This window comes from Colius striatus, chromosome 2 (assembly GCF_028858725.1).
Source record: "Colius striatus isolate bColStr4 chromosome 2, bColStr4.1.hap1, whole genome shotgun sequence".
Classification (NCBI taxonomy): domain Eukaryota; kingdom Metazoa; phylum Chordata; class Aves; order Coliiformes; family Coliidae; genus Colius; species Colius striatus.
The window spans coordinates 94,177,809-94,249,230 of NC_084760.1; the positions used below are offsets into that span (position 1 = coordinate 94,177,809).

A 71,422-nucleotide genomic window follows, 5' to 3' on the forward strand; every position below is an offset into this window, starting at 1 on the left:
TAACAGGCATTGGCCTAAAATTATCAACTGCTTTTACTGCTGCAGAAAGAATGACACACAGCTCTGATAACTTGTCTCGTGCTGAGCCTTGCCAGGCTGTGCCTGGATCCAGGACAGTTGCTGCATTTCCTGGTGGTGTGAGGAGGGAAACAGATAACGTGAAAGCGAGGGTGGTGCAAACAAATCCTATTTTCTTATAACTGTGACTGAAGCCACGGCCACAGAAAACTGTCAACTAACACAGGTTGATAGACAATTCATTGTGAAGCGCTAATGGAAGTATATGTATACATATGTATGTGTATATATATATATCTCCCAACAGTATGATGTCATTACGGAACTGTGATACCTGAGTCAGACTGCTTGCTTTTGGCCTTGAACTTGACTTCAACTTAGTTACGTTTACATAAGGCGTGGTGAAAGCTGCTCTATAAAGGTGATCAGGGATAGTGCCAGCCTGCCTGTCACTCTGTTGGTGTTGGCTGGAGAGTTACACCGGAGGCATTGCAGGTAAAACATCACTTTGCTGTTTTATTTAGTACAAGATCAAGCAGGTGAAATACAGATAATGGTGCTGGATAAGCACCACTGACACGTTGGGAGGGGTTTGTCTTGGAGAGACAGAATAAATTAGAGTCCTCATCCTTAATGTTACCTGGAGGGAAAAAAAAGATGAGTTTGCCGTCCTAGAAAGAGCTTCATAGTAAAACAACAAGTTGTCAGAAATAATTGGATCAAGTGGGAGTAGAGATCTTAAGATGAGGAGGACTTTATAGTTACTTTATGCTGCTGTTAAATGAGGTAGAAAAAAGGTATCTGGAACTGTCTTATGCTATATATGCAAAACAAGGAGAAAATTGACTTAATAAATAGCCAGAAGGGAGTACTCCACAGACTGTTTGGAGCAGAAGGTCATGAAAGATGCTACTGGGAAAAAAAGCCTCCTGGAGGTTTGCCAATGTGCCTGGCTTCTGGTTTTGATTTTCTGAAGTAGTCAAGGCTTTTACACATTACATGAACAAGGAGCTGTTGTCTATTTGGGGTTTGTAATGCCCACGTTCAGGTCCCTCCTCTGCCCCATCAGTTTGCTGTCACTGGAGACGAGCTGCTGAGCAGCAACACCATCTCATTTGGTTTTTATCTGAATGCAAGGAGAGCTAATAAACTCATGCTTTCTTTCTTTATAAGACAATTTCAGAACCGACTCCCTGAAGTTTTTACAGAGCTCCACATACATGAATGACAGGGTCTTAGAGGGAAAGAGCATTTGCATTACTGTAGCATATATTGAATATTATGGGTGAGATGAAATGAACGTTGATAGTTGGGAGTGTTTGAAAGGAAACAGAGGAAGAAGGGCTGCTGGCTTTTTGGCTTTTCCAGTATTCTTTGTAGTGTTTGAAAAAATTCAGCTGCTCTTCCTAAAGTACAGAAACCCAGCTGAGACAATGTGTAATGGAAATGTTTTGAGAAAATTGGTGGAGAGGAGAAGGTGGATAGTTCAGCTATGAAGCAGACACATGTTTCTAATTGCCTATTTCCACTTTCTACTCAGTGAAAAAGCCATTGAAGAAAATGATGGCTGTACTCTGACATAAATCTTTATGCAATGTGTAATTAGCTGTCAGTAGCATTTGCCACCATTGAGTTACCTGATTATAATAGTTGCTTGACATCTTTCGTGAATGAATGCCGGAGGGAGACAAGACACACCCATTGTTGCTGGCTTTTAAGCTGTTTAACGCAGAACGTAGTGGGATCTTGGGTTTCTCAGGGTTTGTTTCTGATGAGGTCACTAACATTTTTGCTCTGATATCCTCAGGCATTTTCCTTCCCTTCCCATCTTTTCCAAGTGTCACACCTGGTCTCTTTTTCTCCTTCTCTCTGTAGTTTTTCCACTGTTCCTTTGCCTCCCTCATCCTTTGTCATTTGACCCTTCCTCTGAGACGGATAGCAACACGAAAGTTCTTTGTCTGCTTAGGAGGAAGAGGGAACAAAAAAAGAGTAGTAAATGCAAATTTGGGCGTGATACTTTTCTCCCTGTCCCCAGGACTAAGTAAATGTATATTTAACTCCTGTAGAATAATTTGCTTCCTTAGTTGAGCGTTGGTCTCTTGTTTTTCTCCAGTATTTAACAGTATGTCTGAACCAGCTTTTGTGACTGAAATCCTCCCTCTCTTCCTGTGTCAGGTGGCAGAGAGCAGCAGAGAGAAGTCATTGGGCAATGCCTCTGAGACCCGTTGCATTCTGACTCTTTTGCTTTAAAGTCTTGCCTCAAAGGTCAGTAACTGTAAGATGTTACAAAACAAGGCATGCAATACACTGTTTAAAAAGATATTGTGATCTTTGCTGTTGTTGATGCGTTCATGAGAGCCAACCTGCAGCCAGGGCTCAGGATGCTGTTCTGAAGGAGGGGGCTGACAGAGCATGCTGGGGCTGCTCTCTCACTGGCATGGCCCAATACAGACCTCAAGTACTTGTGTATCTGTGCACAATACTGATGAGTTTAGTCCTGCAAGGGAAAAGTAGTTAAGTGTATTATTTTTTTCAGTCTGGTTGCTAATTTATTCCGGATATGTTATACAACGTAATTAAACACACACACACACACACACACACGCACACGCACACGCTGAAAGCTCTTGTTCTCTGTCATAAGAGAGGGAATGCGTGTCAGACCCAGCCTTCAAGCTCTGTTAGTTTTAATTTGAGTTTTGGAATTAGTAATCAGTTTTGCTGGAGCTCTGTTGCAAGAACTAGATCTTAGCATGCATAGGGCCTGGGCACAGTTTCAAATGAGTATTTGTTAAGAGGAAGCCATTCCCTTGTCATGTTATGGTACATTACATGAGATTTATTTCCATTGTATTAAAAAATGCAAGCCCAAGGGGAATTTTCTCTCTTCTTGTTGGCTGAGGATGATTTCTGAATTCCATCTGATCTTTTTGTGGGGCTTTTAATTAAAACAATGAGATGCAATGCTCCTTGTTTTTCTAGGCTGATGTTACAATGCTAGAAAGCCAAGTGACTTGAAGTACCTAGAAAGGGATGACACTAAGTAAAAAGTGTGCATTTGTGGGGCCGGGGGAAGCTACATCACACCTTCAGTGTGGCTGGTCTGAGTGAATGATTCACAATAAAAATTGGAGGCTTTGCTCTTGTTGAAGCCATCTGCTCTCTTTATACTGCACCAGGAACATACCAGATGTACAGATAAGTTTGTTTGGTAGGAAAAAAAAAAAGCGCCCTTTCAACTATTAAAAATAAACATTTAAAAATGTTTTTAAAAGCGCTGTGACATCCAGTGGCTTGAGAGTGAAACCAAGTGACTGCAGGCTAGAAATTAGCACAGCAAAGTTAATTAACTGTAGGAGTGGCTTGCCAAGGGCTCTTGGTGGATTTTCCAAGACTAATTTACGAGAAGGTGCATGTTAAGTGGAAGCGAGGAGCTAAAGGCAGGAATCGCTAAATCAAGTGCAGTGGCATCTCTCATACAAGAAGCCAGAGAAGGTGTTCACAGTGATTCCAACCCCTACCAATCTATGATTCTATGATTCCTCTTGCCCTTAGAAATCTGATAATACAGGGCTTCACCAGGGGCTTCCGTTTTCATAAGGAAAGGAACAAAAGAGGAATTGCAGTTCAGTTCAGTGAAAAATTTGTTTCTGTGAGGGCGAATGAGAACAAAGGATGAAAACTAGCATTGACTTCAAGTTATATTTTGATCCAGCAACGTGTACTTTTGCATGATGAAAGGTGCTGGAGGAAGCAGAAGGCAAGGCATGTTGCATGACCTTCCTGCTTCTTCTCTGAACTCTGAAATCCATAGCGGAGTTTTTAGCTGAAGGAAGATATATATGAGATGGTGTACACATGTGCGTCTCTGTGTACATCCACATGGCTCTGGGGAGTGAATGTCAATGTACCCACTCTGGTCAGACAAATGAAATTGCTCTATTAAAGCTGTGACGCCACTGCCCATCCTAACATGCAAGTTTTCCACCTTCCCGTGCCTTTCTTCCACTCATGTCCAAAGAGCCTTCCCATCCCACAATCCAATATCAACATGGACAATACATTGCCTCCCTTCAGAACAGAAGTAGATCTTTGATGGCAAGAGTCTTGCTTTGTCATGACTATAAAAGGGAGAGAGTCCACAGCAGGAGATTTTATCTCCTGCATCCTAGGTGTGCCAGCGGATATATTAGCAGGTTTGTCCATTCTAAGGTGTCACTGTATGTGAAATGTTTGCTGTTCCTAAATGAATTGCCCCTTTCCTTTAGATACGTTAACAAAGAGATCTTCAAACATGCTCCAGACTGGAATAGCTACAGATGCCATATTTAAACTGCTCAGTTTAAACATGAATCTGCAGTTCATACCTGTTTAAACATTGGCCTCCAGATGAGCTGCTGGATTCCAAGACCCCAGACATTCGTGCACACTCAAGTGATGAACTAGTGCAAGTGGGATCCATGTCTAGATGTCATGGATTGGTCCCATCTCAGCCCTAAGGCTTTAGGAAGTCTGGTGGAGCCTCTGCATAATCTGTTAGGGAGCCACCCCCCTAATCTGGACTCTTTGAGGCAAATCCCAAGGATAAGCAAGTCTCTGCCTGCTTTTGGTCTCACAGCAAGTGACTGCTAAGAGCTCACCTGTAGAAATTAAATAAGTAACTTGAAAAATGCTGTGGGTACAGGCATAATCCATGGCCAGAGGAGTCCTGTCTACCTCTGAGCAGCCTCCCTGCTCGCATCACCCCACTCCTTGCCTGTGTCTGCAGCTCCTGCTCCATCTCCTACGCTTACTTACTTTGCAGATGTACTTCAGTGCTAACACAGTGGCTCACTAACAGCTTTGCTCTCTCTCCTCAGGGAAGACTCAAAATTGAAATTGTAGCAGTGACAGCACTGGTCTAAGATAAACCAGTTGGGATTTGATGACTACTCTCTCCCCAGGCATTTCCAGCTAATAAGGATTTTTTCACTGTGACTGCCCCCAGTTTTGTGAGCTGCTGCTCCACAATCCTCTTGAAGGGCCTGGGTGGTGTTTGCTTTTCAACACACTTTGAAGGCACCACTTTGAGTCAGGAAACTAATGGTGGTCCATCTCTCTCCTTCATAGGAAAGGGGCCCAATGTTTGCCTCCGGCTCTCCTCCGAACCTGGAGGAGGACTCTCAAAAAACAGGTGCAACAGGAAGCCTCCAGAACGTGAAGAAATTTAATAACCAGGACTTTGACCACCTGCGAGCCTTGTGTCTGAGGCAAGGACTGCTTTTTGAGGATGCCACCTTCCCTGCTCACATCAGCTCCATTGGTCTCAACCTGCTCCCAGGGGATCAGCTGCAACAAATAAAATGGAAGAGGCCAATTGTGAGTTATACTAGCTGGGGTGTTTTGTAGCCCTGCTGTTAAATGGGAGCACTGATGGCCTGGGGCTAAAAGTTTTCACCTGGGAAAGGAGTTCTGTGCTAATTATGGAGGTAGACTAAAAAGGGCATATGAAGGTGCAAGGAGGGCTCCTGTCTGTGGGCTGTATGGAGGGAAGATAGCCACTGTAACTTGGACTTTGTGCAAACCAGAAAAGCTGTCAGGTTCTAGTTAAGATCTCTGATTTGTGTAATCCAAGCCACTGACAGCAATATGTATTTTAAGGTAAGTTGGATAAGGCATGAGGTAAGTATGTTTGTCTCCTGATTCCCAGTTGCAGTTTAATAGGCAGTTATCATCTGGCATATGAATGTTTAAATTAGGGAGTGGAATCACATATTCAGCTCTCTTGTCCTGGGACCTAATTTAGGGACTCTTTAGATGGTCAGACTGCACTGTATAGAGCTGTTGTTTACCATTTGCTGCTGATTCAGCTACTGGTTTTGCCACGTGCTGCCCTTTTGCTGGGTTTTGTTGAGTGCAGTCCTCATGCTTGGGGCCTTTGGCTTCCCTGGGCTGGAGCAATCCAGTTCATCTCCCTGCAGGCAGCTTCACTGGGTGTAAACAGTAACTGTGAGACTGTAGAGACATGACAAGACAACTGGAAAAATATTTATTTGGATGTCAGATGCAAGCAGGGCAATGAGAGTATGCTGGAGCCTGGCAGCATGGCGGGCTTGGCAGGGCAGCAGCAGCACTGGCTGCTGCCAGCACGGACATTGTAAGCCATGGCTCAGAGAAGGAAAGCAGGCTAGCCCAGGGAGCCTGCATAGCTGCTGAAGGTGGATGCCTAAATGGAAAGGTAGGAAACCCCAGCCCTGGTGTAAAAAGAATGTGATGTGGTTCAGTATCAGATGGAGCAGAAGCTAGAGCCTGGACACTAACAGGGCCTTAGCCTCAGTGTTGCAGTGGTAGGAATGAGGCCTGAATTTCTCACTATCCTCTGCTGCAGCAGAGCCTGAAAGTGTCAGAGAAATTGTATGTGCAGATATACAGGCAATTCCAATCTGGATCGGTGCTTTATCACATGGCTCAGTACATGTAGAGGTGCTGGGTGCAGATGACTGGATGTCCTCTGTGGAGCTGCTGCAAAAGGGTCATTTTCCTCTGCAGAAGCAGCTTATGCTGCTGAACATCTCAAGGGCTTCTCCTCAAGCAGCCTTTCTTCTAATCTGTGTCCAGTGAGAATGCAGCTGGTGCTGTGTTTTTTTACATCAGCACTTTGCTTCCAGGTTTGTAGCAGGTAGGGATAATCTCTCTTGAAACAGGGGAGAGGAGCTAGCTGTCACCATTTCCAGACTCAAAAAGACAGAGATATGATAACTAAGCATTAAACTCACAAAAGATAACGATGGATATTAGAAAGGACTCAGGGGCATTTTAAAGATGAATAAACTGAAATAAAATGTTATGATACAGTTCTGATAAGTACTAACCATCCTGATGGTTTTGCCATTTGGGAGTAAAATTGAAACATAGGATTTTCAAAAGCAAACCAACTGACTTAGAAACCCAAATACCACTAATTTTGAGGCACCACAGTGTGGGATGAACATCTATCCTACTTGAATATCCTGAGAGGTTTTTTTACGTGCAAAAAGACTGATGTACCTTATCAAAAGCAGAACCCATTGCTGCTACTGCTTGAGGTTTGTCAGGTGAGGCAGACGTCAGAGAATCCTCTTCCCTTTTACTGAATCTATGAAGGTTAAGCTGATGAATTAAAGTTTTTGTGGGACTGGTTTCGAAAACCTTCCCTTTTGTAGATATATTTTTTTAGCAATCACTACATGGCTTTGAGCATCACACAACCAAATTGACTAAAAGCAATCACTTACAACATTTTTTCCCCAGTTTTTTGAAGACGGATGAAAAGACTTTGTCTCTGCCAGAGCTCTCGGCTGAAAAACTAAACTGTATGCTCATGGCCTGGGGTTCATGAGGTGAACCTTGAAAACTTTTTCTTATATTGTAGAGATTAAGACAGCATCACCATCTGCTCTTCTATGACATGCTCAAAGGACCGTAGTGGAGATTGCCCACTCAACTGGCTCATCTGGAACAGGAATCCAAGATGTCAGTGGTGAAGAAGCCTGCATTTTAGTTTTTCTTCCTAACTTTGACCAAAATTTCTACCTGTAGCTCTTTTCCAACTAGCCAGGCTTTGTCCTGCTAGAGACAAGATTCAAGATGAAGGGCAATGGCATCGGCTGCCTGAGGAGCCCAACCAAAAGTTCTCAAATGTCATTGGAACACCCATCAGTGACATCAAAGCACAGGCTCCATCTCCTGGCAGAATGAAGTAGGGGCAGAAGAAGTTGCTAAATAGAATCATAGAATGGTAGTGGTTGGAAGGGACCTTTAGAGATCATCTAGTCCACCCCCCCTGCTTGCTTTTGATTTAGAGAGCTGCAGATGTTTCAAGCCAAGGGTCAGGAAGGAAATAAAGCACTAATTTCGTATTTGCACTTTCAATGTCCTGAAAGGCCTGTGTTGCATTCCGTTGCCTCTGGGGGATGATCCCTAGGAAAGGAGAGAGAGAGAGACTGTGCTGTTAGGAGTCAGTGGATCCCAGACTTGAAGTTTTTTAAGTGAGCACTTTTCACCCATTCAGACACGTCCAGCAACTCCTTGTTCTTAGGTCATTGCAATTGTAACTGTAAGGATATATGATCCCAGATGTTTAAGCAACCTAAACTACTCATTAAAAACACCCTTTATTTTCCCAAAGGGAGACTGTTTCCTACCTGAATACATCTCCCAGAGGGTGAATATAGTTGTATCCTGATGATAGCATGGCTAAGTTAACCTATGTATGTGGGGTTTTTTTTGAGCCTCTACCACTAGCTTCCCCTGGCATTAAAAAGAAAACGTTTGGCTTGAAATGTATCTCTGACAAAAAAGGCATCTTGATCCTATTAATCCCTTAGCCTCCATCTTCAGAGTCATACAGTATCTGGTTATTTAAATGGTAGATAGCAATTAGAACTGCTGTCATTGTTCCAGATCCAACTGAGCAGTTGAGCAACATGCTGCTTCTATTTTACCTTGTACATTGTCAAGAGAATTGCCAATTACATTCAGAGTTTGGAGTCTTCATATCCGGAGGTAATGTATAAAGTAGAGAAAGCAGCTTGATTTTCAGACATCACTAGTCAATGGTGATAGTCAGAAATGACTTATTTTGATTTGTGAAGTGAGCTGATTTAATATGGGAGTCCCTGAAGCAGGCAGTGGATCATGAGCACCAAGACAACATTTGAAATGCCACTTTTCCTAACTCTGCAGTAGTTGCAGTTTAGCATCAGATGGGGATTGCTCTAGGTTGTGCTTTCATCTCCAGTCTATGTCATTGAAATAGTTGCAATTTGTAACAGAGTTGTTGCATGTGATACTTCAAGCATTACCAGAGGTGGGGCTGGAGGTACCACACACAGCAGGAGCTCTGCAATTAACTGGCTTTTTAGTTCCCCCCCAGTTTTGAGAAATGGAAGAGCAGTTCTATTTTAGATTTTCTGTAACTGGGTTTTTGTAAAGGTCAGTCAAAGGGAAATTCTCCTTGAAGATTTAAAAACCTGAGATGCTCCTTTAGAAATGTTCATAACAGCTTTTTAAATTATTTGGTGCTTTTCCTTCACACAAACAATTGAGTGGAAGAGAGGAAGTCACAAAATGATTTGCTATTGTCAGGCTAAAGATTTCATTCTGTTCTGATCATAATGCATAATACTATACAAATACAAAAAGAAACTTCACTTTTGCCAACAGTGGTCTGTGTCAGGGGAGAGATTACCACATATGCAGCAGGGCCTTGGCACTGCACCAGTGATATTCAACCATTGTGCTCTATGTGGTGTCCATTATAAACGTTAAGGGTAGTCTGTGATCTTTAAAAAAAAGGTAAAATGAGCAGAGAGTGAAGTTGCTGAGGATTTTTTTCTAAAGGGTCTTCAAAGTCACAGGCTACTGTTCGTGCACTGCTCACCTTTTGTCTCTTGGGGACCTTGTAACTCCCTCATGGGATGAGGGATGTCATGACCTCATGAAGGAGCCATCGCTTGTTTAACATAGACTGTCATACGTGTGTGGGGCAACTGGAAGAGAGGGAAAAGCTGCAAGGGGGCCAGAGGAGTTTTGAAGATCTGCACGAGAGAAATTCCTGAGTGCCTCTTATGTGACTTGTAGGAGGGTGCATGGAGAGAGGACTGTCTGAAATATCCAACATGGATTTCCTCTGTGTCATGGCAGTGTTGGTAGCATCAGAGCATAGACTCCTTAGGTATTCGCCTTATGTATCTGGTGTCAGAGGAAGTGAAGAGGGGGGTCTACAAGAATTCCTTGGAAAGAAGCCACAGAAAGAGGCTGCCTTAGTGTTAACTATAGCTAGAGATATACCTTGTTCTCTTATCAGAGACTCAGGGAACCATGCTACCGCACTTAGCATCTAAAAAGTATTGGTAAAAATGATACAGTCTGAGTTAATGCTTGTTTGCTGGGAAGAGTGATTCATCCTTTTATTCGATAATTTTGCAGAAGGATTTGTTGCATTTTTTCCTCTCTTCTCCTGTCCCTTTCCAGGGTAAATGTAGCCCTCTTTCAGCTACGGAGTGCCTGTCACGATTCTGCACTATTATTTCACTATTGGCATTTTGATTCTGAGAAATTTCCAGGAATTAACATCAGCATTAAGGAATTTTTAACCCAGAAATGGACTAAATCAAAACAGACCCTTTAAAAAACACCTATGATTGTAAAGTTAGGGTCTTTCCAGACAGATAAACTGAGCTGGAGTTCCTCCAGCATCAGCCTTGACCTGTTTGTAGCTGGAGAGGTGAAAAAGCCCAGATTTTATTCAGGCAAGGAATCAGACAATAGTCTGAAGTTAACTTGAAAGTTGAGCTATAATAGCACCGGGGAAGAATGAAGAAAAAGGAAAAGAAATATAGATTGCCACATGAGCTGCATTAGTAAGGCACTTTATAGGAAATACATGGTGATGAGAGGTACTGCTGTTCTGCACTTCCTGCAGGTCTGTCACTGTGCCACAAGCTGAAGCCACTTGCCAACTGTTTGTGTCAGAGTTCACAGCTTTGGTATTTCTCAGGGGGCAACAAGTCCCTCGGATCTTGTTCAGTGTTTCTCTTTGATGAAAAGTAAAATCAATTCACCTTATTTTTGAGTGTGTGCATGCAATCAGTGTAATGGAACGGCAGCAGCATTTCCAGGCTGCCATTGTCTCAGCCCTTGCCTACTCAGCTGATTGCATCTGACCTCGACTTCAGAGTTCATACCTCTGGGCCACAGAAAGTGCAGTGCACTGCCATTTATCACATCTTGTCTTTCTGCACAGACTTCAGATGAGGAGGGTTTATTTGCACAGTATCTCCACGTTCTGCTGCATTTGGGCTGGGCTGGTTGTTGGTGGCGGGGAAATCCATGCATCCCAGGCAGAGGGGAAAACAGCACTCCTGTGATGAGTCACTGACTCAGCTGCTTCCCTGTTTCTCAGGTTGGGAAGTCATCTGGCTGGATTGTATGTCTGTGGTGGCTGCAGGGGAATAGTTTGTAACACCATGAAGCTCGTAAAACTTCAGCTCCCGCTGAGTGGTCCAAGTGGGAGGTTTCAAGACCTCTAAGGTCCTCTCAAAGGCTTGTGGTAAACAGGGCTACCTCCCCTGTTTACCTCCTTTGTATTTATGTCCTTTGTTTGCAAATGTCATTGGTTTTTTTTTAGTGCTGAGCCACACAAAGAAATGAGTTACAGGTAAAATCCGAGTTGGTTTCTGTTTTTGCTAGTCCTCTAACAGGACTTTGCTCTCATATTTGTGGACTCTCCACCTGAGTCTGAGGACCTCATTCCTCCATTGTGACAGAGCTGGAGCAGAGCAGGATTTTTTAAACTGAGGTATTTGTATTGAAAATGGGCAATTAGGAATTGAGCTATTCTGCTGTAAAGCAGGGAATCGAGTTCTGGTGCTGCAATCAAACCCTTTGATATTATCCTGTTTTTTCCCATCTTGGTGAATGTCAAAGAAAAGCAGAATATGAGGGTTTTTTTTTTTTAAAAAAAAGAAATTGGGCAGATTCAAGGAAGCAGATTACCAATTCCCTCAAGGTCTAATAAACACAAAACTGTATATAGAGCCTCCAGCCCTCAAGTGATGGAGAGTGGTAGGATGTACACAGGAGGAGCATTATTTTCAGCTTTCTTGGTTACCCTCTCCCCCTCCAAGCTGTCAGAGAGGACAGGCAACAGGCAGACCTTTGGTGTGACCCAGAGGAGTTTAACCTTAGTTCTGCCCTCCCTTGTTACTCCAGCTGGCTTTTTTCTGTGTTAGCTAGTCTGTGGAGGTTTCCTGTGCTTAGGGCATATATAACAGTGCTGTGCCTGACCCCTCAGCACACAGCTAGGCAGTGCCCTTGGCCCAGGGAGCTGCAATACCATGTTTGCTTCTTAATCCAGGGCAATGCTGTTACAGGCACAGGGGTGGTGCTGAATTAAAATTTGTCCAGCTGAGAACAGAGTTTGCCTTTCAATCAGTAGCAACCTTTTTAATTTTTGGTAACTGGTGTGTGTTGACCAGGGAACACTGAAGCTCAGGACAGCAGGATGTGTCAGGGAGGAGGAGCTGCATCAGGGTAGGGCAACAAAAGCGAAGCCAGAGGGAAAGTTGTGATGCTGTGGCAGAAACAGAAGCAGTCTAGGATTTTATGGTAGGGTGAAGGTGAACCAAAGAGGAAGCTGCTCTGCAAAGAGATTTCCCACTGCTTAACCTTCAGTGGCCTTGTGCCTGCACTGGGGATCATACTGTGGCAATGGGGAAATCTGTAGGAAAGTGGCCACAGCCAAACCATCGTACTGAGCAGCAGCTTGTCATCAGACTGGCTTACTCTGCCAATGAAATCCCACCTCAGGCTTCCAATTTTCCACAAAAAGTGCCTCAATGTGTCATTTACATATGTCTGCATTTGCCCTACATCTACACTTGCTCACCTCCAGATTCTTCTGGGAACTTGTTCTTCCTTAAAAATTTCAAGCAGTTAAAAGAAATTCAGACACAAATGCATGTACAGGGTGCTGTCCTTCCACCTCTCCAATTAATTCTCCATCTTGCCCTTTGGATAAATAGCACTTCTGTGGTACTTATCTAGAGGATGAACTGGTTTGAACTTGAACTTCTCTTTTATTCTGAATACATAATGAAGCCTTCACTGGGCCAGGGAAAGTGAGTGATGATTGCTTTGTCCTGGGGGGATGAGTTCAGGCAGAGCACTTTACTTGAAGCCCATATGGTTGCCTTCACTGCTGGGCTTGTAGATACTCTGAGAAAAGACCACGTGCCTCCTTGAGCTCCCTTTTCTTTCTCTCCCCAGCTAAAATCTAAAAGTCTCAGGGAAAATGCCACAAAGCCTCATCATAATTTCTCAGTGAAATTATGCTTCTGGACAGACTTACAGTTAAATCTGTGGTTTTGATGGAGCAATGGAACAGGCTGCCCGGAGGGGCTGTGGAGTCTCTCTCCTTGGAGGGCTTCAAGACCCACCTGGACATGTTCCTATGTGACCTGATCTAGGTGGACCTGCTTCTGCAGAGGGGTTGGACTAGATGGTCTCTAAAGGTCCCTTCCAACCCTACCATTCTATGATTCTCTATTTTTCATGCAACTTGAGCACTAGCAAATAGTGAGACTTCAAGTTTTGTGTAGCAGTAACTACTTGGCTGTGTTTTGCAAGAATAGACAATTGTTTCTGGTCATTTGTGACTGTTGTATTCCTGCCTTTGAAGGAAGAGGAGCTAATTGGAAATTTCCTTTCCTCTCTTTCCTTTTGATTGAAAAGGCCCAGCTTTCCAAAGCACTGCATCCAGCAAAATTATGTCCTCTCTAAGCTCTTTCTGAGAGCCTTCGCACTTAGTTCAGGCTTCACACAGCATCCTTCAAGGGAACAGCCATTCTGCTACTGACTTCAAGAGTTGCACTCTTCCAGAGCCCTTCTGAGTATGTGGTCTTGCAATTCCCTGCCACTGCATTCTCCTACCTTTGCTTTGGCTTCTTCTTGTCCCCTGCTCTTCCTTGGCTAACACCCAATGCTCTGCAAAGTGCCCATGCTCTGTGCAGTGTATCCTTTCAAAGCAGGTCCATGCTGCCTCATTTTTTCAAGCCTGCAGAGAGTTGACTGAACTCAAAAGTACAAACCTCTCATCAAAATCTGCCCCCCTTCCCCCCATTTCTGACTGCAATGCTGTTTCAGCCAGCAACGCTGATGTCAGCTCAGTGGGAATTCACCTTACATTCACTGTGTAGTTTCTGAAGAGGGACAGCTGCTGTTCAGCCCCTTTTCCATGGCTAGTCATGTGTTTTCCAGTCATTTTGCCCTGTGTTTCGCTGGGGAGTATACCCCACTGGAAGCAGACGTTAGTGTGTTGTGGGTAGGGATTATAGTGAGAGTGAAGTCAGCTTTTGTTTCCTCCATTAGCCACAAAATTATTTGTATGCACAGACAAGGCATGTTGGCTAGGGCCAAACTCAGATCATGTCTTTTCTTGTTTTAGACAAAAATACTGGTTTCTCTCAGCAAGGGACATGCTTGATGACTCGGTTTATCCCCATTTGCTTACCCAAGAGTCAAACACCTTGGTGGGCAATAGGACATCTGCTGAGGAATGTAATATGCTGACTTTTTGTCCGGCTTCTGTAACAGGCTAGCAGGATCCGCAGTGTGCTTCAGAACATTATCATCCCAGCACAGAGCAGAGAATCAGCTCTTTCCTCAGAAATCCCATAACAGATGCAGCTGCCTTCCCATTATTTTCAGGCTTGTGTTTCTGTAAGGTGGTTGCCCCCATGGCAGCAATATACTGTAGCACATCCATCAGAGCCCAGCCACCTTGCCTGGGGCCACTAAGACTTCGACAGCCTCAGAAATTACGTGAGAACAAAAATACCCATTCCTTTATGCTGTTGGTTTTCTGGGATGACTATTAGCAAGTCAAAAACACACAAAAGCACAGGCCAAGTTCAGAACTTTGTTGTGCAAGTTACTCTTTCCTACTTGCAGGTGGTTTTGAATTCACCTGGGTAGGAGAGGCAAACCACTGTCAGGGAAACAGAAGCAGGGAGAAGGTAAAGATGAGATAGATGTGGAGGGAAGGGAGAAGAGGTGAGTGTTGCTTCTTCCCTGTATGATGACCAGCCATTGCTGCTGGTGGCCATCACTTCTTAGGCCTGCTCTCATGCTGTGGGTAAATCCCTTGTTGCAAATCCCCAAAGTCCTTGGATAGGTGTAGATGGCTGAATGAAAGCACCTGTCAAGGACAATGGCTATCCAGACTTCTTCCCTCCAGTGTCAGCAGTGCTGTAGGACCCTGGTCTGTCTGCCAGCCTGGAGCAGCGATGTTGCATTGCATCTTCTTCTGACAGGAAAACTTCTTACAAGAGTTTGATCACCGTAAAGCCATTTCAGAAAACTGACAGCTTTTGCTAATGCTGAGCTCATGCAACCGTGCGAGTCACGCTGTGCACTGGTCTCATTTTTGTGCAGCATGTCAAATCAATTGGGGAGAAGAAATGCCAGGGCCTACTTAAGGAAGAGCTGTTGTATTATTTTGTTACTCAGATGTTTTCTTCTCCCTTTTGTCTCTTCATTTTCTTAAGTGCACGGTGACTTTCCTATTTAAGGCTGATTGCTCTTTTGAAATAGAGCCTTACCCAGGTGGAGTGTACTCACAGGGGATGCTCAGACCATTCCTACCTGTGCACTCAGATATCCCAGACCAATATCAGACGAAGATGGGAGAAGGGTTCACATTTCTGTGTGCAAAGCCAAGCTCTGAAGTGTTTCCCCCTTCATTGCTCAAGCAAGATTCCCAAGGAATACAAGGAAAAATCTCACAAAATTGAAAATAAGTCAGACAGTCCTATGGGATTTTGCAGCCAGAGATTAAGCCCTCTTTCTATAGCTTCCTCACCAGAGTGATGAAAAGCAGCCCAGGCTGATCTGTATTAGTCCTGCATGGAAACACAAAAAGCTCGGGTATTCCATGCCTAGGAACAGCTGAACAAAGTGAAGAAGAGATACGGAGTATCTCTTTTGCTTTCCTTGGTGTCAGGCAACAAAATATCAGAGCTCAAGAGAAATAATTTTCATCTGTGGGAAAGGCAGGCAATCAAGGGTCTTCAAGGGGCTGGCACACACTGCTGGCAAAGGCTGGGTACTCACACTGCTCTCTGCGTTTTCTTCCCTTCAGGAACTTCAGATAAATCCTCATTTGATCATGGATGGAGTTAGCAGATTTGATATCATGCAAGGAGAAATAGGTAAGGTCGTATGCCTGTTTTGGAAAAGATTGGCACAAAGCAGTAATAATCTGTTACTGCTTTGCTACGTTCTGAGTGCTCGGTGGGAAGACGTAGATCATGAGAGCTGAAGTAAACAATCGGTGCAGGTCAATCCAGACTCACACAGGCCCACACATAATTTATTGCAGATATTTAACAGAATTCCCAAATGCAGCAGCTCTAAACATTGTTACTTAGATATAGTACCTGACGTCTATGTACAAGAATAGAAAGGGAAGTCCAGCTAAGATCAGGCAGATGCTTCAAGTACAAGGGCCAAACACAGTTCTGGGGGAAGCAGGCACATCTGCAGCATTGAATTTCATTTCATTTGAATGCCTCTTTTCACTTGTCTCTCAGTGTTTTCTTTGCTGTGGATTTTTCTATCCATCTTCTCTGATATTTACCCAGACATGTGTCTGCACCCTGTATTGGTTACATCTTTTTCTCCTGGTTCATAACTGTGTTTATCTTTGGGAGCAATGCTATGAGCGTACAGAAAGAAATGCCTTCCCATTTCACACCCCAGTGAGAAGTCTGAAGCTTTCCTAAACACTGTTCTAGACTGCAAGTCCCAATATGACCACAAAAGATAGGAGGAGCAGACAATCGAGGATGGCTGGGTAACACCAGGGGTCCCAAAGGATATTGCTGATGAATAACAGGTATGGGTTCAGTGTTTTGGGAGAGAAAAGTGAGACAGAACAACATGGGTTTCTTTTAGCAAACTGGTTTTTAGATTTCTTAGATGTTGAAGTCCACTCACCTAAAGAGTAAGTTATGGTCCACAATGGTGAATAACTGACTGAATGCACTGGATTCTTCCCTCCTTTGAGGTGACTGCTGGATGCTGGCTGCCCTGGGCTCCCTGACAATGCAGAAGCAGTTTTTGCAAAATGTTTTACCAAAGGACCAAGGATTTCAGGGCAATTATGCTGGGATTTTTCATTTCCGGGTATGTAATCTCTGTCCTATTGGTACTGTTTGGGATTGGCTGGTTGCATTATATATAGGAGTCCAAACTGTGGTTCCAGATCCTAACTTCTTTGAATGCTTCCATTCTGACTCCTACTTCTGAATTTTTCAGAAAAAACCCATACATTTTCTAATGGTTCCTTGTTCTCCAGGTGATGCAATCACACTTCAGGGAATTTGAACCCCTTTTCTGAAGGTTAAGATTCTTAAGAGGTACAGATGCCATCTGTTCAGATAGATTTATATGCATATATGTTTTAGATGTCAGATTCTGGTGTCTACTTTGATTTGGACAGTTTGTTAAGGCTGTCAGCACACCTGTGTTTTTATTTATTTGGACTCATTTTCTCTTTGCCCGTATATTTCACCTTGCCCTTTTAGCTCATGGAAATGGCTTGAAATTACAAATCCCTTGAGAGAGATCAGAGAAATGGGCTTTTGATAGTTTGAGATTTGTTTCAGAGAGAGGAGCAAGGCTTTTTAGTAAATCTCACTTTCCACCAACTCTTGAAATTCTTTGAGTCTCCTGAGAGCCTGACTGGGACAGTAACTGGCAGGCCCTGCTTGCCTGTATCTGAGTCAACCAAGTATCTTGTAGGATTAAAGGCACTTATAGTACCATTAAGCTCCAGAAACTAAACTAGGCAAAGAGAGAATCAATAGATACTTGGCCATTCATCATCCTCCTTTTTTCACAAATTTGTTTGGTTATCCGTAGTTCAGAGCCAAGCAAAGAGCTCTGGTAGTGAGACTTCTTTGACTCCTTGGAGCTCTTGTGGAGCAGCACCAGGAGGATTATCCATTGGAAGTCTAAATTTTGTTCTGTTCCTTTGCTCCTCAGGATACCAGATGTTTCTGTCTTGGCCCATTTCCAACATGCAGAGGTGCACTGTATGAGATAAACAGGCTGAAGGGACATCAGTCTCCTTAAAACACATTGAAAGGATATGAGCTAGATTGTCTTTCATGAGAGCTTTGAAAAGATTAGTTAGGAACAATCCTTAAATCTTAAGCAGGATAAATACCTTACAGTATTTGAAAATGTTTTCCCTGTCATCTCATCTGCAAATCAATGCAACTCTTTCTGGCTTTCCTTGAGTAATAAACCCCAGAGAAAGCCACTCTGAATGGAAATGCTTCTCGGTAATGCTTTTCAATTATTCCATCAAAGATATTTTACTGCCATCCACAGGCTAAGCCACCAGTCCTCAGTTCAGTAAAGAACCACAAACAAGGCATATCATATGCTAATATAAAAAATTTAGCTTATAACTTCTTTTTTTTTTCACCTCTTTGGATCTGGAGCACGTTGTCTCTCAGGAATAAAAAGGACAACTTCAGTCCTCCTGGAGCAGTCACCAGCTGTTTGGTTGCATTAGTTAAGCACTTTAAACACATTGTCACCTGTAGCTGGGAGACTTCTTTATCTAAGGAACAATTACAGTGATGTTATTTCATCAGGAATTTAGTCCCATGTTTGTATAGGAATCACTTTCTGTGACACAGAAACTGACGGCTATGAAGCAGGGTGTGCCATGCATTGTGACAACAAGCAGCAGCAGTTTGGGAAAAACCCAGATGTATTCTGTAGGGACTGTGAGAGGTGATGGCACAGTGTATCAACTCAAAACAAAGTGAATCTGCCCTGAACATTAATGTCCCTGCTCAGGAAGAAACTGATTAAATCTTTAAAGTCTACAAGTGGTCAAGACCTGTTTCAGGACACATCCAGAAGATGTGTTCTAATACCATGCAAAAGAGAGTGACTGAAAAACAGGGGATTTTCACCTTGCTCAATTCCAGTACTAAATTTCTCTGTCAATGGAGGAAAAACAGGAGGCAGAACAACTACACATTCATGAACTTCCCTCTTTCCAGCCTGCTTAAATAGGGTTTCTTTGTTTCATTTGCTGTCACGTTCCCATCTGCAGTGCTTTAAATCCTGAGTGTGTACACTCAGAACTTTCATGAAGCCAGACTCTCAAACCAAGAAGTGAGGGCATTGGCCCTCTCTGAGGACATATGGGGGAAAATGGCTTCTCCTGTACCACTCTTGCACTCCCAGAGCATCCTAGGACTTTCCATGAAGTTTCTCATCAGTCAGGACAAAGCGGCTCTCTTTATCCATCTAAAGAAAAATACAGTGCTGCGTTCCAAAGGCCTCTAAACTTGAGCTCCTCACTAGAAATGGACAAGGAACTTAGTTTTGGATGCATATCACCCACTCAGTGGGTTTGGGCTGCACAGCCAGCCAGCTCCATATTGTACTTGTTGTGTTTGCACATGCAGCACTGTGGGGAGGTGTGTCTGGATACCACAGCTTTTCTCCATAAAGACCTGCTGCCAGGTGTTGGCTGTTGACAGAACAGCACATTAGATGACCAAAAGGACAGTTGCTTCTGGACTGTCCTTTTTCCCGTCTCTCTTTTGGGCAGAGGACAGCCAGTGGCAGGCTTTTCCTCAAACCCCATCCTGCCAAAATCAAGCAGAACCCTCAAATCTCTCCTGGAGCTCAAGTTTGAAGATTCCAACCCTGCCACCTCCTGCTGCCACTAATGTAGGAAGTGATAGGCTGGGGTGAGGCAGAATGTAAGTAGGATCAAACCTGCTTTTGGCTTTGAAGAGTGTAAGCTGCTTTGCTGCTGGGCAGATCTGGTCTTGTGCCTTTCTAACAGAACAACTCATTTTGGGGCTTTTCATTGATCAAAGCTGTTGAAATAAAGTCATTCTAGACTTAATCTATTGCTGGCATACTTCCACTGGAGTTCTTAGCATTACTGCAAATAAGAGCTTGGCCTCTTATGATTGCAAATCATGCTAAGGTACATTAATCTGCTAATGACTCTGGAAATGGCTCCTTTACTTCATCCCCACATGTCTCTCTCCCTATCTTCTCCCTTGAAAGACTTCATCAGCTAGATCAGCTGGAGGAACACCTGCTCTGTCCACATGCTAGAGGGACCACCTGCATCCTCCTCATCTATCAAGGAGATGGATAACACCTCAAAATAGTCTTTAGTCACTACACTGTCCCTGTCCGTGGCAGCACATCCGAGTCTTAATTGAAAAACAGAGGCAAGAAAATCTAGAGATTGGATCTTGGCAGAGGTTCTCTGGCTGGGAGCTCTGCTGCAAAGGAAAATCCAAGTGCAGCTAAGAAGTGAGACTCACTGAACCATCTGCATGGCTGTTATTTATCACTTTGCTGTCACCCAATAATATTAGTGTTATTTCCCACATGTAATCTTTCCTCCCACTGATTGCAGGGCTATTTATATCCCCAGATGACTTACCCTGCCACTGGGAAATGCAGCCACTTGGTCGCTTGTTTAACAATGTGGACCATCAGCCTTAAGCAGTTCAGGAGAAAACTTGCACATACCCATGCTTGAGATTAATTCCTGTGGTATTTTGGGAGGCTGTTGCTTGACATGAATATTAGCTCTTTAAAGAGACTCATTCTTTGCTCTCACATCTTTTTCATTTTCTTTTTTGTATTTATTTCCAGTTCTGGCAGTATGGAGACTGGGTGGATGTAGTGATAGATGACCGGCTGCCGTTCCTAAATGGAAGATACCTGTCTGTACACCCTCGAACGTCAAATGAATTCTGGCCATCCTTGCTGGAAAAAGCCTATGCCAAGTAAATATACCTGATCCATTCTTCCACCCAGTGCTGAATGCTTTCTATGGATGCAAAGTCCACAGGAAGGAGTTCAGTGTTACAACTACGCATCTTGTGCTATACTTATGCAAGGAACTGTGACTGCATGCAAACACAGGGCCAACATAGCCTAGTAATACCAGTTTCAGGCTGAAGACGTAATTGTACCCAGCCCAACTTGGGGATGTTGAAACCTGAGAAATAAAAGGGACAGGGCAAGGGCTGGTGACACAAAAGGTGTCTCCTCCTTACTTTAAGCAAACTTCTTCACCTCTGTTTACCTTTCTATATTTTTCTGTTTAAAACTGCAGACTATAAGCAGGGATTATGTCTGTTTACAGTCACCCATCGGAGATCATGCAGCTGTTAGGAGCAGGCAATGAGGAAGCATGGCTGAAGAACATGTCCAGGCATAATACACACACTCCTGTGAGTCTCTAGTTAGGTCTCACTTCACATAAAGAGCTCTGACTCTTGGCTGTGATCTGCAGGGTACTGCAGGTTTAATAATGATTAATAAAGAAATAAGAATTTAAAAATATTCTTTGAGGAGTGAAGTCAGTGTGATTTCTTATCATCTGTAATGTTGCCTATTATTAAACAGGTTGAAGAGAAATTCCTGTGTTAGGGATAAACTGAAGGGCTGGAACTCGATACACGTGCCCTTATCAAGCTGGTGTTAACATTTGCAATGCAGTGTAGAAGAGCTGAAGAAGAGAGCTAATTATTTTGGCAGATTTGGTCAAGAACAAACAAATGTTAAGGCAGCATCTGAGCAACTCAGGAATAGGATGCATTTTGCCCTGAGAGATCTCAGAAAAGTTGACTAAGGATTCAGTATCAATTTGCTGCATAAGATTTTAATTACAAAGCAAACCAAACCTCTATTAAATTAAAGTTGCAAGCGATGCTGTTTATGAGATTCCCATTTGAGAGGTTTTTCCCCAGTGCCCATGACAAATTCTTTTCATCAGTGTAGGACAAGGACAGCCCTTCAAAATACAATTAGCTGCAGACTTCATTTGATTACATTCATTAAATACGCTGTGTATGGTGGGGTTTAACAGCACGGTCTACCTGCTCTAAGTACGGCATGTTCCAGCTTATTTGCAGGCTCAATAAAAAGCACACGATAAAAACAACAAGGACTGTGTTGGCAATATTAAATTATTATCCTATTATTGTACCCTGACAGAGTGAATTTGGAACAGTGCTGAAAGCGTGTTTCTATCTTGACTTGAGAGCATGGACAAATACCTTCACCTCCCTCCTTCCTGTTTCTCGTTTACAAAAGAATTACTGGCTATTTTTGTGAAGGCTCGTGGCAAAATACGATATAGAGACTAGCAGTTTGGCTCCATTTGATCTGAAACATCCATTTGAACTAGTTACCTTTGGCTCCTTTCCTGTTCAGAAGAAAGAAACTGGATACTTCAAGATGTGATGCACCTCATATCCTGAAAATGTCTGCGTTAGCATGAGATGCACCTTATTATTTTTCACTGTAAATGGCTGTAGACAGCTGCTTCAGATCTGGATGAACACGCAGGAAAAAGACCCCTCTTTGCCATATTTATTCCAGGGGGCATGTGTTGTGTCTGACCATGTATTTCAGTCACCTTTCCTTTCACTAATTGGCCCTAATGCCTACACACCCCAGGCTTCCCCCATGCTTGCTACTTTGATGCGCATGTCCTTTTTGGAAGCCACCGCCATACGTTGTTTATTAAAATACAGCATAAGAACTAATGAACTCTTCTTTTTTCCCCCTCCACCCAGATTGCAGGGCTCCTACCAGAACTTGCACGGAGGCTACCTTTCTGATGCTTTAGTAGACTTTACAGGGGGAGTCCAAATGGAGTTTTCATTGAAGAGACCCCCTCCTGATCTGGAGGAGATCCTGAAAGCAGCTGGCAAATCTCAGTGTCTGGTGGGGTGTAGCACCTCAGGCCAGGTGAGTCACAAGGCCAGTAGCACGCCTCTCTTGGGTTACAGTGTTTGCATAAAAGTTGCTCTTTTGAGTGAAAACGGAAGTCAATACACACTCTGTGCAATAGTAAAGTTTAAGAGGTCTTGGCAGCAGAAAGTAGATAAGGTTGTGCAGTAAGGAATGTAAAGGTTTCTGGGTAGATGTAGATAGATTGGTCTATCAGACATAAGTGTGGCATCTTTCCTGGCTTATTCCACTACAATAGAGTGATAGCCTTTGCAGCAGGGCTAATTTTGGCCTCATGGCTTCATGATAGATTCTAGCAAGGCTGAAATGCACCTCTCTTCTGTGAGAGGATGTTGTAATCACGTTGTAATTTGCAGACTACCAGTATTAATACTGGGAAGTTGCAAAAGGCCTTTGTGATGCTCAGCAAGTGTCTTGCTAAAAGGTTACCAAGGCTTCCCTTACAGCATGTGAGACTGCAAAGTGTGTGACATTGCTCCTGTAATGCCTGGTTCATCAAGACATGAAGCTCAGCTGTTGCGAACAAGCCAAGGACTAGCCTCCTCAGCTCAGGCGACTGATGCTGGGTTGTGAGTGGCACAATAGAAGAAAAAACTGTTTTACTGTGAGGATGAGGGAGCCCTGGCACAGGCTGCCCAGGGAGAGTGTGGAGTCTCCTTCCTCGGAGGTCTTCAAGACCCATCTGGATATGTTCCTATGCAACCTGATCTAGGTTGACCTGCTTCTGCAGAGGGTTGGACTAGATAATCTCTAAAGGTCCCTTCCAACCCCTACCATTCTATGATTCTATGACCTCAGTTTTATCAAATTTACTGGCTTGCTTATGTCTGCAGTGAGGAGCCAGAGTATCTGGATATTGCTATAGGCAAAACTATGTCTCTATTCTGCCATGACAAATTGTAGTTCTGGGACCTGATGAACATACTTTTGCAGTGTGGCAGAGAGCTAAAAGTTATGCTTTCTCCCTTTTGCAGATGAGGAGAAACATGGAGCTGAGAAATGGAATTGTACAGGGTCATGCCTACACTGTCACAGGAGCTGTGAAGGTAAGATCAAGGACTTGTTCCTGCCTGATGGTCTTTTATTGATGATCCACTACAGGGCAGTCACACTGACGTTCCACTCAGAGTAATTTTAATTAGCTTCATGCTTCAGAGGGATTGTTGAAAGCACATAGCTCAAGTTCCAGGAGGTGGAAGGGTTCTGGCACAATAGGAAGTGGGAGGATATCTGAATCCCATGCCTTTTTTTAATTGAAAAATTCAACTTAAATTCATTTTTTGTTTTGGGACACTTCAAATACAGCGTTTCTGGTGATTTTCATTCCACGCTGACTCTCAACCAATTCTGTTTTCTGTTTCAACTGGGAATAGAAGGACTGCCTGAAGTTGTGGGATTTGTCATGTGATGCAAATCTGTATTTGTTCAGTTCAATCATAAGCTGCCAAAAATCACTATGTGAAAAGTAAATAACTTGCTGGTTCAAGACCAGCATTTCTCCACCTTTTAAGGCCGTTCTGCTTACACAGAACTTCTGGCTAGATATTAATATTGCTGATCTGAAAACAGGACCAATTTCTCACACAGAAAGGAAGGATTATCAAAGAAAGGAAGGATTTTTTAAAACCAGAAGTCAGGCTGCAGTGCACACAGGGAGAGTTAACAGTAAAGCAAGGCCAAGAAGGAAACCAAACAATCAGGCAAGGTAGCTACCACACAATTTAACCTCAGAATATAAAGCACTTTCGAAAGGAGATGTTGTTTTCCCTTGTCTATTTTCTCCCTTCTTTCCCTCTCTTCAAGAGTTTTCTCTAAGAGCTTGGCTTAGGTTCATAGATACCTATGCCATGGCATGATTGCAGTCATCATCATAGCCAGTGGGTTGCTTCTTGGGGAATACTTAATCATAGCCAAGAGGCTCCAAAATGGAAGAATGGGGATTGCCAGGTTCCAGAGAAGGCCCCAGGTGACTCTTCAAAAGACAGGAGTGGAAAGATCCTGAATCTTATTGGAGAGGAAGCAAGCTGTTTCAGTTTTCCACTGCTCATTATGCTCACGCACAGAGGAGGAACAATCTTTGCCCCACCTTACATCAATGGCAAGGCCTCCAGGAGGGTGTCCTGTGGGAATAGGTTTGAAGCTGGCCAGAGTTGGATCTTTTCCTGGGAAGAGACTGCCATGGCATTTGCTTCCAATACGACCTGTGTGCATAAGGAAAGCCAGAAACAAATGGTTTGCTTCTCCTTTCCACTTCCACCATTTGGGCTTCATGGGCAAAAGTGAGTTACTTCTGGTTTAAATCAGTGACAATAAGAGGAGGAGAGCACTAGAAACTCCAGCTGTTGGAAACCACAGTACTGGAGATACAGAGCCACAGATTACATTTATCATCGTCTCTCCGTGCTGTCGACATTCACCCCAGGCAGTCTGGTGACCTCGTTTCTCAAAGTCTCTGCCTTTGCTGACTCACAGCATCAGATGTGCAGAATTAGACACTGGAATTTCCCAAGGCTGTTGAAGTCATGCAGTGTGGCAGGAATGCTGCTGCTTCCCTCTGTGTCAGCTATTCACAGTCCTCCAGAAGGCAAAATGGGTGTGTATTTCTCACACACAACATTCCTTTACAACGTAGCAAAAGGCATTGACTTTTAGCTACAATCAAATGAGATCGGAAGTTAAACCAGGTCTCTGAGGTATAGAAGAGCCATTTTCTTACTTATCTCTTCACTGAATATAACGATTATGAAAAGCTGGAACTGAGTTTAGTTTTCTTTCTTCTTTACAGCTACGCTACAAGAATGGCTGGAAACACATCATCAGAATCTGGAATCCGTGGGGCCATGGGGAGTGGAAGGGGCCTTGGAGTGATGAGTATGGTCTCAAAGTTTCAATCTCATAAGGAGAACCACACTTTTATGAGCTTGTTGTAGAGGACCTCTGCCTTGTGCCTATTATAATGAAGGAGACATTTATAAATCAATTCATTATAAGTGGGGTTTTTCCCTTTGCCAATAACTGCCCACAAAAAGCTGATCCAGGGAAAACTAATGCATAATGGTTTTATATATACTCCTCACTAGGCCTAGCTTGGATACCCTTTTTTATCTATGTGTACATTTTCCCAGTGAGCCGTTTCATATGTCAGAGATGAAAGAGTTGTTATTACCTGAAGTAAGCTCTGGCCATGCCCATGGACACTGGCTGGCTGCTTCTGTTGAATTCCCCTGCAGCAATCCACCTTTCTGCTCCTTCTTCCCCTCCCATGAGTCTGAATCTGGGAAGAAGGTGGTTAGCAGAGTCCATGAGAGTAGGGCAGTATTTTTATGCAGTGTTGAACACAGAGTGATAAAAAAGGTTCTTGATTATTGTGAAGGCAAGGTGCCACTGGATGGGTCTAATCGATCTTTTGGACCACCCCCCCACCCCCCCCCCATCAGCTTAGGAGATGGAGGAGGCATTTTGCTACTCTGTGTGTATGCTAACTTCTCTTTCCTGAGGAAAGGAATGATAGAGAGAGGAAGACTGCAACAGTGTTTTGTAAATAAATAAATGTTAGTTTTCTGGATGGAATTGCCTCAGTGTTTCCCTGACTGGAGAGATGTTCACGTGTCACTCTAATGTGATTTGATGTCATCCGACCTCTCCCTGTTGCTAGGAACACAACTCCTCTGCTGAGAAAAAGTCAGGCTAGCCTGCTGCATCTGGATGTGTTGCAGACACGTTTAATGCTGGGATAAAAGCTATCTACTCATACAACATCCTCCCATATTTTGGAAGGGTGAACTGTAGTCCTAGCTGTAATTGAAATGTCAGTAGAGTGTGTTCACAGGTAAGCTGCATAAATCAATAAATTATTGATTCATGCTCTGTTTATTTATTTTAAAGTCTGCAGAAAGTACAATTATCACTTAATTATAAATATGCTGCTTAGAAACAGCACATTTGACTGGCTAATATGCCCTCAACGTGTCAGTGTAGTATCAGCACTTCAGAATGCTATGCCTTGGTGCCTCACTAACCTCTCCAGTGTGGAGATGGATGACTGAGGCTTGACAGCAAAGATGCAGAGCTCTGTTTGCTGGCCTTATCTGTGAAGGTATCAAGCACAGCCTTGTTCCCAATGTGCAGTTTACTCACCCCTCCTGTTGCCTCTTAACAGGCTGGTTAGAGGAACAATCTGACCAGAGAGATGGAGAATTGTGCCTCACATTTTCTTGTTGATTTGTTCCTGTTTGCAGCTCTCCCCAGTGGGACCACGTTGAGCCTAAATACAGAGAAGAACTCCTCAGGAACAAGGATGATGGAGAATTCTGGTATTTCCCTGATGCTCCTTCTGTCTACCAGGTTTTCTGTTCGTGTTCATTACGAAAAAGAGTCATTTAGGCAGTCCTCTGTTCTTAGGGATGGCTCAAAGCACCCTGTGTTAGCTGTGTGCAAAGAGCAAATTGGAGGTTGCCCTAACCCCATGGTTTTAGAGGAAACAAGACCTGGAGAAATGAAACTGGGCAGGATTAAGTAACAAGATGGGGAAAAGAAAAAAAGAAAAGCAAGAGAAGTAAAAATCCAACTCCTTGAGACCTAGTAATTTTGTCACACTGCCTTTCCTCATAGAGTGCCTAGCTTGAACGTTCGACTGTCTCGTGCTCAGAGAGGAGGGGTGGCTGAGAAGGCCATACAGATTATGCATTTGACTGCTTTGGAGGTGTTTGTGGTTTTAAACTGCCTCTGATTACTCTCAGATCCAGTTTAGTCGTGAGCCATGCTTTAGAACAGCTTTTGATATTTAGAAGGTGCACACTTGTCCCATGAGACTCTCGAGAAAGGAAGGGAATGTAGGCTGGTCTGAGATAGACACTGCAGGCTTGAGCAAAGCATGAGTGTGGGGCAGGGCACAGCAAAAAGACAAAACAAAGTGCAGTGCTAGAGGTGTACTGGAGATAGCAGGATTCCACCTAGGTACTGCTGAACATGCCCTGTAATTTTCCTGGAGCTTTGAGTGCTGTTAGGGCAGCTCAAACACATTGAGAGTTGACCTCTTCTGCAAGGTATCAGCCAGCCCAGTCAGAGCCTGCAAGTGGTCTTTGTAAGCTGCTTTACAAACATGGGAGAGCGAACCTAATCAGTGTCCCTAACAGAAAGGTGAGATTTTTCTCCTCTCTAGGATGTCTTGTGAAAACTTCCAGGAGCAGTTTTCCTGGGTGTGTATATGTAACACCAGCCCAACCTTTCTGGACTTTGGAGATCAGCACCGCACAACATGGTCTGTGGACAGGCACATCAACCTGTGGAGTCCAGCCCTTGCTGCAGGTAATGGATACTCACTGCTGTCATCCAGTCCTCTCTTCCTCTCCACTGGTGCTTACAGTGAAACATTCACTTTGAGATATTGATCATGGGTTGTTAACGCTTACCCTTTCCCATTACAGTACCAATCAGCTAAAGAGGCAGAAACAAAGCAACAGCAGTGTCAACTGAGTTAAAACAAGAGATTTGAGATTTAGAAACTCTGAACTCTTTAAATCAAATTTTGTTTTTCCATCTTCTTTCAGCCAGTTGCAGTAGGTGTGATTGATGACCTCATCAGAAAATCTGGTCTGGTGAATATGTAGCTGATTTTACAGAGTGAGAAATACTCTGAATTTAAATGGATATGAAATGAAAGAGCTGTGCTACAAAGCTCTATTTTCAAAATTAGAAAGGCCTTTGAGCAGAAAAGACCACTGATTCTACTGTCTGTGCAAGAACTCTTCTGGCATTGTGAGCTCTGATTGATTATTAGTAGTATTTATTTTTTCATTTTCAATTTTATCTTATCTTTTTTTGACAGCTGCATCACTAAGATGGTAGCATGTGGTCAGCGAAGAAATTGCTTTTTTTCTGCAATGCTAATCCCTGATTTAGCAGCAAACAGCTTTTCTCTTACAGGTTTCAACCTCCTCCTCATAGGCTTGATCACCATGCCCAAGGAGCACTAACAAAACAATGACTGTGCCACTGCACACCATGGGCATGGGGACTGAGCCAGGAGCTGAGGGGCTGAATTGAGAGCAGAGACATTGTTCTTGGAAGTGTGCTTTCCACCAGCCCTCTAGTAAAGCTTTGGCAAAGTTCCCATCCAAGTACAATTGGGCTAAATTGCAGCTTTCAAGGCCACTCAACACTGTTACTGATTAAAGTCTAGACTGATTTCAGCAGGTACTGCCATCTTAGCCCTTTTCCCCCTGGTCTGGGTATTTTAGTGCTTTCTTATCAGGGATGCTTCCTGTTAATCAAAACCTTGGCCAAGAAGTAGCCTTTTCCCTGTGGTGCTCAATACTCTGTCTTGGTGATCCCAAACACTAACAGGAAGGGATGGGAGGATAGCATTTGTCCATCCCATCTTTTTCTTCAATGTCTTTATGATCTCCAAGCCACAGTCTCTTTCAGCTCAGTGAATGGGTCAGGGGACTGGTTAGGAATCACTACTTTTCTGTTTCAGAGAATGTGTGCCATGTAGGTGAAACAGATGTACATGTGTTGAGAAATCTGCATGACTTTATAACTTTGCCAGAGATTTCTAGAATGATTAATGCACAATTAGTTTCACTTCAGATGCTTCAATTCCTACTGGTAATGTAGAGACAACAGTGCTGTTTTTGTATTGGAAAGATCTTGGAGCAGTAAGTACCTGTTCCTCTTGGTCCATGACAAAAGATCTTACATGACAGGCTACTACTGGAACATCTATGTGGCTACTGTTAATCTATTCACACTTTCCCAGCAGGCACAGTTTCAAGGAACCTCCAGTATTTTTTCCAAGTGCCAGATTTTGACTCCAAAAACTATAATGTAGTAATTTCGCTCATGCAAAAACATGCTGAGGATACGCCGCATGCAAAAAACCTGAAGATTGGATTTTTGATCACCACGGTAAGCACAATCAGGCAGCACACAGGCACTGTTGTTTTCTGAGTGGCTTGTTGTAACTGTACGTGGAGGTGAAAGACTGAATTGCCTTTTGGGCTGTAAAAAGAGAGCAGTCAATATCTGGAGTGAATTTCTGGATGCCTTTTATTGTAGAACATCACATGAAAGGTAGAGTTAGGCAGACTTAGTTTCCTTTTTTCACATCTTAAGAGAAGAAAGGATGAACTTTCAGTTCCGTAGCATCCCAAAATAGCCCTGTGAAACTCAGGGAGACTTCAGGTTACAAAACAGTGCCAGGGTAATTTCATCTGTTCCAGGAGTACTGGTGACATGCCTTGCAGGCCCAGCACAAGGCATGACAGCCAGCACTAACCACAGTACTTGAGCAGTACTCCAGGTTTAGTAGGGAAGTGAATGGCCCCTTGTTCCCCAAAATGGGCCTTACTCATCCTCCTTTTCTATCACAGAAATGCCAGGCAAAACCCATGTGTAAAAAGGATGGATGGCATTTCTTTAGACGTACAGAGTTAATCTACTTGTATACCTGGGACATCCACTACAGTTTCCCCGTGTTTTTTTTCTTAGTGGTTGTCCAGAGAGTTGCTGTTTCAAGGGCAGTTGTTGTCAGAGCATTACCAGGCTTAATGAAAGCCAAATTGATAGTGTGGATGGATGATAGCCTTTTCCAAAGTGTTTTTGTTGTTGACTGGGTGGGAGAAGGGTTGTTCTTAACCTGAAGAATAAAAGGAAGTGGATTGCTATGACCCTAATTTCAAGTCCTCCATATCACTGAAGAGGTTTGTCCTAAGTCCCAGACTTTGAATAATTGATGCCATAAGTCTAACAGCTCCTCATAAAGGAAAAGCATGGCTTTATATCTTATAAAAAAAGGTCTGATAAATAAAAGATGCAATGAAAAAGTCATCCCTCCAGCAAGCAGAACTCACTGTCTCTATGCAGAGAATCTCTGACTGGTGCAGATATCAGGCCTGCAGGATTCCATGGGGCCAGCTGTGCCACTCAGAAAGAGCTGCTGCACGTGGTGAATAGGGAACTTTCTCCTTCCAGCATCCTCGTCATCTGTCCTCCAACAGTCACCAGGCATGGAGGTCCCTGCATACTCTTGCATGATACATGGGCTCAATTATCTTAAAGGTCTTTTCCAACCATTGTGATTCTATGATTCTACGTCTACCTCGATTATTCACCCATTTTAACAGAAATATCTCTTGCTGGGAAGTGATGGCATAGATCTTGAGTCCCTTGAAAAGAGGTTGTTTAATCAAGTAGACTAGGACACAGATTTGCTCCATTCTTGCTTTATGTTTAATAATTCTTTCTTCCCTTATAGTTGATGCTCAAGTGTGTTAATTAAGTTTTTCTCTCTCTTGGTATTCATTCCATCCATTCTGAAGGATGGATGAAATTTGATGAGTATGTCAAGTCTGGATAACATGACCACTGTGGCCCACAGCTCACCTCAGGCTCAGTTTAGGCTTCTGGTGCTAGGTGACCTCCTACACAGTAGCTGAAGGGCAAGGCCAGAACAGACCATTATTAGAGATGCCAGGATTACTATGGGGCACCATCTCAATGAGTCATGCTGCTCTGTCACACCACATCCTTTAGTAATGTAATGGCATTGGTACAAATTGATAAGGCAGATTATACATAAAATACTCACCAATGGACAAACACTAAGTATTTTGACATGTAGAGCTGGTCTACCAGCTCCTCACAGACTGTCTAGCATCATGCCTTGGTAGCAGCAAAAAAGCCAAGTCAAGGAGCTACAACCAGGGTAGATGTACAATCTATTACAGAATCACAGAATCTTAAGGATTGGAAGGGATCTTGAAAGATCATCTAGTCCAACCCACCTACCCCTCAGGTTATTTCTTAGTGTCTAACCTCCAAGCCTGAGGCAGTCAGAGGTGGTATCTCTGCATAAAAGTTTAAAAAAGCTTCCTTTGTGCAAGAGGCAGCCAATTAATACAATTTGTGGCTTCACTCTCTTCCCTGAACCATCAGCTGCTCATTAGCAGCATCATTCATTGTTCAGTACCTTTTGAGACGCATCAAATTCTTGCTGTGAAGTAAAAAAAGTATTATGCCTTGCCAGAATGAGAGGGGAATGCAGTGCAGGCAAGAATGCAAACGAGAACAGGCATATCTGCTAGCTCTAGGAAGCCTTTGATTAAATATAGACGTGGAACACTAATACATGGCTGTGAGGGAAGTTTAATGTTCCGTGATAGAGCTGAGCAATGTATAGTGGCTGATTCCTATCTCACACCAGTTCTGACTCCATTGAGATATTAGTCTGCTTCTGCTTTTTACCAGAAGGAATATGGAATGAGACCCAAAAGTAAAAAGAGGATTACACCATTTATTTCTTTGCAGGACTGCCCATTCTTATCTGCTCAAGATCTGACCCATAGTATTTAACAGGCTGCCTCCCAGCTGTCTGTAACAGGAGTCACCTTTTTTATTTTTTTCTCTCAAAATAGCAGTTTTATGTTATTTTCTCCCAAAGGCATGGCTCATAAATAACTCTGCCACGCTATATAACCATTCTAAATGGAATTTATACATGCTGATATATTTTGGGGAATATGTTTAGTAAGGGGTTTTTTATCATGCTATCTTTACATGTCATCGTAGTAATAGGTGTTGCGTTATATTTGTTTCATCTCAGCAAGAATACTGGTATAACAGAAGAGAGATCAGAATATTCTGTTTTCTTGTGACACTTCCTAGAAGGTTTGGGTTGTGCTTCTTGAAGCACTGTCATTTGGGTGAGATGCTTAGTGAGTTCTCTGACCTCTGAGTCACGCTAGATCTCAAAGAAGATTTAGCAAGAGTGTTCATCCTTGATTCCTTCATGAGCTCCAGTCTGCTTAATATTAATTGAAGTTCTCTTCAAATACAGCTACATTCATTTTGCCTTCTGTTTCTTTCAGTTCTTCCCCCATAGTGCATTTTTGATGTGTCCTTGAACAAAGCCTGTCACCTAGATGGTCTTTCCATGCCACTGGGGAGGTTGAAGCATGTTAGATGCAGTGTATCTTTAGAGAGCTTTGGGGATGTAAGGCTGCTGTGAGTGCCCTTGCTGTTTTACTTTGGCTCCTGACATGGAGAGGATATAACCATATAGATATATTTTTGTTTCAGGGGAGCTCCCAAGTTCTGAAACAAGGTTTTTCTCCAATTCGAGATGTGACCAGCTGCTTTATCTTGAATCCAGGAACCTATGCTGTCATTCCTGCTACAACAGAGGGCCAAGAATTTGAATTTCTCTTACGAATTTTCGTGAAGAATCAAGACTTCAACGAGTAAGATGATAAGTACTCCTTATGGGCCCTAGAGTTTATAGTGTGCCAGGATTTAACAGTTTAATGTCAAGATAACTAATGTGGCAATTTGCTTTTAACGTACTCTAGAAGTATGTTGGGAAGACACAGAAGAGTGTTAAGCAGCATGTTGAGGAAAATCAGACTTATAGTCAGGTGCATAGGGGTGGCCTCAGCAGAACAGCACAATAGCTCATCTGTGGCTACCAAGGGATTCAGCTGTGGTAAAAAGAGCCACACAAGTGAGCAATAATTGTTGAGATATGCATCATTGCCCCCTCACCCTCCCCAGCCCTCCCTCCCAATTGTGAGGAAATACCTCTTCACAGAAAGGAGGACTGAGACCTTGTTTTTCTCTGAGCTGCTATGTAGTTTCCTATGTTATGCTGGCTGGGTGCCTGACAGATAAGGTCTCATTCTACTTGGAGTGGGACCTAGAAAAGCAAAGAGGGGTGAAAGGCCTTGATCTTTTCACCTAGCCATCTCACAGACAGGCTCGTAGGGCTCCCTGTGGGCACGAGAGAGGCCTTGAAGGTAAGTTTATTGGAAAAAAATCTTAGTTCATGTAAAAGCAGCTATTATCACATTTTCACATAAATATCTCTGTGTGCCATATGTAAGGAACAAGCCACAGCATTCAGCTGTACCAAATGACCTTCAAGCATTAGATGGGCATTAGCTTTCCTTCATAAGCTTTATAGCAGAGATGATTGCAGTTCTTACCTCATAGGCCTCTATCTTAATAATGAGATTATTTTGTAGGCTTTGGCCCTCTGGCAAAAATAACACAGAACAAACTAAGGCAAGTCCTTAGTTACTGAAAACAAACATGAGGAGCCTTCAGCACTATGAGTTGTGCACAAGATGGCTCAGCCTTGGGAGTCAGCACTTTCCAGGAGTGCCTCTGACCTTCCTGAGCTGGGCCAAGTGTTGGGATCCCTTTCCTGTGGGTCTATGTAATGGCACAGGTGCCATAAAACCAGCATAAAACTGGCTTGCCTGATATCTCTACCAAAATAAAAACTCAGATATTGAATGTTGTTACTAAGTAAGTCTCAGAAGGAATGGTGACCTTGGCTCATGTTCAGGCAGCCTGCAGACATTTAAAAGATGGTGCCTCTTAGTGGCCCAGATGTTATTTTTATTCCTGACTATTAAACAAGGCAAAGAGAAAGCAGGTGAAATTTTATGTGGCTCAAGGCAAGACAGCCTGGTCTTCTGTGTGGTGAAGTTAATCCTGGCATGCTCAGTGAGACAAGTTGCCCTCTCTCTGGTGCTGATGTCAGAAAGACTGGTTCAGGGAAGGCAGTGGTCACAGAGTAGCCAGAAACTCAGACCTGCTCATATCTGCTTGTACAGAGAAACAACAGGACTGGTACAACAGGCTCAGTTGAACTGGGACAGGCTGGGTGGTGTGTGTGCTAAGGATTTTGTGGGACTATGGGCTGGGCAGTGCTACTGTCTGTGCCTGCCTTCTGCCACAATCAATGCTCTGAAAAGGTCAGTTCTCTCCCAGTTTGACTCTTTCCGACTCTTTTCTAGGAACTCGGACTCCTCAGCCAGCACAGTGCTGCCAATGGTAAGAGTCTGTAAAAACTGGTATTGATGGTAGTGGTGGTGAATGGTTCCCAGAGACCTGACAATTCAGTAGCCACCTCTATTGACTCCTTCATTTCCTACATACCAGACACCACTCTGTTCTTCTGTCACCACTCTGTCCCCATCCTAGAGTTCAATGCTGTCACCCTGTGACTTTGCTGGGTGAGCAGGTGGCTAGCCTGGAGTACCTTCCTGGAGAGATGAGAGTCACAACAAAGCCCTTCATCTTTCACATATATCCCTTCCAGAGCCTCTTTATTGAAGGAAACCTTGCACAGCTCCTGCATCACCTTGTCCATCTGTCCTTTTTACCTCGCCACCTTAACGCTTTAACCAATCAAATATAGCAGGGGGAAGAGCATTTCAAAGACACTAAATTCTTCCAGAGTCTGTAATATGGGCAATGTGTCTAAGGAGGAGAGAGGGGGAAACTTGGATGAAAAAAAAATCACAACTTGAGTTTGACCTCTTTTAAAAAGACCTCACACCTGAGAGGAGGATCATATATGCCTTCTCCATGGGAATGATTTCACATAAGTGCTCGCACCCAAGAAAGCACAAGAGTCTATGGAGGCGAGGCCTAAAGCAGGTTTCATCTGATTTTCATCAGGATGCCTTCACAAACATAAGGGAAATAACACTTCAAACTGGTTGTACCTCCATTTTGACCTACCTCTTGGCCAGTCTAGTCTAGCCCAGCCCGTATCTGTTGCTTGACTTAATGGCTATGAACTGTGCAACCTGGCAGAGCTGGTCCAGTCCATGCTTCTGTCTCACAGGTTCCTTGCAAAACCCTACTGCTGAGAGGCTATTATTTTTACAAGTGCAAACTCAGTGCAGGTCTTTAAAGCCAAAGGTGTAAAGCTGCTTCAGAAGAACAGAAAACGGAGTCCATCCCTTGCGATTCATTTTTCCAGCCCACAATTAAGCCCCATTAGGCGGCTAGTGTAAATGTTGGCTTATTATCTCATTCCACTGACAAGCTGTCAGTTTACTTGGCTGTTGTCCTTAGCCAGTGTTTTGACTTTGATGAATTATAGTACTCACACTTTCTGCTCCTGTTCAGCTATTTGGGCTTCGCTGGTGTGAATTATCTCATACAGAGCTGAAGGCATTGGGGCTTAGAATTATATATTTTTTTTAAACTTTATGATGTGCAGGGTAGTTTCCCTTAGTGCCTGGTGGATCTCCTCACCAGAGGGTTGACAAAAGATCAGTTAACCATTGAATTGCATTTGCTCAGGTACAGTCGAGCCTCCCTTGGGATTGGGAATGTACAAGAGAAAGTAAGAGTCAACTCATGATCTATTTTCTTGGTTCACATGCATCTTCACACGACCTAAGCCAGTGATTTCAACCAAGGGCCATCAATTAAGATCAGGTTTTATATCTCTATATTCATATATAGATTTGTTAAACTCCAAACTCCACTCTGCTGTCTTGTCACCCTCTGTGTTGTCTTCCTTAGGCCCTGAGCTGCTCTTCCGTGGCTGTACTGTGCAATAGCATCCGAACTATGCTTCTTCCTTCACTGCAGTAGCTGTCCCTTGCTCCTAGTCCACTTTTTGGGTGTTAAAACTGCAGCCTATACTATACATTCCCTGCCCTTTCTAAAGTGCTCTTTGGATCTGCAGAGTTCTGTCTCCAGACGATTTTGTAAGCAAATACTTTATGTGGGTATTTTGTCTTTGTTCCAGGATGTACCACGGGAAAACCTGGACAGTTCCTATAAGGCTGTCTTCCTGAAATATGCTAAACAGGTATCCTATCTAAAGCATCTTGCTGAAAAATGAAGACAAAGGCAGGCATGGGGACTTGCAAAGATAAAAACTGGTCTACAATGTCAATACAAATCTGTTTAGAAAAGTCTTTTTTTGAAATGTAGCTCTGTCCTCAAGTGAGGAACACAGTATTGACTGGCCTGCCAAGAAACCCCCAGAAAAATGGGACATCCAGCTGTTGTAGATTGGCTAGCCCCATATATCAGCAGAGAGTTGAAGATTTGTGGTTGTGCTGGTGAAATGTACTTGCATGTGTACCATTTTATCTTTTTGGCTTGGATTCATTCATTTACTGAAAGCAATTAGAAAGCCTTGAGTATTCCCCCCTCTCATCAGCATCCTTTTCCATTTGCCTTCACAGCATTTGGAAACCAGTCATCAGACAGCATTTGAGTAATTGATTCCTGCTCTTTCAGAGCCAAAATCTGTGTGTTCACAGGAGATGCTTTTAATGGTTTAATAAACTGTTATAAAGAACTCCTCGACTTGGTCAAGGAAAAAAAAATCACTGCCAAAAGTGTTTGCACAATGGACCTCTTGCAGTTAATAGCTATATCAATTCCTGAAGGTGAAAATGAACATGGGAGGCCAGGGTGAATGCCCTGGGGGAGTCCCAGGAGGGAGGCAATCAGGTTCACAGATGGGCAGGCAGTTCAGAGGGAACGCAGCAGCAGAGCCAGTGCTCCCAGCCCACTCATCCAGCTGCCTGCTGTGCCTGTCACTTCACAACACTCCAACTAGGGGCTAGTGAGGTCAGCAAGGGTTCCCATCGCTGGTGGAAACACCCATGGTGCCAGGAGTGCCTGTAACTCCACTGCAAACTCTCGTAGGAAAGGACAAAGAGCGGTCTAGCAGCATGAAGGGCCTTGTTATGCTCCTAAGGGAGTGCTGCTGCTCCTCTGATATAAGCAGAGGTCCTTCTTGGTTGCCACAGTGCATCAGTAATCAGAAGTTTCAGGCAAAAGTGACACAGAATAAAACTTTATGCTCACAGACCTCTCTTTGCATTTTATCCTGCATTAGGGCTCAGCTATCGATGCCTCGCAGCTGCAAGAACTCCTTAACAAAGTGCTCCTGCAAGGTAAAGCTTTTACAGCCCAGCTAATGTCTTTGGTGCTTCCCTATTCTTAGTCTAGTGCAAATTAGACCAAGGATTTAGTGGTGTCCTGATGGTCCTCAAAAAGTCCTCAATGTGGCTTACTGCACTGTTGGATCTTGAGGAATGAGGAGTGTCTCCAGCAGGGTTCCTTTACGTGCACAAGAGTTTGGTTTCATTTTTTGAGGAAAATCAGAGTAACATTCATGTGGAGGAGGCAATACAAACCAGACCAGCTGCTAACAGACTCTTTAATGCGTGGCCATCAGCAAAGCTGTGCATCTGCCTGACTGCCAAATTTCACCCTCCTCTCCCCCTCCCACTGCTGCCAAGGGATAGCCTCTGCTCTGCAGACATACCCTACCCCATGCTGCCCTTCTGGATGTCTGTGCAGCTCCCACACTCACGCTTTCCTGCTCTGTGCCCCACCAATTGCAGCAGGAGCTCAGTCCCTAGCTGGGCTGCACCAGTGAGTGCTCCAGGGTGTTGTGCCTCCCACTCTCCTCACTGTCACCCAGTTTCTCCCATTTCAGCTCTGGCCTGCATCACACCTCTGCAAAGCCTCAATCTGGCTTTCAGCATTTCCCAGCCTTCCTAACTTGTCCCTAGCATGAGACAGGAGCCCAGCCAGAGGACTTGAGCCAACTCAGTCATGCACAAGGCTCAAAGTGCTCTTAAGACTCACTAATTCAGCATAAATAGACTTTCTTGTTACTACCATTTCCCTTATCCTTATTTCAAGAGCAAGGAGTTTCCATCAGGACAGGTAGGTGGGCAGAGACTGCAGAGTAGCCACCTGTGAGCCTAAACAAGGGCACTTGTCCTTGGGGAAGGAAGCTGTAGAGGTAGTCTAAGACAAATCAGATCCCTTCAAAGCTCTCGGCCTGGCACGTAGACCTTGCTGCTCTTTGAGAATCTGAACCAGATCTAGGGCTTTTTAGCTGCATGAGTCTTTGGAGTGGTGTCTTTTTTCCCTCCAAACGGTGACCTGATGCCTCTGTCATCCTCCTTGCTCTCACTAATTCCTTCTGTTTTGTCAATCCTTGCAGATGAAATGACCGGCCTGGGAGGAAGATTCAGCTTCGATTCATGCAGAGGCATTTTAGCTCTGATGGATGTATCCTTTCAGCAGAAGCAATAAACTTCCCTGGTGCTGCCCATCCTTGCTTTGAGTTATGGCTGAGCTGAGCATCCCAGTGTGAGAACTTGCAAGTAAATATTAGCCACAATCCTCAATAAATAACTGTCCCAGAGTCTATGCAGGACTTTGCCATGCATACCATCTCTTTGGTGTGTCTGAGGTGAGGATCAACCTGCTGCTGCCAACAAACTTTTTGCTCTCTCTTTCCCCTCTGCATGGCCCAGAGCTTGGCTAAGAGTCACCCTCTGGCGCAGGTCCCAGGCAGAAGCCCGAGGGGAGGAGGCAGCACAGAGGTGAGGTGTAGGTCAGCCCTTCCCTCACAGCTGCAGCCACGCTGTCCTATGGCAGCAGCTTGGGCAGGCTGCTAGCAGAGCTATGGGAGAAGCAGTGTCACTACCAAATTGCAGGCATGTGTCTGGCAGGATGTTTATCCTTTCTACTGTACTTTCCCTATTTAGATGAATCACACAGACTTTTTACTGTTAACAAGACAACACTGGAAATACATTGCTAGTCCTTGTAGAACAAGAGGGCTCCTTGATGAAAACATAAATCCTCCCCAGTGTGTTTTCTCCCCCTTGTTTGCTCACTGTCTCTCTTCTTCTATGTCTTTAAGACAACTTTGAGACATTTTCAGACCTTTACAAACTGACAGGGAATGAATAAAAAATGACCAGAAGTCCCTCTGTCTTTCCAGCTTTCTGCATCTAGGCAGTGAAAGAGACTTCTCCCCCTTACCAAAGCCCCTCCTGGGCTAAGTGGGCTCTGTGAATGCAGGACACGTTCAAAGAACTGACAAAGTCACTGCTCTGCTTTAATTCAAGATGGATTTTTCATTCTCTGGGCTGTGTGTAGCCCATGTCCAGTGTGACCTATCCTGGCCTGCAAAGACAGGATCGGCTTTTTTCACTCAGGTTTCATGGCAGTGGCATTTTGCTTATAATTCACTAATGATGAGTTTTGCTTTCAGGGAGTTTTCATCGTCTCAGCTGCATTAGGTGAGATACTGCATGCTGCCCAGGACTTTTAGGTGGTTTATGGAGGGAAGCAGATCCGTAGTCCTTTGAGCATCCCCGGGGTATGTCTGCTGAGGCCTCTAGGTTCCTGCAGCTCATGATGGGGAAGTGTTTTCTCATGTGTGGTGTTTGTATTGCTCAGAAGCTGCTGCTGCCTTCTGACAGCAGGCATCAGGATCGGTTCCTCGCACTCTTGGCTCCTTCAGTGCCTTTTCCTCCGGAGAAACCAGCCAACCAGAGCTGATACAGTGCTGCCTCACACACAGAGGCAAGGCACTGTGCACACATGGCCTGGAGCATGGGGTCACATTTATCCACAGGGCCCTCTGTGCTCAGTGGCTAAATGTCAACTGAAGTTATCACCACAGGTTCCCTTGTGGTTAAGACACCATATAAATGGAAACTTTCTGTTGTTTGTGAGCAGCTGTACAATGTGCCAGAGAGGGTGAATTTAAGCATAATTGGGAGCAGAAAAGCTCTTGGCTTTCTCAAGATGAAGTGACAGACAGAAGAGACTGCATCTTATGTCTGTGTTTCTGTGAAGGCAGCATCCTCGGGAATGAAGACAGCTAGGCTGGCTCTCATTAACTGTTCAATTCTTAACTAAAGGCACAGCTCAACTCAAACGGACAACTCACAATGCAGGAGTTTGGGACCCTCTGGCGAAAAATCACGAAGTACATGGTACATGGGGGCTGCTTTCTCTGTTCTCTGCCACCACTGTACTCTCGGACTTCTCATCAGCAGGGCACAGATGCTGTGTGATACCAAAGCACTGGGGGGAAAAAAATGTTGCAAAGGTTGCTTGTTTAGTGGGTCAGGTTTCCATCCTCTCATGTAAAGGCTGAGAGCTCAGGAAGCAGTGGTGTATGTAGAGTGCTCCAAACAAGCAGCTGAGGCTTTTCTGGTGTGGGGGAATATTAAGGGGAAAAAAGTGGGAAAAAATAGAAAGGCCAATTAGGCTCAGAATTTGTTGAAAATTGCTGTGTGCCACCACTGGCATTTTTTTAAAAAGGCTCTCTAAGCTTTTTAAATGAATTCTTGAACAGTCATGTGAAAAATGTCACTTTCTCATTGCTGCAGTTTGTAGTAGAAATGTGTAGGATGCGATGAAGTTTTATCTGGGAGAAATGTTTCTGCTCCAGGATAAGCATTAGTTTTGGAAGCAGTGAGGACAGTAGCTTGGTATTTAGGGTCACACTTAAAGTCAGAGCTGGGGCATGCATGGCAGCTTCTCTGCATGAGGTCCTTCTCCTTCAGTTTTAGTGCAGATTGGGAAGGTTTCCTGAAGCCTCAGAGTTGGATGAGCTCCTACTTCATTTTGCCCCTCTTGAAGTGGTTTGAGGGCACCTAGTCCAGTTTCCCATGTAGCAATGGTGCACTTCCCACTGACAGCACCTTAAGTGGGGCTTGTGGGCTTTCAAAGGTGAGTTGTGAAAGATGAATCCACACCATTCTGGGACTTGGGGACTCCTGGCTTATTCCACGTCTCATAGATAATGTCTTTTTGTTAATGAAGGTGTGAGTATTGCCTACACACATAAACCAAGCAGAGTGAACAAAAAAGTTTCCACCCACCCAAAACTGTGAGTTTGGTAGGTAGTATGTGTAACTTAAACAGTAACATACTGTCTGAGCCTTCTGGAAATGGATATTCCTCATCACAGTCACCCCAACTCATCTTTCTTTCCACCTATTTATTAAGGAGGGAAAGCACCTTACATAATTTTTTCTAGTGGTAAATTTGGGGAATGCCAATATGGGCTTGAAATCTGCCTCTGCAATATTTTTTTAGGATATCTTCAGCAAGGAAGACAGAAATCATTCTGGATATCTCGATGTGTCTGAAATGAAGAGCGCAATACAGAGAGCAGGTATGTGCATAGGTGCTGAGCAGCTCCCCTTCTTGCCCCTGTGGCAATGAAGGAAAGGATGATAGAGAGGAAAGAAAAAAGCTTCAGGGAGAAAGAAGTTTGGATTGCACAGAGCTACCAGTTAGATCATAGCTCTGCTCAGAAATCTGCATTGGTTTAGGGCAATAAGACAAAGCTGATTTCAGAGAGAAACCCTTTGCACTGCATCTGGGAAATCAGCAGAGAGATGCAGAGAAGTACCGCATGGGCCAGAGCCTGCAGACTAGCTTATCTGTAGCCTCCCTAGGTTATGGACAGAATATCCATCAGAGGAAAGGTGCAAGGAACAGTGGACACTTGCCCTTGTCCCAGTTCCTGCGGTTTCTCTCGAGGACAGTGACCAAGTCAGGAAGGTAAGGGCAGGGACAGACATTTCTTTAGTTTGCACTGACCTCTGTTGGCTACAGGAATGCTGAAGCTTGCAATGCGTGCGTGGGACCCCTCCTGTGAGCCAAGCATTTCAGCTGGGTCATCTTGCTGGACAATTTGTGCATGAAATGCAACTCTGAGACAGCAATATTCTTGTAACTGTACAGTCGAGAAGCTCCTGTTTGGCTACCTGGAGCTTGGAGGTGTGTTGTCCCCAAGAGCAACCTGGTGCATAATCGCTACCCATGGAAGCCATCAGCTCGGGGGATGTATGTGTAATTTTTTGGCTGCTGAGAGGTGGACAAAACATTAGCCTCTGCCTGATGAGCACAACACTAATGTGCCAAATATCAAAGGAGAAGCTGCCAGGTCCATTTGGTAAGAAAAGTGCTAAAGTGTAAAGCTGGAAGGAAAAATTGTGCACTGAGAAGCCCTGGCAGCCAAAACAGTTTTTTGAATGGATAAAAAGACACTGTTAAATGGCAAGATCAATACATGTCAGGTTATAAGCAGTTCTGAGCAGGGAAAAAAAGAAAATTAGAAGCTCATTCTTGCCTTCTTCTGAGCCAGACAGTTGCATTTCAATCTGGCTTTGCATTAAGATGATCCCTGTCCTGGCTTTAAGCACGAAGGAGAGGACAGCCCCCAAAAGCATTTGGGAGGTCAGTGCTACCTCTGGGAATGGCACTAATGTACCTAAACACAGCTCTTAGACAGCTGTTCCCTGAAGCATTCAATGCTTTCTTCAGCAAACATGGCAGTGTGTGCTTCATTTTCACTCTTGTCCTAATGCTTCAAAGCACAATGGATCACATTTTCTGCCAGAGTGAAGCAGGCTCGCTGTGTTAACGGCAGTGCTGCCTTGAAATGCAGGACCATTGGCTTGGTATATTTGCAAACTCCTCACTGGCAATGTTAAATGCCATATAAACTTAACGTTTGTGATTTAAAAAGTCTGTGTTTTAAAGCTTGACTCAAACCAGACTGAAGAATTCAGTTGACAAAAGGTGGGGAGAGTAACCTATAAATAAGCAATAGCACTTAACTGAAATGTCTTGAAAACAGAGGAGACTGATGTCGATGATTAACTTTGTTGATGGTGTTAATTGAGACACATTTCCAAGTGAGCAGATTTCAGAGCAAGTGTATTCCAGACTGACCAGGCCAAATTGTCAGTGTTTTACCAGTGTGAGACATGATTATAGCACCTTGTAAGCAGCACTGCAATGCTCGCTGGAATCTGCCCTCCAGAGAGCGCTCCTTTGAGTTCCCGCTGCCTTCAAAAGGTTAAAAATGTGATAGAATTCACTGCTCACCACTACAGTTGTTCTTGGCAGTGGTTTAAAACAAGAACCAAAGATTTTTTTTTTAATTACTAGCTTTTCCTCCTAGAAAAATAAAAATCTGAAATCAGATTTATCTTCATTTGTAATATATTTAAACCCAAATATATATCCATTATTGAAATATTCTGCATTGTGTGTCAGCTTCCTGCTGGAGACCTGCTCCAACTCATAAAACCAGAGTTTGCTGGCATGCTAACACACGTCTGTTGGCTATATCTCTCACTTTACAGGTGTAGAGAAATGATTCCCTTTCTGCTTGTCAACTAATTTATTTCTGTGATAAGTTTGTTATAACTGAAAAATGTAGAGCTAGATGAGGAAGCAGGAAAGTTACTTCTCTTCCAGCTGAAGTTTTCTAGGGACAGGTGAATGAGACTTTTCTGAAGTCTCACAGAATGCATTAAACCGAAGCTATCAGTCCAGCCCTCTGCAGAAAAATTCTCTTTTGTTTGGCAAATCAGCTTTTAGTGAAAAATATATTTAAATCATTCCTCTTATACAGCTGACACATTTAGGGTAGCTTTATTTAACCAATAAAAGAATCATTCTGAAAGGCAATTTTTGCTCATTCAATTGAATAACAATTTCCATCTAAACAGACTGTGACACAAATACTGAATAATCAGCTAATAAGAAAGAAATGCACCCTTCACCATTTTCTAATAGAAAGTAAAATGTAAGAATTAAGAATCCCAGGCATGCTGTACTGAATAATAGCATCAGTGTGTGGCATCTCCCTGTTTCTCAGAAAGTGACAGTGGCATTGTAAATGCCACGCTCAGACTTTAACAGCTATGAGCCAAAGAAAATCAACCTTTCTTATAGAAAAGAAAAGCTAAAAAGGCAAAGCAAGGTAAAACTACATTAGTTAGCTCAGTGTTTCCTGCTTGCTGACCCAAGCCATGATTTGAATAAATGGCTGCAAGGACTTTGATTTTCCATCACCCTACCCCAACTCTTATGTGTGAGCATGTGCCCATGTGGCCAAGAAGGCCAATGGCATCCTGGCTTGTATCAGAAGTAGTGTGACCATCAGAGCCAAAGAAGTGATTGCTCCTCTGTACTTGGCACTGGTGAGGCTGCACTGTGAATACTGTGTTCAGTTCTGGGCCCCTCACTACAAGAAGAGCACCGGGGTGCTGGAGCATGTCCAGAGATGGGAAATGAAGCTGATGAAGGATCTGGAGAACAAGTCTGATGAGGAGTAGCTGAGGGAGCTGGGGGTGTTTAGCCTGGAGAAGAGGAGGCTGAGAGGAGACATGATCACTCTCTAACAACTACCTGAAGGGGAGCTGGCGTGAGGTGAGAGTTGGTCTCTTCTCCACAGTAATGAATGATAGGACAAGGGGAAATGGCCTCAAGTTGCATCAGGGGAAGCTTAAATTAGGTATTAGGAAGAGCTTTTTCACTGAGAGGGTTGTTAGACGCTGGCCTGGGCTGCCCAGGGAGGTAGTGGAGTCCCCAACCCTGGAGATATTTAAAAGATGCGTAGCTGAGGTACTGAGGGACACGGCTTAGTGATGGGCTTGGCAGTGTGAGGTTAGTGGTTGGATTTGATGATCTTTAACATCTGTTCCAACTGTAATGATTCTATGATTCTAACCTGCAGAGAGGCGAGCTGCTGTCCAGGGATGCAGAGACCTGGCATGAGAGGGTGGAGGGCTGAGAGAAGGTCCCAGCTTCTTTGCAGGGTGCTCAAGGCCATCAGAGCTGGTCCATCATCCCATAGTGTGTCACTAATGCTGTCGTTCTTCCCTCAACAGGTCTGGCTGCCAGTGAGCAACTCCTGCAGCTCATGGCCTTGCGATATGGTGATACTACCAGGAGAATTGGCTTCTGTGACTTTGTGTGCTGCATGCTGCGCTTTGAAACCATGACCTGTGAGTTTGGGGGCTAGGGCTTGGGGTCAGGCACGGGATGTGGCAGCAGGGTTGCTCCCTCCCTGAGCCAGATTGAGGGCAGCAGCAGGAGGCAAGGAACACGATGCTAGATGTGATTGTACATGTTTAACAGCGTAGCTTGGAAATAACAAACCTGCCTCATGGTCCAGGCATCCCTTCGTGCAGCTTGTTTGCCAGGAGCCAGATTTGTATCCTGCTCACAGGAGAAACTGGCTGGTAGAGAGCAATTTGTGGCCGAGAGAAAGCACCAGTCAGGAATGCAGTGATGAGCTCAGTGAAAGGAGATAGAAAGAAGGTTGTTGCCCATTTTCCCATCATTGCTCATGAGAATGACTGCAGGTTGCAGCAGCACCATATTGCCTTATGACTTTCCCTGCTGAGGAGTGACGATAATGTGTATCCAGAGCTGCTTCAACTGCCAGTCCTTTTTTGATGCCTGGCCTCTGCAGGTTTGTCCTTAGAGTCCTTATGCACTAAGACTAATTTTCTAAAAACAAGATATGTGCTTGCATTGGTGCCCTGCCACACAAGCTTGAGCATCCTTGTCCACAGCAGAGTTTCCTCCAGGATGGTGTAGTACCACTGAGGGAGATTGCATGCGTTCTTCACTAGAGGAGTGAGGCAGCACATGGCAAGTGGAATGCTTTCTGATTTGGTTGAGTCAGAGAGATTTGAATCACAGTAAGGGAAGTGTTTCTTTTTCATTTTTAAATGGGGAAATTATTTTTCCCACCAACTTTTGTAAAGATCTCTCATTTTTTTGCTAGGGAGATGTCTGAGATCCTCAGTGGATAGGCAGATTCATACTCTGTGTTGCATCCAGCTATTGTGTGGTAGTTGTAAGGAGAGAGTGACTGTAAATAAGCCTTTGCCTGAAAGGAAATGGATTTCTGTTTTACAGAAGTATACATTTTTCTACTCTACTAATAAGACTGGAAATAACAGTAGTTAAACAAACCCAGCAACTCTGACCCATGTGCTGGAACATCGCTGCAGCAATTTAGTTCATCTTTGGAACAAGTTGGTTTTCAACTGTGTGTGGAAATGACTGTTGATTTTTTTCCCCATGTATTTTTGCCTCTAATGCTTTATGGGCCAACAGTGGTCAATGAATCCACCTGGACGACACTGTCTAAAATCCCAAATCAAAGGATCACAGCAGAGGCAGCTCAGAAAGTCAGGGCATGTCCTGATTTTAATGCTTTCATTAAAAACCAGATAACTTGTAAACACCCAGTTTTTGTGATTTTACATGTCATGTGCTATAGATGAAAATCTTTATGCCTAAATTAGTACCATGGTCTTTGTTTTTTACATCTTAAAAAAAAGGTCCTCTTATATTTTAAGTGCCTGGGTAAAGACAACTCCTTTATACCCATGTGGAAAGGAATCTCTGAAAGTTTCATTGCTGTCTGTAATGACTGTCTTAAAACGTTCTCAACTCTTTCAGTTATCGCTTTATAGAGGGCTTAATGTGGAATACATTTCTCAAACTTTTCAAATCATTGTGAATAAGATTGTTACAGGAGAGGATAAGAGTGCCAAGTGGGAATAAAAGGCAGTCCACCTTTGTGACAACGTGAATGCAGCAGGGAAGATAAAATGTGTCCCATTAAATCATTACTCATCCTTTCAAGATAGCCAGAGATGAGACCCAAACCAAAAGCAGCAGCTTCTTTGCAAACTCTATTTAAGTGGAGTTAACAAAGCAGCAAAGGGGCACTTACCTCTGCCCAGAGAAGGTAACTGTAGCACTGCCACTTATTCCTAGAAAGACTGCTAGGAACAAGTCCAGATCTGCAAATACAACCGTTTCAAGGAGCTGGGTACAATATGAGGATTTAATGACTTTAAACTGAAAGAAGACAGATTTAGATTAGCTATTAGGCAGAAGTCCTTCCTTGTGAGGGTGGTGAGGCACTCTCACAGGTTGCCAGGGCAGTCTGCAGATGACCCACCGCTGGAAGTGTTCAAGGCCAGGCTGGATGGGGCTTTGAGTGACCTGGTCTAGTGGAATGTGCTCCTGCCCATGGCAAGGGGATTGGAATTAGGTGGTCTTTAAGAGCCATTCCAACTCAACCATCTTATGATTCTATTATGATTCTGTGAGTTCCTTGTTCCTTGCCTTTCTTCAGAGCTGGATGTGCTTCATCAGTTAGCTTTCCTTGCTGCTTTGTCTCTGCTCTGGATCATATAGGTAACTCTTGTTGCCTCCTAAGGGGTAGATGTGCTCTGTTCTTACACTATCCCGGCAGCCTTGCACTTTTGGCTAAGGCTGGGCAGGTTTCAAAAATCTTGTAATGCCTTTTGCATTCAGGATGGGGAAACAGTCTCCTGGAGGAATGTGTCATTCGAGGATAGATGGTCTTAAATTTGTTTCAACTTTTTATTACTGTTTATAACAGCACATTTCTAGGAGAAAAGTAATTTCAAAATAACTAAAAAGAACTCAAAATACTGTTTTGACGTTACCCAAACACTTGGACTTGAACATTTCTCCTAGTCAAACTGCAATATAAATGTGCACATAGAATATCAATATTTGAATGGATTTACATTTTCTGATGGCAAAATGCTCTGTCAGAAAACTTTCAGCAATGTTAATTTCAAACTCTAGCTGAATAACAGCAGCATCTGCATTTATATTCCCTGGAAAAAGCTTGCAAGGCATACTAATGACTTCAAGAAAATCACTTTTCTTTAGGGCACACTGTGATCACTCACTGCCAGGGAAGGTGGAATAGGACCAACAGAAAGTTTCCCTGTGGGAAGATGTGTTTTCTTAGTACACCGTTCTCCTGTCAGTCTTCAGTGGGGAGGTACAAATGAAACAAACCATGAGAGGAGATGAAAACAGTCACATTCAGCACTCCCTTTCGCTATATTTTTGCCAATTGGGATCTACAATTGGGATCCTTTCCCAAGCTGTGATCCAAGGGCCAAGGTAGAAAGGGTATCTAGCATAGAAATGAGATGTGGCTAGGCAGGACTGTGGGTGGACACCTGAAACAGCCAGAGCATCCCAGCACAGGGGCTGCAGCGCTGCTTCTCAACTGTCACAGCCTGTGTTGCATTCTTGCTTCCTCCTCATGAAATAAGATTTTCTTTCTTCTACCTCTAGATGCATTTGAAAACTTGGCAGACGGTGGATCACAAATTGTGATGACAGCAATGGAGGTAAGAATGCTTCGTCTTTCTTCTCCCTCCAGGTCCAAAGTGGGACCACTGAGTATGTTAGCAGGAGAGTGAAGTTAAAGATGTGATGTGATATATTTTGCCAGGGGTTTTGCCTTTGACACCAACAGTGGTGTGAGGGTTTTGCCCAGTTGGATGTGTGTAATGAGTGGGAAGTACTTCCCTGGTGTTCCCTGGCCTCAGTCACACAGCCTTATGGGGGTGAGTACAACTCAGTGGTAGACATCCACATTCAAAGCACAGTGTTCCTCTCCTGACACCAGCCTGTCATTGCTGGAAACATTCTTCAAAGTGACTTTGAGGAAGTGACAAAAAAAACCCAAACCAAAACAAAACAAAAAAACCACCATACTCTCTTTTCTTATTGCCCCATCTGTTAATTCTGAATTGCAGAACATCTTGGTTTTAAGAAAGAAACAGCAGACAAATGCTTGCTGCTGCTGTTTGTCTTAAAAGCACAGCCTGAAGGATAGCTAGCTGGATGAGGATACATCAAGCTTTTTATCAGCTAGTCTGAAGCAAAAATCCTGCTGTGCTCCATAGTGATATGCCCGAGTGCTGCATTTTATCAGTCTGGGGACTGTTATTTGACAACACAGTGCTTAAAAAGATTTTTTGGAAAAAAAACCTTTTACGATCCTACCGGCTGCTGTTTACACTCTGTCGTCAGTTTGGTGCCTCATAGCTCATTAAATCTGTTTTGCACCAAGAACTGAGCAGAGTTTCCAAGCAGAAGCCCTGAGCCTGTTTTACAGGATGGTCTGTAGGATAACCACATTCCCAGAGTCTGGCATCCCTTCCACTTGGAGTCACACAGGTGCCATCCTTTCCCAGCAATTGCTCCTGCTGCTGCAGCTGCTGCAATAATTTATCACAGAAAGCAACATATGGAAAGTGTTTCTGGGTCTGAATTGTAATAAGGAAAAAAGACAGTTCCAAAACCACTTAACTATCCTGTCCAGGACAAAAGGACCGTATTCACCAGGTCACAGCCCAAAGGTACCGTGACATGTGTCTGAAGACTTAGCATAACATAACTCTCTGAATGCACCTTTTCTTTTCCTTTTTCCAGTGGCTGACTCTTGTCATGTACACCTAAAGAGATGCTGGAGCTCAGTGTGACTGGTAAGAAATTGCCTTAGCACTATGAATACAGAGAAGAAAGGGGTGGTTGCCCTTACAGTGACCACAGTGAATATGAGTGGAGGACTTAGAGAAAGCTCACCCTGGGTTTCCGGTGGGTTTTCAGGAAGAAGTGAGAGCTACATCATGAGTGGGGCTGGAGAGAGGCTGCAAATAGAATTGGACTTTGGGCTGTTTTTTGGGGGAAATTGCTGTTGGCATTATCAGTTGCTCAGACCACCAATCGCTGTTAGCTGCTTGCTACCTGTTCTCACCTGAGATAGTACATTTTCAATAGTACACTTCCTCAGACCTGGTGAGGCCACATCTGGGTGTTGTGTCCAGTCCTGGGTTCCCCAGTTCAAGAATGAGAGAGAGCTTCTGGAGAAAGTCCAGTGGAGGGCTAAAAAGATGATCAGGGGACAGGAGCATCTTTCTTATGTGGAAAGGCTGCTGGAACTGGGGCTGTTCAGGCTGGAGAAGATGGAGAAAGAACCTTATCTATGCTTATAAATACCTAAAGGGCAGGTATTGAAAGGAGGGTGTGAGTCTTCTTCTGTAGTACCAAGTGACAACTGTCACAAGTTGAAACACAGGAAGTTCCAGTTGAACATGAGAAGAAACTTCTTTCCTGTTCAGGTGAGGCAACCCTGGCACAGGCTGCCTAGGAAGGGTGTGGAGTCTCCTTCTCTGGAGGTTTTCAAACCCACCTTTGTTCCTGTGTGACCTGAATGAGGTGAACCTGCTTTAGCAGAGGAATTGGAATGGACGACCTCTAGAGGTCCCTTCTTACCATTCTGTGGTTGTGCAATAGATGAGCCAGCAGAACTTGTCTTTTTTGTCTTCTCAGCAATGCAATTATGCATGTCTTAAATAGCTGTGACAAATGTAAAACCAAGTAGGAGGTTGGAATATGAGGTCACTTAGATCTCTCAATTTGATTTCACATTTTAAATTGAATTTTGTGATTGAGTTTATCTTTGAACAACAGTCTCTACCTTGTGCTTTATTTCACGTTGCTTCCTCCATGTCAAGCCTGGAGAGGCACTATTTGTCCCAAAGTTTACCTGGGCTTTCCATTTCTTCTAGCTGGTTCTCATGAAAGATTCTGCCTTTTTCTGCAAAACTTATCCTGTTATTCCTTGTCCTGTAAATCTTCTCAGCCATTGTGCTTCTACTAACCCACTGGGCTGCAGCTGTTCCCAGTTGCGGTGGTAAAGCACTAGTACTAGTCCCAGACATGTGGCATGGAGGAGTAAACAGAGAGGAAACCCAGTTCTTAAAGAAAACATGAAGAGCCAGCAGTCTCCTGCCATTGTGTTGTGGTTGACCCCAGGAGTTCATGGAGCACCCTTGGGCAAAGTCACACACTTTCCTTATTAACCCAGTTCAAAAATGGAGTGAAAACCAAACAAAAAAACCACCCCACAACCTTCATTGAAATCCAGGGACTGCATTCAGATGCGCCTTCCCTTAGACAGGAATTACAATAATAAAGAATACATGAACGGCATCTCTGGTATCTCACATCATGTTTCTGAGGGCAGTTGACATTTGATGCCAGCTTTGGTGAGAAGTTGGAATGGGAAATGTATAGTCGGGGTGTAAATTACACTCCCCTGGGGAGAAAGCATGGTAGATTCTGACCCAAGGCAGGGGATAGCTCAGTGTCTTTCACCCTTGGCTCTGGGACAGCATTTATGCCCAGCTGCTCCTATATCCTGGCTGTTAAGTGTGTCCATCTACAGCAGGAGCTTAGTTTCACCACTTAACATCAAGATGCCTTCACCCCTCTGATCTTTGTTTGTACACAGTTATCTGTTTGAAAGCCTGCTCTTTGCATTCGGAGAGCTTTGGACAGTGCACTTTCCCTCTGTCACAGCGAATCTGTGATGTGTAGAAGCATTATTCACAACAGATCACCCCCCCCTTGCACTGCAGACTATCATTAGGGAAATACGTGACTAGAAGGACCTCACTTTGGAGGATAAAGTTGTTTTAATTATTGCTTTCAAATGATATTCATAGTTTATTTAGTCTTCTTTTTTTCCTTTCATGAATCATTCATAAACTCCTGCAAATATATAATTAATCATAATTTTCACTTACCGGTTTTGTATGAAATTCTGCCTGTAGGGTGTTTGCAAGCAGTTCACTTGAGCAATTCAGCTGCCACTCGCAGCTGGGGACTGGGCAGTCATAGCATAGGCCCCTCAGAGTGCTGAAACTCTTTACACAAGAGCCTAATGAACTCTGAGCAGTGTGGGAAAACACACTGGGCATTTGTTGAAGAAATTGTGATGCATAAAATATTCTCACTGTGATTTCTGAAGATTGCCTTCCCGATGTCTGTGCTTTGAGTGAGTCTTGTTACCTCTGTTTTAGGTGGCTTTTCTGCTCCTCATCAGGACACAGCCCAAGGCCATCCCATAGAAGAGTCATCTATGGATTTTTAAAAAAACAAAAAAAATGAAAGAGTGAAACCAGGTTTTCTATGGACATTTTCTTACACTTGATGGTCCTCAAATGTCAGGATGAAGAGTCCTTTCCAGGTAAACTGGAGTTGCTTTGGAGACAGGACATAATGAGAGAAATCCATTGGCAAGCTGGTAGTGTTAATGTTCTGGGCAAGCTGAAAGTGCTGACTATAATACTGTAAATACTGTGGCTGGTTCTCCTGGTTAATGCACAGAAGTCAGGAACAGCTCCATCGACACCATTGCAAATAAGAACAGAGTCTGACCTTTTGTGTGGAAGGAATGTCTGCCATGTATGTAACAAAAACAATGAAGATACAGTTTTATTTTAATTATTTATTAATTTGCTTGTGTGTGTTTCCCAAATGCCAGAAAAAGATTGAAGAAATTAGCCATAATTAATAAAAAACGCCAGAAGCTTGGTGATTGGGTTTTTTTAGCTTTTTATTAGTTATTTTAAAAAAAAACCTAACCAAGTCTTGTGCATATTTGAGTTTGTAAGCTGTAGGGATTCCATTTTAACTGCTACAGCAATAAAGAGACATATTAGAGACGTAGAACAGACTGTTCAGTGTCTTTTTCTGATTTCCAGTGTCTGTAACAGGACTGTCTGGGAAGAGATAATTTTATCTGAACTCTTTCTTTATTTTATCTTTATTTCTTTCTATGTACTGATGTCTTTAAAAATATAGGGCTTCTTCAGATATAATTCCCACTCAAAAGTTTAACTGAAATCTGCTAAGTAACTGCAACCTTTCTCTGCTTTCATACTTTTATCATGGTGATAAAAGCAAATCTAGTGATCTATTCTACTCAACTATTGGAAAAAAATAGCTCTGAAGGCTCTATTTGTGAAAATTCAAAAAAATAAGGATGCAAATGTTGATGGATGAAAGCAATGCAGGGTTGCTATGGCAATGGAATTCACACCTTGCCTCACCCAGACCTCTCACACAGGTTTCCACTGAGGCATCCACACACTAGAAACTGATTTACTCATTTGGCAGTGAGAGGTTACATGCTGGAGCAACAACTACCTGCATCACAAGGCAAAGAAGGGACACCCATGTCTTGGTTATCATGAGGTCAGTCTGCAGCAGCATCTCATCTTGCAGTTTGGAGAGTGTTGCTTATGTATGATAGCTCCTATGGAGAATGTTAGTTATGTAGATAAGTCCTATGCAAAAAAGGACACTGAACTCATCCTCTCACTGAAAACGAGGGGAAAGAGAACTCAGTAAAATTGGACTATTCTAATATCTTCCAGTCATTTTTAAGCAAACTAATTCCTTCTCAGAAGTGTGGCATACACATCTCACCTGCAGTAATTAATCATTAATTAAACTCTCTGGAAATGCTGGCAGAGAGAGAAGATAAATAAAGAAGGCAGCCATAGAAAAATAATTATGCTTTGTTAAAAAGGCATATTAGTAGATCCATTTCAGAGAAGTGTGCTTGTTTAGTTTAGCCTGGAATTCAAAAAGGGTAAGTAGAAATCTGGAAGTACTTCTGTATAGTGTCCACCAAGCAGTTCAGGGATGCTCAAGATAGCTCAGACGTGCTGGGAAAGAGCTCTGTGTAGCTACACAGAAGTCACCCATGGTAAAATTGTGAAGCTCAGTTCAAGCCAAGAGGTTTAAATACATTATGTGAAAGCCCAGTCTATAAAAATACCAAGCTGTTAAGATCAGCACCTTAAGATCGGTCTTAAAAATCTTAATTTGCAGACAGTGTATTACTTTTCCTTTTGTTACGATGCGTAATTGCCTTTCTGCAGAAGGCAATTCTGCTTGTCGTGAGACAGAGATTCTTGTCTCTAATAACTTAGTCTGGCCACAGACTAAAATGCTTCTTCCTCATTAAAAAGCTGTCAGCAGACATCCCAGGTGAGAAACATCACCAGCACATCAGTTGTCTCCCCTTGGACATCCTTGGGGCTGCCAGGGTACACCCACGTGCGGAGCACCTCTGCAGCCCTGGAGCCCGCCTCCACCACTTTGATCCTTCCTTCCCTTTGGCGTGAGTGGGCTGTGCATGCCATTGGGCTCAGGGACAAACCCGTGGCCCCTCTGGGTTTGCAGGCTAGTGGCTGCACAGTGATCCTGCGCTGGGGCAGAAAGTAATAACTCACCGCTGTCGAGCTGAGCGTGGCCGCCTGTCTGTAGGGTTGAAAGAATTGGTATTCCACTTGATTTATACTTTCAACCAAGCTAATTAAGCAACAATTCAGGAGGAATCCATCATTGTGACAGACTTGTTGATTAACCATCCTGCAAGCAAAGTCAAAGCTATTTGGTTGCCTGGAAAAAAAAAGGGGTCAATAGGGAGAAAAACAATGATTTGGCCATAATACAGCAGTGGCTATTATTTCCAAAAGCAGTAAGGAACTTAATACCTTTCACGAGCACAGGGGCCAACATTCAAAACAAAGGCAGCTCAGATGGGTGAGGTGTTAGATAATATGGGAAAACTTCTACAGCTCAGCTTTGTGTGATTAAGATATGCAGGCCAACTTGATGGGGGTGGTGCTCCTATTAAAATCTGTTATGCACCTCCGTCTGGGTTTGCCAGCTCTGAAATGTTAGTGCAACCCCCATGAGGTTTCTGGCATTTGTGAAAGCTGTGAGATTCATGCAATTATAATACTATCATCTCTATTTTTTTGATGATAATCAGTTTCTAGTCTTCAGGGACACAAGTCTGAAAAGCCCTAAGAGCATCTACTATTAGAAATTGAAAAGAAAAACCTTAGGCAAATGTTTCATTTTTAAATCTGGAGTACTGATTTCAATTCTGGGCTCCCCAGCTCAAGAGAGGCAGGGAACTTCTGGAGAGAATCCAGCACAGGACCACCAAGATAATCAGGGGACTGGAGCTTCTTTCATACGAGGAAAGGCTGCAGGAACTGGGGCTGTTTAGCCTGGAGGAGACAGAGAGGAAACTTGGTCAACACTTATAAGTACCTAAAGAGTGGATGTCAGGAGGAGAGGGTGACATTTCTTTCTGTAGTATCCAGCGACAGGATAAGGGGTAGTGGACATAAGCTGGAAGACAAAAAGTTCCACTTAAACACAGGGAAACACTTCTTCCCTGTTCAGGTGAGGGAGCCCTGGCACAGGCTGCCCAGGGAGGGGGTGGAGTCTCCTTCCTTGGAGGTCTACAAACCCACCTGGATGCATTCCTGTGTGACCTGATCTAGGTAGACCTGCTTTAGTGGTAGGGTTGGACTAGATGATCTCTAAAAGTCCCTTCCAGCCTCTACCCTTCTGTGATTCTGTGCGAAATATTCATTTTGCTAAGACCCTCAAGATGGTTGGGAAGCAGGGGATATGAAGAAGCAGAAGATGAAGAGGATGAAATTAGTGATGCTGAACTGTCTGTGACTGAAGATGGAATAAAGAGCTGGTGAAGTTAGTTGGGATCTGAGAAAACAATTAGCATCAGAAGGACTTTGGTGCAGAAGTGGTAACAGCTGACCCTGCAAGCATTCCTTGAAGCCCTCAACTTCCTTTCTCCTGCACCTTGGAGGCCCCACGTCTGACAGAGGGATGGGATGAGTGGAGCAGGAACTTCTCCCTGTCTTGCATATGGAGCCTGATCCTGCAAATGTTCCCAGAACCTGGGATTAAGGCTTTCCTAGAAGACTTGGAGGCTGTGGTTTTGGTGCCTGTGTCTCAGCAAACCCATGCTGCAGTGTGATATAGGAGACTGGGAGAGTTCATGGCCAGTTTTGGAATAACCAAACCTCCCTCACCCTCTTTGGCTGTGCCTCAGGTCTCTACCAGAGAAACTGGTGCAATTAATACAGAATAATTAAAACAAAGAAAGAAAATAGAGAGCATATTATTCCCAAGCCTCATGCATGCCTGAAGGGGAGAAGGCTGGGTTTGACCCTGGTTGTGAGCAGCCCCCTGGCTCATGCATACACCAGTGATTTTTAATTTTGAGGTTTTTTCTTATTACCATGCAGTTCATGAAGCAGGGAGCAACCGTGTTATTCCTCAGCAAAACCTCTGACCATAGGCTGCAGAGTCACAGGCATCTCTTAGGCAAGGGTGCCCCAGCAAGGGACTGGTGTGCTGGCTCTTGCTGTCACCATCAGTGAGATAGTGACCCTTTCTCAAAAGAGTCCTTCTCCCAGTACCTTACAATCAGGGAGGCAGGTTTAAAGCCCATCAAATGTTGGGACCATTTCTCTGGTGAGGGGTTGCCGACTGTTTTGGGGGTTATCCTGATAGCCTTACCACTTGTCATTAGGATCTCTTTGCTACAGAGTTGGAGCTGAAACATTTGACTATCATCTGGCAATTGCTTACTACAAGTACCTTATCCTGTGGCACCTATGGTAGCTTCACTTCTTCAGTCCCAAGGGGTGGGATACACACGTGGACCCAAGGCACAGCAGCCGTGTCAGAATGAGTTTCCCAAGGCCCTCAGTCAAGATGCCCTGTGCAGCCCTGGGTGCTTGCTGCCAGCGGTGCCTGTGCCAGGAGTGCCTGGGCCAATGGTGCTGCCAGCATCACCTGGGCCAGCCATGCCTGTGCCAGCAGTGCCCAGGCAGTGTCCCCTGCCCACGGTGGCACTGAGGCCTGTTTATGTTGTCTGGTAGTGACATCTAGAGGCTCCCTGGCCAGAGCTCCTCTCTCTTGCTGCTCGCATGCTGCTGGCAGCTAACCTGCTCCTCACAGAACCCCTGGGAAGCCCAATCACACCCTAAGGGTGAAGGACTGCAAGATCTAAATCCAAGCTCCTTCCCTCACCTTCCTTCCCTAAATTGCCATGGGAAGAAGTGTGGTTGTAGCACCTCGAGGGAATATTCTATTGCTTCTGGAACTGATACCAGACTCCAGAGATTTCTCATTTGTAGACCCCTCCTCAGACTCCTTACAGTTCTACCCTTCTTCATCTATAGGCCCCAAATCTCTATCCTCATTTACTATTTCATACAAGTTTGATTTGGACTTTGAGTGATAAATGATGAGCTGCAAGTAAGGGGTTAAAAGTGTTTAAAAGCACCAGTACCTGCTTATCTGTTGTGTAGACACCTGTGAGCAGGAGGCCTTCAAAATTAGCCCAAGACATGGCCTACGGAGGGAGCCTTAGGACAGCAAGACAGTTCTGGTTTGGCTATAAATTGTAGGACCGAGCAGACAGTTTCAAAACAGTTTCAGCAAGGCCACAGTGCCCAAAAGAAGATAATAGCTTCATTCCTCTGTAAGATAAATAAGGAATGTTCTTTCATTTTTCAGGGTACACGTTAGGTGGAGCGATACCCTGTGCACTCAGCACTTGCAATACAGGAATGTCAGCATTCTAAAGAGCAAAACCTGTTTTGGAGAGTGCTTTCCTTTTACAGATTTCAGTAACAGAATCCCAAAGGTTTGAGGGAGCCAGCCCATGTCTCTTCCCTGAGAGACCAACTAGTTCACATGAGGCTGATGCTGATTAATCGATACATACAGTTTGCCAGTCTAGAAAATGTTATTTCCTTGCTTAATATGCCATACATTTGACTTGATGCCATCAAACTGCCACAGAAACACCTCTGTATTGAGGCTGGCTGTACAAGATAAAAGATTATTTTGCAAGAAGCATCATGTATTTAAAAGAAATGCTTTGAAGAAAGAGGGGTAGATATACCATCTCCATAGGCTGAATTGTTCAACCCGTTGCTGAAGGCATCTCCTGAAGCATTCACGGAGTTGTAGCTGAAATGTCTGCCATGGAGAGAGATAGGAAACATTATTGCCCATGTGAGGAGAACTTGATATGCAATAGAACATGCATTCACTACAGCAATGAAACATAGGCTTTATGAGTCAGTCAAGCAAATTGGAAACAGACTCCTAGCTTGAAACCAGGGAATGAGCAGGCTGGTGGAGTGGAGTTCTTCCACCATACTCACCCTGTGAACTATCTCACACTTGGAAATATTCAAGAGAAGGGTTAGACCAGGCCTTTCCTGAAATAAAAAATCTCTGCATGATAAAATGGGAAATGCAGACAGAATGAGAACAGCCAGACAGAAAAACAAGGCAGGAGCAGCATAAAGGCACTATGATGAAGACTCCTGCCACCTCCATCCTCTTGCAATGCATGATCCTTCATGTTGCCTGGATGAGGCTAAACATATCCCAGTGGATGTTGGAGCTGAGATTAGGGGCTGTCAAGCCAAGCCCACCAAATGAATGTACACCAAAATACATGTCCCCAATCCTTCCCCCCAAAAAAACCCCAAACATTAAAACATTCCAAACCTGCTTCCTTCATTTAGCAGCATTCTCTTGGAGTGAGGATGAAGACAAAGCCCCATAAAAGTGTCTTTGGAGGTGTGGAGAGCAAGGGGGCACACAAATCTTGCCCCATACCACCGCCATCTCTTTCTGTGCCCTCTGTGCTTTCTGTAGGGGTGGTGGCGTGGGTATTTGTTGCCATCTCCATGGCTGTGAGAGGGTTCCTTCCATGAATGCTAAATCCACATCTAGAGTGAAGGAGATCCCGCAGGTAGGGTTAGAAGACCAAGCCCCTCCATAGACCCCACAGTCTTTGCAGAATGACAGGCAGCTGCCTACTGGCATGACCATACCATAGGCCTTGACAGGCTGTCACAGGCACATGGTGGTGGATGGCACCCCCTCCAGCCACTGAAGTCCAAGCACAGCCAAGGGCCTTCAGGAGAGAGGCAAAAGGAGGAAAGCCATCCCTGCCAGCAAACCCAGGACAGTGTCCTCCCTGCTGCTGTTGCTGTGTGTTAGATCCATTCCTCCCTTCCCTCTAATTATTTACTTTGTTTGCTTGCTGAAGAGGAATTGGTCTGCAATGATTGCTCCCAGCTCAGCGCAGGGAGAAATGCAGAGACAAGCTCGGAAGCAGTGCTGTGGGGTGAGCTTTCTCCATCAGCCTCAGATTACACGGCCTGAAACTCCTTCTCTGTATGTCTAAGGGACACAAGTTCCATCTCCATCCAATCAACAGGAAGATGCTTTGTTTACTAGTGATGTGTGTGATCTGTAAGACCTAAACACAGTCATTAGCCCTTGGAGCTTCTAACCTGTCTTGGGGTGGTTTCTTCCTTCCCCAACCTAGCATCCTGCCTGCTCTAGAGCTCAGAGGTGACAGAAGATATGGAAAAACCCACAAATTGTCAGGTTGTCTCATTTTTACTGAATAGCAAGAAGAATGGTTAGAGGAGAATAGCAGCTGTGAGTGCTGTTTTTTTGCTTTTTCAAATACCTTATTTTTCTCTTAGGCACTGGCATAAAACCTTCCCTTTTCACTCTTCCATCAAATGAAACTGAGGGATTTTTTTTCCCCTCCATTGAAAAGAGAAATATTTTCAAGCTTTTAGGGCAAACTGCAATCAGTAATGGCCAGCACAATGTTGCACTGCTGTGCTTCTCAGCAATAAAAGTTAGAAAATAAATTGGACGCCTGCCATGAAGGCCACAGATGTCATTGGTTTCCACTGAGGTCCCTCAGCCAAGGCCTGACAAACACCAGCTGAGAGTGTTTGTTAGGAAGCCAAAGGAGCATGATGTATCACGGGGGATTTGTATGTGGTCTTCTAGGCTTTTCCCACCAGATAGGGTATGTGATCTCAGGAAAAACATGCAGAGATCCTGGTCTGTCAGAAACACTGAGCTTCAATGATACAAGCTTAGGCCAACTGCAGCCGTCAGGCTTTGCATCAGACTTTTCATTGCAGCTTCCTCTTTGCAACAGGTACAGCACTTTTGTCCCTGCAAGCGGTGAAGGAAGGGGCTTAAACATTAAATTAAGTCAGCTTGTGTAACACTATGAGCCTCTAGGGGGGAAGGACAGATAAAATTTCATGCTAAACATTATAGCTTCTGTATCATCTGCTGTCTGGTTTCTCATTAAAGGTAGCACAGAGGCACTTTTGACTTTTAAATGGTCTTTGTAACACTGAGCATTTCAAACTGCTCATTTAGGTGTTGGCTCTGGCCTGGCAGGAGGTTGACATCATTTGTCTTTCCCAAAAGGAAACAACAGAAATTATCCCTGAATTTTGATGAGGCAGGAGGAAATCCCATGGCATGACTGCTATAAAGAAATTGGATCCAAGGAGTCCGAAGTTGAGCATATGTGGGCTGGTATTGGGCTTGTGTACGAAGTAGCAAAGGCAGCAGTGTCTGTGCCACCACTGGAAGTTGCTCAGTGCACCAACCCCTCCAGCAAGTGCTAGAACAAAAGGTGGTGGCAGAGATGCTCTGAGCATGTTTCTGTGTCTCACTGCCCTGAAACAAAACCATGGGAACTGGAGAAGGTCGGTGTTGCACTTCACACCAGCCAAGCAGGAAGGAGCCAAGAGATCTTGGCGTACTCCTGCGTGACAAACTGGGTCACCTTATCCATGGGAAAGAGTGTTTCCTGCAGGCTCAGACTCTGATCCTGCTGCTGACAGGGTCAACCTTGTGGTGGACCTACAAACTCCATTTCCCTGCAGGCATTAACAGGCAACTTACCTGACAACTTTATGCTAACAAATGCTGGGAAACAACGTTTTTGGCTCAGCTCTTTAAGCAGGCAATGAATCCAGCTGTCCTATTTAATGTTCAGTTAATGTGAACAAGTCCTAGAAAAGGCAGACATCTGCAATCACTCATCTCTGCTGCTGAGACATCAAGGCATGACATTGCAGGCTCTTCTTTATAAAAAGAGGACCGTATTTAAAGCTAAATTCAGAGTACAGGGTAGAGAAATCCTGTTCCCATTAAAATGCATTTGTGAAAAATGCTGGGGTTTTACCCTGGTGCAATTTCAGTCTCAGGTTTTATTGCTCATCTCCTCCCCAACGCTGGGGGAGCATCATACTGCTGGACACTAGTCATGTCCAAGAGGCAACAGGCTGAGCAAACAGCTTTACTTTGCTGAGCTGGAAGTGCCAAGTTGGGAAGGGACATTGCCAGAAACTGCTTGCAAAGCTGCTGAAAGGTTCAGGAAACGGTGTTATCCATGCTGCGCTGTGGCAGCTGTGGCCCTGGGATGTACCCTCCGTGATCCTGGGCTGGTGGTGGGTTGGCACACATTCCCACTGACCTACATTGGAAGGATTCATCAATCACACATGAAAAAACCAATCATTTCTTTAATGAACAGACTGATGTTACTGAGATGGTGATTTTGTATGAGATGCTAAGCTAGAACCTTTGGATATTTCAATACAATAATGTACTTCTAAGGTAGCATTAACAAAAAATAACTGGCATGAGGCTTTTACACAAGTATTCATGGCTTTCAAGGCACTTGGATGAATTGATTCTGTTGTCCAGGTAGGAAAACTGAGGCATAGAGGAGTTGTTTATTTCTCTAGTCACACATTAGGTCAATAAAGGTGCCAGGATTTCCAAAACTCCCTTTTACTTTGACTGAACAACAGGAGAGCATTTAGAAAGGCCTGAGGCCCAAGAGTAACCTGTGGTAGAAAGTCAGCAGTAGAAATTTTTAGGTCAGGAACAGATTGTATCTCTTTTTTGACAAGATACATTCTGATTAGATGGAGACTTTGTTAACCCAGGGATGTGCCATCTCATATATAATACACAAGTTCAGGTGGATGGAGCACAGTGTTCTCCTTAGTCAAGCCCTTAGTCATGTTGGCTGTCACCAATCACCTCCTTATTTTCCATTTACCTTAGTGTAGTTTCCAGGAGGATCTTTCCAGGCACAGAGGTGATACTGACTGGTGATATTGACTCATGATAATCCTCAAGGAAGCCAAGTTTTCCCAGGATGCTTTTAACCTGGCACATTTCAGCAAAGAAAAGAACAAACCTGGGGCAGGGTGGGGAGGGAGGGAGGAATGTCATTTATGTATAAACCTGCTGGGAGGGAATGAAGATGAGGAAGACAGGCTATTATCAAGAGTGCCCACTGAGAGCACCACGGGCAACAGGAGCAAACTAAATCACATGATAGTCCACCTGCATGTGAAAAAAAAAGTTTCCTATCAGAGTGGTAAAACACTGGCATGGGCGGTCTAGGGAGGCTGTAGAGCCTCTGTCCTTGGCAATATTGAAAACCTAAGGATACATACTCTTGGATGACCTGCTCTAGGTGAGCCTCCTTGAGTCCATGTGGAACTAGCTGACCTCCACTAGGACTAGAGGTCCCTTCCAGCCTCTACTGTCCTATGTGGTGACTGTGCTCTGCTTACACTCCTAAAGCACCTCAACTCAGCCCTGATGCCCACTGCGAAGGATGCTGGCACAAGAGACCACCCAAACTCCCTCACCCTGCACTCCTCTGAGCTGTGGGCAGCAGCAGCAGAGGCTCTGTGTCCCTGCAGAACCACGTCCAGCAGCTGCTGCCCAGTGCGTCTCTGCTCCTCTGGCCAACAGCCTCCCTTGGGCCGCCCACCCTGCATGATGACACTCCAGGGACACCTGAGCACAGCTCAGCCACTCACAGCAGGCGTCTTTCTGAAACTCTCATGAGGAACAGACAAGTTCCCCTCTGTTGACAGGTGGGGCTGAGAGACCTTTGCTTGGCATCAGCCTGCAAGAACCAGCTGTGCTTAGGGAGCAGTCCTGCAGCACAAAGGGCCACCGGTGAACAGCCTCTGGCACCAGCAGCCTGAGTGCAGCAGAGCTGGGCCCCTCTGCCCTCCCAGGCTCTCTGCCCTGTGTGCCAAGTTTCTTTCATCAGTGAGGACCCACCATCATTCCTGGTAGCTCCCCAGCCCTCTCCCCTCCCCAAGTGGCACCATGGAACCCTCCCTGCCAAACTCACCCCACTGTATCCTTCCATTCCAACACACCAATCCCAGTAGTCATCCCACCACATCTTTGTGATGCCAATAAGTTTGTAGTCCTGCAGGTGTGCACATGCCTCCAACTCCTTTTGTTTATTCCCCATGCTACATGCATTTGCATAGAGTCATTTAAGCTGGGCCCCCGATGAAGCTGACTTACTGGCTGGAGTGGTTGGAATTCCTTCTTACTCCTCTTCAGGTGCTCTCCTGCTGACCTGTGATCTCTCTGCAAGCTTTGAGCATCTGTTGCTGGCACTGGAATCAAACTGATAGGAGTTGGGTATATTGAGGTTCCTCTCCCTCAGCAACTTTAGTTTAAAGCCCTGTTTCACAGCTTGGCAAGCCCATGAACAAAGATGCTCTTCCCCTGCTCTGACAGGTGGACCCCATCAGCCCCTAGTAGACCTGGCTTCTCAAATCAAATCCCATGGTCTAAGCAGCCAGACCCCTGGCTGTGGCACCAGTACTGAAATAATTTCTTGATTTGCCAGGCCTGACTGGCCCTTTCACACTCCTCCCCTTCAACCTGGAGGATTGATGAGAAAAATACATGTGCTCCTAGGCCTCCGTAATCCTTCTTGACACTCCTCATGCTGCTCCTGGCTGTATTACTGGTGCTCACTTGAAGTTGCTGCAGCAGACAATAGCCTGTGAACTGTACAAGGCTTGGTAGTCTCTGAGTGACATTCCTCATACAAGCCCTCCCACTCTCTAGAGAGTAGAACACATCTCTAGGGAGCGGCTCAGGTCAGCAAATGGGTGCCTTCATATCTCTCAGAAGAGAATTGCCTACTACTGTCAGCTGTTGCCTTTTCGCAGTTGTGCTGGTTGTTGCACAGCGAGCAGATCTGATCAGTCTGCCTTCCTCAGCTCCAGCATCTCTCTCCTGTGCTACCTGATCTAGGTGGACCTACTTCTGCAGAGGGGTTGGACTAGATGATCTCAAGGTCCCTTCCAACCCTACTATTCTATGATTGTATGATTCTGTGACTGTCCTTCTTAGTCTGCGAGGCTGCAAAGCAGTTCTGCAAAGGCACCTCAGGCTGCAGAGGAAGTCTTTTCCTACGGCTGGTCCTTGCCAGGAGGAAGGGGAATATTCACTACTCTTTAAAAGTCCCGTTTCTCTCAGTCATACCTCTGGAAATTTTAAACACCAAAGCTTCGCCTGAGCAGATTGTTTAAGTCGGGAGTTGTTTGCCCATCTCCAAATAGGAGCTTGCCTGTGGGGCAGAAGAACATCCCGCAGTTTCAGACGTGGGCTGCAGATGGCAGAATTGAACTGCAGACTCGTTTCTAGCCCAGCACTCCTTTGGTCTCCAAACCAGCAAACCAAATACTTGCAACCAAGAGATCAAGGCACAATGGCAGCATCTTACAGGTGAGAGTAGGGATACGACGCCAGCACAAAGCTTGCTTTGGAGATGTTAAACTCCTCTTGCAAAATAATCTTTCTTTCTTTTTTTTCGTCTACAAACACAGAGGCTCACAGATGGTATGGGTAGAGCTGGGGTTGTTCTGAGGGTGCTGCACCCAACTTCTTGTACCCACAGAAGAACAGAAAATGTACAGAGGAGAGCACTGAAGATCATACAGATTTCTGGGCAGCTTCTGGTCGAGGACTTGAGAGATTAGGATATCTTAGCCTGGGAATGAAATTACTACATGGATAGTAGAGAGAAGGTGGATAAGGGAGAGTGTTCATTGTTTCTGTAATACAAGAACCAGGAGAAACAAAGCAATCATTTGCTGATATATTGAAACAGACAGAAAGAAGGACTGGAACTGGTAGGGTTATCTCCACAATACACTAGGACTACTAAATCCTTATGGTGCTTTGAAAAGCAACCAGACCACTTCACAGGAGAAAAATTAGTTGAGACGTTCCATGCCCAAAGTACCTCCCACCTCCCCCTGTTCATGAGGAATTTGGTCCCTGTCATTATATCCTTCCCAAGGTGTCTGCTGTTGGAGGCAGGAGACTGTGCTAATGGCCCTTTCAGCTGGTCTGATTCAGAACTTTTTGTGGCCTTGGCCCAAGGACTCAGGTAAGGGATGCTGCGAGGTGCTCAGCTTTCATTTCCAAAAGACCCTTCTCGGTGGAAAATGTGAGCCTGTGAACCAGGTACACTGGACAGGCTCTAAGGCTAGAAGATCCAAAAATGTAATAAAAAAACCCACCAAACATCTGTTGACCTTTAAATGGATTCTGAAGAGGAGGAGGTGGGTTTGATTTCCTGGATCCAGGTTTCCAAAGGCATGGAATTGCAATGTTGCCCTTTCTCCTGAAGCCTGTCTGCACTCCAGAAGAGCCTGGCAGAAGGCAAGGTGAGCCCCTGGTGTCAGGACTGCCTTAGAGCGTCACTGTTTGGTAGGCAGAGTTTGGGCCTGTTTCTCACGTATAGCTCATGCATAGGCCAGGCCCATACTATTTTGAGTGCTGTCTCTCTTCCAGTCTGTGGGGAAGCAGGCTGCTCTGCTCTCTGGTATGAGCAATGTGTTTTTGATGGGAGGATGCTGTGTGTGCCCGTGTCCTGGAGCACAGCTCCAGCATCCAGGGAGCCCTGGCTGCCCTTGGTTCTCTGAGTGCAGAGTAAGGCTGCAGAGAGCAAACCCTGGGTTCAGCGTGGCTTTCCTACCAAGAAGTCTACTTAATGGATCTGAATCTGTGTGAGAGGGAGTAGGAACAAGAGCAAAAGAGGAATCAGACCACCTTGGTGACCTGCACCAGCACACAGGTGCCTCTAGAGTTACAACATCTCAGATGGCGCCTTTTTCAAAATCTGTTTAACTTTTGAGGAAAAACAACGGCTTTCTCATTTTAATTAAGCTTAATTGACAATACTGGGACAACATTAAGTCGTAGCCATTTCCTGGCAGGGCTAGATTTAGCACTGCTTAGAGTAGTCAATGCTCTGCCATCAGAATGGTGGGGGAATGGCAGCAACAGCCACTGAAGCAAATGGAGGAGGAATAGCAGGATCTCTGTACTACGCTATGGATGGCAATGATGATGCCCTGATATTAACAACTGGATAATATGAAATGCTAATTGGCAGTTGCTCAGGTCCATTGACATTTCTGTGGACTAGATATTCAGGCTTTTTAGCTTGCTGGCTGATATGGTTTGACAAGGGGGCTCGATATTCCTGCCTGCAGACAAATTCCCAGTGTTACAAAATTACTAGGCCTGATATCCCTTGGTATTGTCCAGGTACAAATACAAGTCCATTGTTGCTTAAAGTTCCTATTCAAACTGAGATGCATCCCGAGCATCACGTGCCCACACAACCCTTCTGCTGGCAGCAGGGAACGGCCAGCATGAAACTCACTTGCTGCTTGTGAAGACATTGGGTGATGGGGACCTCTCTGGCCAGAGGTGAGGTGGGTATCCATTCCTTGGAAATTAACTCAAATGCTCAACTCGAGCTAAGGTTGGAGTCAGACGATCTGAGAGATGGGAAGGCCGGGCCCAGCCTATGCATCCTTTATTGGTGTATCCGTAACCACCCCTCGGAGGTAATTGAGATTCAGTAAAAGCCCTGTGATGTCCAATGAAAGGGATTGTTAAGGTTGAAACAACTGCTGTTTGTTAGTTAATAGCTAGGGGAAAATGAAGAGCCATACATGTTTCTGACCAGGTGTACTTGGTAAAGTTACACTGTCAGAATAAGCTGTTCCTCACATGTTCTAGCTAAATGAAGGAAAGTCCTCTGGTTACTGACCAGCTGGGTCTGATCTTCCTTTATGCCATGCCCTGCCTTGCTGCTGTGTCCAGCTACAGCAGGGAAGAGACCCGCCCTTAACACTGGCCTTGGCTTTCCACGCTGGAGAAGGGTCAGCCTGGCCCAGTGCAGCAGCCGTGCAAAGACTGCTGAGTGCAGACAAGGATTTTTCCTTGGAGATATTTCCTTGTAGATCCTTGCAGATTTTTCCTTCAGCAGCGTTCACCGGCCTGTCTCCAGATCCTTGGTAATCTCCACACCCAGCGTCTGATTTCTGCTTATCCTAAATTTGCTCAAATCCTGGGTGTAATCCTTTGTTGGGGTAGGAGAGTGTAATTCTATTTGTTGAACTACTTTTCCATAATTGCATTTGCCTGTGGCTAGCTCTCTAATCTGCCTCTCCACAAATCTCACGCAGTGGTGGCTGGAATCCGTTTAGGGACACGTGTGCAGGGAGGGAGCCCGAGGACACAGCCGGGCACACGTGTGTGTCTGTGCCTGTGGTGCCCGTGTGTGTCTGGGTGAAAGCAGAGAGCTCACTATGGCTAGTCCTGGGCAGCAGCTGCCTCCAGCACTTGCTGGGCTAAGCCCTGCCTCTGCCTGCCAGTGGCTCCAATCCCAAACAATAATGCGGAAGCTGCTGTGTGCCAGAGTTGTCCGTTCTGCTTCAAAAGAGGCTGAGCAGAAGAAGCTTTCTCCACTGTTTGTTCATACCTACCTCCCAGGGTGAGGTTAACCAACAGGGTAAGTGGTAAAGCTAGGCCAGGTGATGATTGTGACCTGGGCTGTCCTCTCCTGCTCTGTCATGCTGTCAAGACACACCTGCAGCAGCTCTCTGCACCTCCAGGCAAAGCTGCAGCCATTTTGCTTCATCACTGTCAATAGGGAGGTCTCATAGCCATGAGGTCCAACTGTGGCTTGGGAATCCCTGTCCTTTGCCCTGCCCATGTGTCTTGACAGCCTTCTGCTTCTTCCCTGCAGGCAGAACCTAGGAATGCTCTGCTGCAGGATCCAGAGGGGTGCTCCAGGTTGCTGGGCATCCCACTCCTTGTTTAGCAGTTCTGCAGGCTGGAAAGGCAGCCCAGGAAAGCTCCCCAGGGTTCCTTCTTCCCAGGAGAACACTCATCTATTCCTGGAGCAACCTCAAAGACATTTTGCACAAGAGCACACGGCCCTTGCCTGTGCGGTTTCACTTGGATTACAACAACGTTGAGCAAAGTTGACTGCAGAGCTCTGCTGGTCCCCCACCCTGTGCCTCCTGCAGCGACTCTTTCTTCCACCCTGAAGAGATCTAGCCCTGCTCTTGCTCTCTATCTGCAGCCCTGTCAGTCCAAGAGCAAATACATCAGAAAGCTTGATATGAGCTTGTTTGCAAGAACAATATCCCGCAGGGATCAGACTTTGGCTGGGTGCTAGTATATAATGTTTGGCTTCACAGTTATTTTTTGTTTGTTTAAGGAAAAAAAAAAGAAAACCAAAAGGATTAGATGACAGGGTATCTCAGCAGAAATTTTGATAGAAGTATTACAATAAGCAGCCTGCCAACACCAAAGAATTGGATCACAAACTTTGTTTAAGGGAGGGAACAGTCAGAAAAAAAAAATCCAGCATTTTCAGAAAGAAATGTTGCCTTTTGTAAATATGAAGTTCTTCCTTAAATTGTATTTTTTATTGCATTAGGGAAAAAAAAAGAAGAATCAAAGTGAAGTAAGCCAGATGATGCTGTAAAGTTTTCAAACAGGCTTTCTCTAGATGGAAGATTTGGACATTTTCATATTCTAATACAGGAGTAGACAGATTTTGGATGCCTGCTGTTCTCTGGAGGTTCATCTTCCCATACTTTGTTCCACTCTCCTTGAAGGATGAGAGATAGAAGTGCAGACTGAGTGGCTGCTGTAATGAAATGATGGTGAAGTGCCCTGTTTTAAAGAGATTTGAGGATGTCAGAGCTTTTTCTAGCTCACAGGAATCCAAATTTGACATTATCATCGTAAAAGAGCACAGCATGGCTGTGAGAGACCGAAGGCTTTGAGCCAGGTGGGTGCTGGGGAAAGATCCCATAATCCTGCTCTGTGGGGACAGTCTTTCTGGCTGTCAGAAGGGAGCAGGTCACCTGCACAGCCTGGCTCTCCCACATCACCTGAGTCCTTTCACCTTCAGCTCCCTTCTGGCCTGCAAGTACAGAGGCAAAAAGGATAGATACAGTTCATGCTCTCAGCCCCAAAAGGCTGCCATGAGCTGTACTGCATGGCTTTGTGCCTACAACATGCTACAGCTCTGTTACCCCTTTTTTGGCAAAGGGGGGTGAACTATGCACTCATCCATTGCAAAGGCTCCTTCTCCTTCCCCTTTCATGGTTACTAATGCAATCAAAATAGTAAATAATATTTTAAGCAGCTCTCACTCAATGAAGAGGCTCTAACAACCTTTGCCCTGAAACACACTGGAGTGGTTTTGAATAGTGTAATGAAAACTCTCTGAAGAACAGGGCGGTGGAAGAGCCGGTGTTATAAATGCCCTGAGAATCAGTTAGCTTAACTTCTTTATTGATCTTCCCTGAAAATGAAGTGTTATAGCAGAGAGGTTAAGCGAAAGAGATAATAAAAATGAGAAACTTGTAACATCTGAAAACTGAGACTACGGTTTTGGGGAAGACATCTCAATCGAAGCACAGTGCCAAACTCCCCAGGGTTTCCCGGGGCGTTAGCCGATAGCCATTGGTTACCCTACACTAAACCCACTATTTTTTTGGCACAGAATCAGGAGGAGGTCACAGTCCCTCTCCTCTCTGCAGAAAGGGGCACATGAAGCAGCAGTTAAAAGTGTATTCAGGCAGTGCATGGGTGTGCCAGACAAGGCAGTCAGGGATGGCCTTCAGCTCTGGGCAGTTCTTGGGAGTTCTGTTCCTTTGGCAAGGCAGACTGCTTAGCACCACACCTTCACAATAACTTTGGTCTATGCCTTAGTGGGACTAGTTTCCTATTTGACACCTGCTTCCAAATCAAAACCTTAAAATTCGTAAGACAATTGCCTGTCATACTCTGCCAAGATACCAAATGGTGCCAGTCCAGAGTGGGAGGACTGCTGTCGTGCCACTGCCCAGGGGAAGCCGGCAAGGATAAATCCCAGTCCATATGCTCTCCTGCTGTTGCCTGTCCTCTGCCTCTTGATCCCCAATGCTTTGCGCAGGGAAGTGGTGGCAGAGAAGCTAGAAGCAGTAATGAGAAGTATTTGGTCTGAATCAAATCAGTACTGACTCAGAGCTGCTGTTACCATCAAGCCAAGACTTTCATAACGCATCTCGTACTCCTCTGGCCTCCAGCCAGGACTGGGATAGCATTTCTGAACCATCATGAACCCCTGTTATGAGCTTCCTAATGCACAGCAGTGTGAAGCTACATGAGTGATTTGGATGGGGATGCAGGATTTTGGCTGCTTGTTTGACTTCACTAAGCAAACTTGGGACAGTTTTCCTGGTGGGTCATCTCTGCAAGCAAGCTGATCTCCCCTCTCCAGCACAGAAGATCACAGGGAGCTCATCCTCCCGCCTCCTTCGTGTTGCTGCTTTCTAAACATAGGAAGCAAACAGCAGGATTTGCAGGCTCTCAGCATTACCTGCTTGGTTTCAGGTATTGCTTAAAGGCTTTTTCTTTCTTATTTTTCTCATGGAGGCTTTGCCTTTTCCTGTATGATGACATTCATTCCCAACAGCCATGGCATGAGCCGACAGCAGCAGGAAAAGACGCTGCATCTCCTTTTGAATTACACAGCTGCAGCTCTGCATTTTTTGAAGGTTTGACACCTAGGGAATGAGAAATGTCAGTATTACCATATAGTTTTCCTTGGGTAATATCAAAATCCTCCAGCTGCCAGGTTCATTTAAAGCTGAGAAAGAAATCAAGTTTAATCACAGTTTTGTGATCTTTTTTTGCCTCTCACAGGAAAAGATCCCCTGGCTATGCTAAGAAGATGTTAGATGTTTCAAGGGCATTGATTTGTTGGAGAAAAACTTGCATTCCTTGATCCGAACATCTCCCTGAACGAGGGAGGAGGGGGTGTCCCAGTCTCAGGAGCCACCTTGAGATATATCACTTTTTTTAGATTAGTTTCCATTTTGGTGCCACCTTTCACTCTGATGTGAGACAAACAACAGAACTGCTCTGGCTTTCTGGTAGCCTTCAGACAATGTAATGAGAGCCTTTGGAAAATGCACCTTCTGAAATCACCTCTGAGCCACCCCGACTTCTATGGGCAGTGACTCAGCGCAGAGCAGCACTGACTGCTGTACTGAAACCCCTCCAGAAGCACCATCACCCATCGCTCCCACCACACTTCTGCTTTGCAACTGCTCTGGAGCTTTTGGGAACTAGCCTCAGGAAAGAGATTTCCATTCTCTATTCCCATTAGAACAGGAGGGAGGGTAGAGGAACAAGGGTGTTTGAAACAGGGAAGGGACAGAAGATGTTTGCTGGGGTAACAGCCACCAGAAGTTGCAAGGGTGTGAGATTTAGGTGTCCAAAGACCCCCAACAATGTTTAGCAAGAGGAATCCAGCATGTCACTGCTTAGCAGAGGCAGGGCTATGGGTCTGCAGTGTAGAGGGTGAGAAAACAGAAAAGACTGAAGAGGACATGGATTTTCTTAGAGGAAAAAGTGAGCAAGAATGACCTCAATGGAAAAATATTTTCTCTCTTTCTGTCTCATGGACAAATATAGCCCTACACGTTATGCAAAGGCAGTGTTCAAGCATGCTTGGAATGAGCAACTTGGGAGGCAAATTGCTACCACTTGTCCTCACTCTTGTCTTTTGGCTTTTATTTCCTCTTTTCCCTTTGTTTTCTCCCCTCCAGCATGGCCATTCCCAACAGCTGCCACAAAGCCACCTCAGAGAGGAGGCTGCCTTGAGAGGAGAGGAGGGTACCCGGCGGGCAGCTGCCAGCAACCGCAATGAGAACAATTGCTGGTCTTCACAAAATGATCTGAGAGGAGAGATGGCTTGAACTTGGCTTGTATGGGTTAAAGAAGGGAAAAATGTTTGGGTTCAATATTAGAAAGGCCTTTCCAGAAGTAAGGAAGTGCTGGGCTAGGCTTCCTGGAGATCCCACTGGCACTTACCCCACCATGTCTTTAGAAGCCAGTTCCCCAATATCTATCCAGAAGGGCAGAGGCAATCATTCTCCCTGGCAGACTCATTGCTTCATGTGGAGCAGCAAAGTAAGGACAAGCAGCTGTGCTTGTGTTTCACTTGCAGCGCTGAACACTGTTCAGCCTTCTGGTGAAAAATGGAATTGCTCAGAAAAATCCCAATGCAGAGGCGAGCAGCTACACACCTGTGCTGCTCTGGGAG

At 44.5% G+C, this 71,422-nt stretch overlaps 1 protein-coding gene across 1 annotated transcript; it reads left to right on the plus strand.

Annotated features, from left to right (window-relative positions):
* Nucleotides 1-477: 477 nt before the first annotated feature.
* LOC104555084 (calpain-13) lies at nucleotides 478-48,035 on the plus strand. Its single transcript, XM_061990367.1, has 20 exons — nucleotides 478-513; nucleotides 5,128-5,376; nucleotides 15,680-15,749; nucleotides 16,607-16,725; nucleotides 20,254-20,387; nucleotides 22,188-22,362; nucleotides 23,340-23,411; nucleotides 25,151-25,236; nucleotides 26,604-26,678; nucleotides 27,527-27,682; nucleotides 29,118-29,274; nucleotides 32,446-32,606; nucleotides 34,167-34,203; nucleotides 35,921-35,983; nucleotides 37,028-37,085; nucleotides 38,150-38,217; nucleotides 39,873-39,941; nucleotides 41,053-41,131; nucleotides 44,649-44,765; nucleotides 47,908-48,035. Exons 2-20 carry the CDS (start codon nucleotides 5,140-5,142, stop codon nucleotides 48,033-48,035), a joined length of 2,061 nt encoding a protein of 686 aa, XP_061846351.1. The 5' UTR covers nucleotides 478-513; nucleotides 5,128-5,139.
* The last annotated feature ends 23,387 nt before the right edge of the window (nucleotides 48,036-71,422 follow it).

What these genes read in the sequence shown, in the direction of transcription:
- LOC104555084 (XM_061990367.1), top strand. Translation starts at nt 5,140, where the DNA reads ATGTTTGCCTCCGGCTCTCCTCCGAACCTGGAGGAGGACTCTCAAAAA. An exon ending in TATCATGCAAGGAGAAATAG is followed by an intron (nt 15,750 to 16,606) that starts GTAAGGTCGTAT and finishes CCCTCCTTTGAG; the next exon opens with GTGACTGCTGGATGCTGGCT. An exon ending in AAGGATGATGGAGAATTCTG is followed by an intron (nt 26,679 to 27,526) that starts GTATTTCCCTGA and finishes TCTCCTCTCTAG; the next exon opens with GATGTCTTGTGAAAACTTCC.